Source organism: Mixophyes fleayi, chromosome 2, assembly GCF_038048845.1.
Source record: "Mixophyes fleayi isolate aMixFle1 chromosome 2, aMixFle1.hap1, whole genome shotgun sequence".
NCBI classification, from domain to species: domain Eukaryota; kingdom Metazoa; phylum Chordata; class Amphibia; order Anura; family Limnodynastidae; genus Mixophyes; species Mixophyes fleayi.
In genome coordinates this window covers 148,701,126-148,773,214 of record NC_134403.1, presented here as the reverse complement: position 1 = coordinate 148,773,214, position 72,089 = coordinate 148,701,126, and the positions used below count along the sequence as shown (strand labels likewise).

General features: G+C 40.0%; 2 protein-coding genes across 2 annotated transcripts; one reads left to right on the top strand and one right to left on the bottom strand.

Moving 5' to 3' along the window:
• Positions 1-16,575: 16,575 nt before the first annotated feature.
• SLC67A2 (solute carrier family 67 member 2) lies at positions 16,576-43,859 on the bottom strand. Its single transcript, XM_075200198.1, has 6 exons — positions 43,684-43,859; positions 35,159-35,246; positions 33,900-33,943; positions 22,918-23,047; positions 20,605-20,814; positions 16,576-19,747 (listed from the first exon to the last, which is right to left on the bottom strand). The coding sequence occupies exons 1-6, from the start codon at positions 43,756-43,758 to the stop codon at positions 18,957-18,959; spliced, it is 1,338 nt and encodes a 445-aa protein (XP_075056299.1). The 5' UTR covers positions 43,759-43,859; the 3' UTR covers positions 16,576-18,956.
• Positions 43,860-52,485: 8,626 nt separating this feature from the next.
• On the top strand, positions 52,486-65,512 carry TMEM182 (transmembrane protein 182). The gene is made up of 5 exons (XM_075200197.1): positions 52,486-52,738; positions 52,943-53,045; positions 56,423-56,521; positions 59,794-59,931; positions 62,873-65,512. The coding sequence occupies exons 1-5, from the start codon at positions 52,601-52,603 to the stop codon at positions 63,094-63,096; spliced, it is 702 nt and encodes a 233-aa protein (XP_075056298.1). The 5' UTR covers positions 52,486-52,600; the 3' UTR covers positions 63,097-65,512.
• The last annotated feature ends 6,577 nt before the right edge of the window (positions 65,513-72,089 follow it).

Genomic DNA, 72,089 nt, shown 5'->3' with positions numbered 1-72,089 from the left:
ATCAACACAATACACTGACTGCCCTGATGTGGTCATCAAGCAGTCCAGACCTAAATCCCGTAGAACACCTGTGGAGAGATCTGGACATAGCAGTTGGGAGAAGACATCTTTTAAATCTGGGAGAATTAGAACAGTTTGCACAAGAAAAGGGCGACCAAACTGTCTGTAGAGAGATGCAGGAAGCTCATCCATGGCTATAGGAAGCGGTTGATTGCAGTTATTATGAACAAAGGCTGTGCTACCAAATATTAAGTCTAGGGTGTCAATAATTTTGTTAATGCCATTTATTTTCATTTTCTGATTGAGAATGATAAACAGTATTAAATTCAGATTGAAAAATAAAGGTTCTGTATATTAACTGAGAAAGAATTGTAGAGACCAAATACTGTTGTTAATTGCACCTTATGTTTAGAGGAAATGATGAGCTATTTCAAAAAAAAAAAGAGTGGAAAGTGTGATAATATTTTTGGCCACGACTGTATACTATTGAGTATTGTTTACTTTTTAAGTGTAACTAATTAAGAAAAGAGCTTTATGGCTGTTTTTGTTTTGAAATTTGACCCTACAGAGTATTTTGTTTAATCCAATTTGATTTCATGATGTAGAGGCAATCAAGTGTGAAAAAAAAGATTGTAAATTAATGCAATTGTAAATAAATGCTTTCTTTACTGCATCCTTTCTAAAAATAGAATTTTCTTTCCCTTTAGTTATAAACTGCCCTACTATGTATGGATATTGATGGTGAATTACTAACGTTTAAAGAGTTTCCTTAAGTCGAATCAGAAAAGCTGTAGCACCATCTAGTGGGAAACTTACAAATCACACATTAGCTAATATCCAGATTTTTATTTATTAAAGATTAGGATCAAATAACTTTTTTACCTTTTCAATGTTTTAAGGTCTTTTTTTCATAGTGTTGTATATTACATATAATTTGCCTAACTGCCAATATTTTCTAAGCATACATGTGAATCTGATATATGGGTATTTATAATGACTTCTATCAGTTGTACAAACTGAGCTTTTGCAGACTGGGAGCAGCGGGGATGCCAGTACTGTGTTGTACACGCTGAGGGCAAGGAATAAATATTATGTATATGGGTTAAATGTTTGCCCTCCAGGTTAAGATCAGAAGTTACTTAGGTGTTGTGTGGCAGAGCAGACTTCCATACAAATAAGAGAACAGGTAAGGTATAATATCCATAGAAATATACCATACACCATTCCTCAACATAGAAGATTAAAAAAAAATCACAATACAAACACTGTTATATCAAAAACTATCACAAACACAGTCATAAAAAAACACTAGCTTGCAATATGGAGCTTTAATTTATCAATTTTTATTTATCAAGAGGTTGTCCTGCGTCTGCACATCAGTTACAAGCGGGATGGTATGCTGAGAATGGGGAGGTGGACCCATCATTTTTCTTTACTTTACCAAACAATACCCACAACTTTTAACCTCACATGGCAATTGAGATACTGTACTGGAACTATGTTATTAAGGATTTTTAATACATTTAGGGACAAATCATGTTGATACCCATCTTCTCACCATTGATTTCAAATGGATACACAATACTCATAAAAAACTACAGATCTGACCATCTGATAGCAAGCATTATTTCCACCAATCTACCTGCTTGCTGGGACCAGTGGTGCACCTATCATCCTACTGAAGATGAGAGAATAGACTAAACATTAATATCCCTTAATTTAACAAACTACCTATGCTCTTGCATGATTTTTATATTACTTTTTATACATGATACGTACCTTCTGGTTGGAGAGCCGGAATGTAATAACACATCCCTGCCTTTGGGTTTTCATCACAGCTTGGTTTAAGGACGTGAAATGTCTACTTGCCCCATTCTGGTTACAAGGTGATCATGGGAAAATAATCTTTGAAAAATATTTTTTAAAACATGTAATGCGGCTCCTTATATAACTCCACCCAATTTTTCAGAAAACTATATATAGATTTATATATATATATATATATCAAACAAAAAGATATATATGGCGCTAATCACCACTGCGTATGTTCTAAAATCAGTATCTCAGATGGTATATATAAAGGTCCCAAATATGAGTTCCACTTTAATCAACACATGACTCCTGTATGAGTGGCAGCCCCCAGAGCCTGGAACCAGATGTTCAGTCCGGACAACGGGGATAACTACAACAGAAAACAGGCAGGGCGCCTCATAGTGTGATATCGAGATGTACAGGTTGAAAAAGGTAATAATATGCGTACTATAAGGTAAGCAGCAGTGAATATCACGGCGGAGATGGAGATAACCTCTGTTCTGGTTTGATTCCTCCAAATCTCCAAAGAATCAGCACAGCGATATAGAGAGAGGCGCCTATTGAATGAGGTTGAAACTGGGAGGCTTATGGTTAAGCTTTTGTGAAAACCTGCTATAAACAATCTGCTTGATATGTGAGATCTACTTTGTTGTCTGGTACGCAGATTGCTTATTTATTTTGCACTTTAAAGGGTGTCCCCTTTTATGTGATTCTGGGATCTAGGTCCCACACACCCCATAGAACATCGGTGTTTAGAGGTGTGTTACCCTCATTAGGAATATTATCTATTGCGGTGTTACACTATGTTTGTTCTCTCTATATCGCTGTGCTGATTCTTTGGAGATTTGGAGGAATCAGACCAGAACAGAGGTTATCTCCATCTCCGCCGTGATATTCACTGCTGCTTACCTTACGGTACGCACATTATTTTATATTACCTTTTTCAACCTGTACATCTCGATATCACACTATGAGGCGCCCTGCCTGTTTTCTGTTGTATATATATATATATATATATATATATATATATATATATATATATATATATATATATATATATATATATATATATATTGTGGCAAAGAGGGATATTTGACTCATGCATTCTAGTCAAATCAAGCTACTTAAGGTGTTAAAAAGGTTCTTGTCATGCATTTGGGCCTAGCCCAGGCCTCATCAGGGGAAGAGCGTTACTTCCCGACGCAAGCGCCCTTTTTTAACGTGGTTTTGTCCACATGTCACCACCTCATCATTTTTCTCCATCACCTCATCCTTAATCTTCATCGCCACATCCTTCATCAAGCTACTTAAGGTGTTAAAAACTCCCCACTGTCACCCCCGGCAACCACCAACCACTCCCAACTGTCACTTCTACTTCAAGAAATATATAGGTCAGTGTATAACTCTGCCCAGCAGGTGGCGCTGCAGCTTGGTTTTTTTTTCCACACACGCCACTAGGCATTTATATAGTAGATATATATATATAAATAATAATTTTATATATATATATTTTTTATTGAGCTGTTTAAATCAGACCCATTGCCAGAGGTGTATAAACTCAAGCACCTAGCCATGCAGTTTCCATTTGCAAATATTTGTGATACAAAATGGGTCATTCTGAACACTGAGTGACTGTCACTCACCGGACTGTGAGTGCCATTTCTCCTGTGTTCAGGAACCGTGGCCGTCCGCCATCCTGAGGGTCTGCGCATGTGCAGCCCTTATGAAACCTTCAGTACCTGTTGCTTTTAATTGATTGGATGATCAGGCAACCCTCCCTATTTAAACCACCTGTGATCATTACCTGGTTGCCTGATCTTGGAGTCTCATTCCCCATGAGCCTCTGAAGGTGTTCCTGTGTTTCCTCGTGTATTCAGCTCCAGCTGATTCCTGTCTACTACGATTGTGGTTTCCAGACCACTTCAACTCTCCTGTGTTCATCGTGTCTGCACTCAGCTGATTCCTATCTACTTCTGCTGCCGGGTTCCAGACCGTCTCAACTCTCCTGTGTTCAGCGTGTCTGCTCTCCGCTGCCTCCGTTACTACTGCCGGGTTCCAGACCGTCTCAACTCTCCTGTGTTCATCGCGTCAGCTCTCCACTGATTCCTATGTTACTGCTGCCGGATTCCAGACCGTCTCTATTCTCCTGTGTTCAGCATGTCTCCCCTCCGCTGCCTTCACTACTATTGCCGGATTCCAGACCGCCTCTACTCTCCCGTGTTCAGCGTGTCTTCCCTACGCTGCCTCCGCTACTACTGCCGGATACCAGACAGCCTCAACTCTCCCGTGTTCATCATGTTTCCAGTGTTACTTACTACTGCTTCCTGAGTATTGCTCCGTTGATTACCGGTTACCTTCCGTGCGCTGCACCAACCTGATTACCGCTTCCATCCTCCAGTGGTCTCTCCTCCTGCCGGCGTTCAGCCGTTCAGGTATCCCTGCACGTCTCCTTGACAGCCTGCTCTCCTGAACCGCGGTATGCATACTTTCCATTGACTTTGCTATTATATTGCATATCCGTCTGGATTGTGTTGTGTTCATCTTCGGAGTCTTCCATCTACTGAAGCTATTGTTACTATTGACTTTGTTTCCTATTACCTGGATCTCTATAGTGACTTTGTATACTTCAAGCAGCGCTTGTCAGTTATTATTGTATTGTGGTTATCATCGTGGGATCAAGTTCCGTGTGCCCGTGTATCCTCTGCATTCTATTCATCTCCTCGTGCCCCTCCTCACATATATATATAGCAGTGGTACAACTTGCTAAACGCAGACCACTGACTTCCCCATTACCTACTTGCACCTGGAATCCATTCCTTCACTATAGACAGTAGTACAACTTGCTATACGCAGACCACTGACTTTCACTACCTCCTCTCTACTCCTGGACATTCCTCCTCACTATAGCAGTGGTACAACTTGCTGTACGCAGACCACTGACTCTCCTCTCGTTTACTTGTCCATCTGGTTCCTCGTGTACATACATCTAAGCCATTACCAGTTGCTGCTAGTCATAGACTTTCCTTGAGCATTCTCTCACCATCTGCTGATTCTCCTGTTCCGTTGTCACCCTGCTACCAGAGGACCATAGTACCAGCTATATTACTCTGGTAAGAACATCATCTGGTGATATCCTGGGCAAAGACTCCTAGTGCCCGTGACAGTGACTTCAAGCGTGGTACACACTCCTACCCATAGTTGCCTACTCTCCGGGAATTTCCGGGAGACTCCCGGATTTCTGGGACCCAAGAGAGCAGGGCAACCTCCTGGTTACTAAATACATTTATATTAAAGTGGCGGGAGGGGGCGGGACTAATGACGCCAATCCCACGTCATCATGGCCCCCCCTGCTGTAATTGGGCAAAAACTATGATGCCCGTTTAAGGGGTGGGGCCTAATGGTGCAACCCCGTCGTCCCCCGCCCCCAACACGCCCACCTCCCCTCTGATCTCCCAAACTACCTCTTGCCAAAGTTGGCAAGTATGCTCCTACCCCTTGTCACATATGGATCCCAACCTCCCTCCCATATCTCATATGTGACATTGGGGGCACGATGAGGATCATATGTGACATTAGGATGGAGAGTGTGGTCATATACACTATATGGACAAAAATATTTGGCCACACCTGTTAATTACAGAATTGAGGTGTTTCAATCAGACCCGTTGCCAGAGGTGTATAAAAGCAAGCAGCTAGCCATGCAGTCTCCATTTGCAAACATTTGTGATACAAAATGGGTCGTTCTGAAGAGCTCAGTGACTTCAAGCGTGGTACTGTGATAGGATGCCACCTTTGCTGTAAGACGGATCGTGAAATTTCATCCCTACTGGATATTCCATAATCAACTGTAAGTGATATCATTAGAAAGTGGAAGCGTCTAGGAAAATCAACGACTGCTAAGGCGCATGGTGCGTAAAAGTCGCCAACGCTCTGCTGGTTGCAGAGCTGAAGATTTCCAAACTTTCACTGGCATTAATGTAAGCACAAAAACTATGCAGTGGGAGCTTAATGGAATGGGTTTCCATTGCCGAGCAGCTGCATACAAGCCTCACATCACAAAGACCAATGCCAAGCGTTAGATGGAGTGGTGTAAAGCACACCGACACTGTGGAAACGTGTTCTTTGGAGTGACGATCACGCTTCTCTGGCAGTCAGACATGCGAGTCTGGGTTTGGCGGATGCCAGGAGAACATTACCTGCCTGACTGTTTTATGCCAACTGTGAAGATTGGTGGAGGGATAATAGTATGGGGCTCTTTTTCAGGGTTTTGGCTAGGCCCCTTATCTCTTCATTTTGGACAATGTTATGCTTCCAACTTTGTGGCAACAGTTTGGGGAAGGCCCTTTTCAATTTCAACATGACTGTGCCCCAGTGCACAAACCAAGGACTACAAAGACATGCCAAAATCACCAAATTATTCCCGGGCTCTGAAAACTACATGCACAAAATGATTAGTAGCTCAGTTCCTGCAGCTGAAATTGAGAGCCTGTGAATTCTCAAACAATGCGTTTTTATTCATTTCTATATTTTATTATTTATTTTCATTTTTGTTTTGGGTATATATTGATATATATTTTTGCAAGGTTGATATTTTATAATTCCATGAACTCATTATATAGGATTAGTATCTCTTCTTCAAGCACTGTTTTTTTTGTTTTTTTTCATGATTACAAGGACATGGTTTGATGAGTTCAGTCTGGAAGAACTTGACTGGCCCACACAGAGCCCTAACCTCAACCTCATCGAACATCTTTGGAATGAACTGGAACGGAGATTGCGAGCCAGGCCTTCTTGTCCAACATCAGTGCCTGACCTCACAAATGCTCTACATAATCAAAGGGCACAAATTCCTACAGAAACACTCCAACATCTTGTGGAAAGCCTTCCAAGAAGAGTGGAAGCTGTTATCGCTGCAAAAGGGGGACCAACTCTATATTAAAGTATATATATTTAAATACAATATCATTACAGTCCCTGTTGGTGGAATGGTCAAGTGTCCAAATACTTTTGTCCATATAGTGTATATAGTGACTGAACCACTGGAAAAAAGTATATGTCCCAGACTTTCTGCCTTGTGTACATTAAAACTGAGGGAGATGCTTATGTGTGTGGGAAACGTTTTTCAAAGAATGTATTTAGATTCAGGAAAAACTTGTAAGGATCCATGGGGTTGCAAATGGAGAGAGAAGGGTGGTCTCCATTTACAAGGCCCAGTTCAGGTCTTTTGATATGCCAGTCTGACAGCATACTGATTCGGAGCTACACCTGTGAGGTGTATTTAAAAAGGGATGTCAGATCAGTCTGTATTCTCAGACCTGGAGAGGAGGTTGAATGCCTCCTGAGAGACTCTGTAAAAAGTGAGCAATTACCTTTACATTTTGTATGTGTGTGAGTCCTTCACAGGAGAGAGCGTGCTCCTGTGTGTGTAGTTAAGTGCCAAACAGGCAATGTGCTTATTTTGAAGGCCAGTTGTACCAAAACCTTGCACTTGCGTGAATTCTTTGTTGCTGTACACTATCATCTAATGTCAAGTAGACTTTTTCCCTTCATATTATATACTAGCCCCCTCTTTAGTGAGTGTGTGTGTGTGTGTGTGTGTGTGTGTGTATATATTTGTTCTTTTATATTATTTATAGGGGGCAATATGTAGTGCCACATGTGTGCATCATAAACATTTATAGCCCCCATCAGCAATGAAAGATTATTGCCTCCTTAATATAAGTTATGTATTCATATTGCCCCCACAATATAATAAAAAATAAAATAAGCCCTTATAATTATAAATTAATTTTGTCCCTTAATCAATAAATGATCACCCCCATAATTCATAGGTCAATGGTGCCTCCTCTTATGTTCTGAATGGCAAGATACCTCAAACATGCTGTTTGAGCTATCTAGCCAATCAGAAGCAGGTATAAAAATAACTGTCTTTTTGACTAAACCGTCATTGGTTAGCCGTTTTCATTAATATCATCTGTTGAAGTCGTATAATTGGATGAACGAAAGTATATTGGTTTAATATTGGTTTGCCGTGCGTATTACGAAGCGTATGCCACGTGTTACGTGACGTGGTGCGTTCGCACGGTAAAATACGCACGCACACACTCGCATTACAACAGTTAGTTATTTATATAATTTCATATTGGTTCTGTTACACTGTAATTCAGGAGCAGATAGTATTCGGTTTATTATTAGTCTATATATATATATATATATATACATAGAGATATATATATATATATATATATATATGTTGATTATATGTACATTTTAGTGTTATTAAAGGTTTAGGTAATAGGAAAGGTGTCATGCCTGATATCATATTGAAGCTCTAATCATCAGCAGCTGTCCGGTGCAGTCGGCGAAGAGATCGCACATTGCATACTTTAGTTATTGATATTAGAGAGTAAAACCTTTGTATGATACTGGCTATGAAAAGGAGCAGACCCCCTGGAGAGAAGACCCCCACCTTTGGATTCCTTAGATTGAATCAACCTATTACCTGTCTGGCCTGGACCCACCCAACGTCTGGACCTATAGAAACAATCTACGTCATCTCTATTGTTCACAATGAAACACTGACTTTATATATATTAGCTGCATCTCACTGGGGCCTCAGTCAACTCTGACACAATATTCTATACAGAATATTGTCCATCGGGTCCCGTGGGTGCGCAAGCGAGCGCAAGCGATTGCATTGGTATGTACTTATCTTTTGGTATTGGCTGTGCTGTACTGTACTTTATCATGATATAATAATGTATTGAATTGTTGACTATTTACATCTGTTAAAAATAAATCACTTTGTGCTTTGGACACACATTCAATTGATTGGGCAATGCTTATTTTAAAACGATAAAATTACTTTAATAATTTGGGGGCTCGTGAGTTAGGAGTTACGTTACCGGCAGGTATGCAACGCTTACGATATTCGGTTCCTCAACAAAGGGTGGATTGACGGACGCGTCGCATAAAGCAGGAAAGAACGTAATGCGTCTAATACCTGTGGTTCACTGTGTGTTGCGAAACCGAATGTCCGTTGTTGCATAGACTGAAGGAACGCTAATTAGAATCTAGGGACAAGAAAGAAAAATGTTTCTTTTTATTGTCGTTTTAATGGTTTAAAGTGTATTGCATTGCGGTACGTATGTGTACTTCCTGCTGTGCGTACGCAAACTTCCGGTAGATTTGCCACGTGGTTGAACAATTGTTTTGATAGTTATTATATGCATAGTATAATTACTTGTGAAAGCCTCTGAGACATTATTACGGTTGTTGGGAACTTTCAATTTTCTGCGCAGAAAAGGTGTATAGTGTGCGATTTTGTAACGTAGATACACTGTTTATTGTTGAGGTGCTCAGTTGCTGTCTGACGAGGCGGATTGCCCAACTGAAGGACGGTATACAGGGCAGGTATACCGAATGCGAAAACCGGGTTTTCGCAAAGCGCTACCAATAGATCGCAAGGTTTGCTAATAATTAGTATTGGTAGGCAGTGCGATCCGATCGCACCGTTAGTGCGAATTGGTGAAGCAGCTAGGAGGAATTATACTGGAAAGGCAGGTTGATTGTATTAACTTGCGCTCCCAGCGATAATAAACTCAGCAGATTTTTGTGGTTGAGCCAGGGTATCGAGGAGCTGATAGCCCTTGGGGCCCACAGTGATATTTCTGTATTAGGGATCCTCGCCAGGGGCGAGAAAAGCGAGTGAACGCGGCTAAAGGAAATACGTTCACCGAGCATTATAGATCTCTAGCGGTGAGTATAGCAACAGAGTTGAAATTATTTAGTGGAAAGAACAGAGCATTGCGGTGTGTCTGTATTTCACATTTGGCCGGAAGGAACAGAGCATTGCGGTGTGTCTGTGTTCCGGGTAGAAAGTATATTGTGCAACATGGGTGCTAGGCATACGCTAGAGATTGCCAATTTACTGCCTAAGGAAGGTCTTATTGAGTCAGCGAGATTTCTCATGTGTGCAAAATATGGTGCATACGCAACTGTGTATTGTGACACGTGGGTCGAAATGACCAAAGATTGTGATAGGCCTTTCCCAACAACAGGGAGTTTTAATGCAGAGGTGCTAAATACCGTAAAAGATAAAGTACGGTTGATTAAGTCAACGGAAGTGAGAAATGCACATAATCATTGTTTAAAATCGTGGCAAATGGAAGGTAACACGTGGCAGAGCAGCGAACGCACAGCGGAAGTGAGTGTAAGGAAAAACACGTGTTCAGCGGAAGTAAGCGTACCGGAAACAAGCATTCCGGAAGTGTGCGTTGCAAAGCGTGGCGAACTGAGCGCAAACACGCCCCCGATAAATTCGGTCGGGGCGGGAAGTACAGCCAATACCAAAAATGTAAAAACTGTAACTAGTAAGTTGTATGTTGTTTTAAGTAACGTTAAAAGTAATGTTTCAGGACAAAGAAGAGGAACGGTCCCACCAGCAGGGGCAGCTGCTGAAAGTGGTGAGAATAATGAAAAGGTTAACACAGGGGGAGACATCCATTGTACTGCAGAAGCAATTTCAGCAACTAGTTTCAGTGATTTGGTAGACTTACATCCTGTCTGCACAGCAGCAGTTCCCAATGGGAAAGCAGACAGGAATAGTGATGTTCCCTTAAAACATGTAGCAAAGCATGATCCATGCACTAGGTCTGAAACATTTTCAATTTTGTCTGATTTCCCTGATCCTAGGAAAGATTTGACCAAATGTCAGTAGTTTATTAGATATTATGGTAATGTGTATGAGCCAACTAATAACGATTGGCGAGTATTATTGAAGACCTGTCTTCCTCTCAATACTGACATACAAAAGTTCATTAAGGATTGTATGTTGGAGGAGGATGAATCCTTAACCGAGGATGATAATCAGGACAATATTAGACATATAATCACACAGTTGGCCACATATTTCCCAGTGATAGTGGACTGGAGTAAAATTTTTAGTATCCGGCAAAAAGATAGTGAAAATGCAGCAGACTATTTTTGCAGAGCTTTGATAGCAATGGGCAAATATACTGGGGTACCAGACATAAAAGATAATCTATATTACAGAGAGGTTGCTGTTAAAGTTCTAATGGATGGCCTCAGGGAAAACTTGAAAAGAAGGGTGCAAACTTCATTACCATACTGGAAAGGAACCACTGTAAGTGCTCTCAGGGAGTCAGCTATAGAACATGATAAAAGTATAAACAAACAGAAAGAGACACTAAGTGATAGGGTAATGATGATAAGTATCCCAGCACTAGAGGGACTGCACACACGACCACCAGAATACAACCCACATAACAGGAAACCCAGAATAGTGAGATGTTACAATTGCAGAGAAGAAGGACACATTAGGAAAGATTGTAAAAAGGAAGAGAAACAACACGAGTTGAGGAAGTGTTTTCAAGGCAATAAAATAGGACACCTAGCAAAACATTGTGCAGACATGACAGGGACGTGCATCTACTGCCATAAGAAGGGACACATGAGTAGGAACTGTGTAGAGAGAAGAATGAATATCTGGGTTGGAAATCACATAGACATCCACAAAGGAGGCGTACACTTCTCTCAGAGGTTCCCCTTTAATTGATTGCACACTCTGTAACAACTAATATTCTGGGGGAGAAATATAGCCGACTCTAGAGTTAATCTGTGGTGAGCATTAAGGTGCAAAATGTAGAAAGAAACTTATTTTTTTGAAAGTAATCTTTGTTGATTTTGTTTGTTTGTTTTATGTTGTCACATGTTTGTTTTCCTAAATCACTAGCCGACGGCAAAGAATAGAAATGTTTGTTTTGTTTGCTGTTTTAAGATAACTATCTTGTTTTTCTTTTCACAGATAAAGGGGACACAAAAGAAGTATAGACAAGTGTTTAAAAGGGGTGAGATAGAGAAATAGAAGAATTACTCTTGAAAGACTAATTAACAATAGACAATTGGAACACTCTTTTGTTTTAGGCTGCAGTGACTCATGATAATTTGTTTGGCTGAGAATCATTATCCAACAATGAAGTATGTACATACTTTGCTCCAAAATATCGTTTTATGTATTTCAGAGAAAATATGAGTCACTAAGAGTACATTTTACATTTCTCTATTATAAGTTAGAAAAGTCAGTTGAAAAGGTATGTAGTCAATGAGATACCGAGTTCTTAATGAACAAATGACGGACGACACTGGATTGCACTGTTAAGAACCCCTAGTCAAGTATGGGGAGGGGTCATAGTTAGCAAATAGCTAAGGGGAACAGTGGAATGAATACAGCCATTTCCCCGTAGAGTCAGAGTCCAATCCAGCTGTCATTTTGTTGTAAAAATCTCCCTTTCTACATGTATGTTTGTATTCAAACCTTTGTATTCCCATCATTCATTGCTTTCCTATTTCTCATTCTTTACACAAACGCTAGTCTCTCTCTCTCTCCCTCTCTCCCTCTCTCTCTACCTCTCTCTACCTCTCTCTCTCTCTCTGCTCTGGTAGAGATAAAATCAGACACAGTCTCAACAATGGGGCTAAAACATATTTTATTATTTTTACATAAGACAAATTCAGAGATACACACACTAGATTGACATAAGTTACAGAAACAGTCAGGGGTTTTGTTTTCATGTGTATAGAAACTGCTGATTATTTTAAGCAGAAAGGTTCTGTTGTGGAAATACGATTCATGTTTTATAGATTGCATATCTGTTTTGTTTTTTTGTTTTTTTGTTTTGGTTCGTGCCTCCTGTACAAAAATGTGCCTTTTTATGGATGCACAAAGGGTGGAGACAGGAGATTGTTAGAGGATAGGCATACAGATATGCATCTCTGTGTAGAACATTGGAGTAGGATTTTTACCACAAGATACAACATAATGTGAAACCCTAGAAAATGTAGAATTTTCATGTTTTATAATTTTCACTGTTAGACAGGCATGTACTGGATACTGTTATATTTGAAGAAAGTGTTATAGAAAGAGACCTCTTTGCCTTTCCCACTTAGTCAAGTAGCTGAATATGAGGTACTGAGCATGACATGTGAGTTGGCAGAGGGAAAATCGATTGATATACATTGGTCTCTAGCATTTTTCTAGTCTAGAGGGCGATGTTGAGGTGACTGAGAAATCGTTTTATAGCAATACCAGCACATGATTAGGACACTACATAGAGGACTTTATACAGTGACACAGTTACCAACTGAAGTAGCTGCTAGTAAAGTCCACACTTACACACACAACCATACATGGCTGTCACACCAGGGAGAACATAGCTGTCAAATAGACAGCAGGATTTTATGTGACAGCTAACAAATCTATGTTTTGTTTGTCTTTCGTTGTATTGTTTTAGTTTTAAAAAGGTGAACACACACACACATGCACGCATACACATATTGGTTAATATAGGAAGATTTGTGTTACCCGAGGGATAAACTGTCTGGAAGGTGAAGAGATGTGGTGAGGAGTCTGGTGGACTCTGGAGAGATGGACAAGGTAGACCAATAGAGCCATCCCATATCCCTCCTGCTGATGGGTTTTCCTCCAGGTAAAACAAATACACGTCATCCAATTACCACCATGCAGGATCCTCAAGTATACACAGGTGTACCAATGAAAAATGTCTAGGTAGAGGTGTATTGAAATGTGTCTAATGTATTACTGTATCATACTCAAAGCTTTTGTTATTCAATGTGATAGTCCTAGAGTTATAATAGATGATAGGGGTATTCATGTTATTGATAATAGATGTATAATGTATGAGTAGTGGTAACAAATCATATACTTTCAATTAGCCATAAACCAGTGTGAACATAAAGTAGTGGTACTCGGTAGAATGAATTGAATAGAATAAGAGTTGGAACTTGATTGAAGTGCCACTAGTCCTTTCCCGCTACCAAGAGATCACCCCTGGGCAGACTCCTAACCTGTCAGTTTTTGAAATGTTCTTGACCCCTCGTGAGATGAGATTGTAACTGGGAGGCTAGGTTAGACCTTGAGAGAAGGTAAATAGTGAGACAGCAACCGAGAACGTCCAAAACACTGTTTCCTGAAAGGTCATACTAACTGTCAGGATGTTGAATCAGGAGAGTAAGTTGTGGAGCAGTAATTTCTTAAGCTTAGGTTATTTGCCAGACAGGTACCAGGTGTAGGCTACCAGCCTCACGGCTTCAAGGGTAGCAGAGACACACTGGTGCCCATACCACCCACTGCAGAGGGGCCAACACTCAGAGAAGGGTCCAAGGGCACTCATGAGTCTGTACTGGAAGGCCTCGAATGCAGTTAGTAGCACCTGAGCCAAAGGCTAAGACTGTTGTCCAGCATGAAGTTGTAGTTTTTCCTGTTTTGTGTTCTCTCATTTCATTCTCTTCTCGGGGCGGTTAATTCTTTTAATTATTAGCAGGTGACAGAGACTGGTTCAGGTAATGATAAGGAGGTATTGGGGAGGAAGAAGTTAGTAGCATAATCAGTCCAGCCAATTACTCTATTCAATTCAGGGGTAAAGGAAAATTTGGAAACCTTGGAGCTTGGAGAAAGTGCGAGGGGCTATTGTCTGAGTAGCATTACGTCCGTAAGTACGGCGACCCCATAGTTAAAAAAGAGACACACCCAGCGATGCCAGTCCAGTAATATTCAGACTTGAGCAGGCATCCTTGAGAATGATTATCATTCTTGGGAGGGTAAGGTTTTAGACCAAACAAAGTGCTGGGCGTGCTCACGCGTGTCTCAGTGATTATATCAAGTAGGATTAGTTCTCTTTCCACTAAATATTCTTGAGGTACCCGAACTATGGGTGGGAGGTCACTAGGGAAAAAAGTAGGACACCTAGGTCCCTTAGTCTGAAGTCTCCCAATGCTTTACAAGCTGATCACTGTTAAATCTGAGTATTGGGAGACTGGGAAGAACGAACAGACAATAGCCCGCCCACAAGTGTTGATGAAAAGAACTGGTGACATTATTAGATGTGTGTATATTAACGCAAGCTGAAGGAGATTGCATATGACATTATTGATAGACATAGGATGATGCTATTGATGAACATGAAGTGTTTAAATGTATTCTGAGCTTAAAGACATGCGTTGGACAGAAGAACCTGTTAAACTTGAAGAACTGTAGTAGAGAATTCTGTATAGCTGATACACGTTCTACTGTACCATGTACCTTTCCAAATAATGTATTAAGTATTTTATTGCACCCTTGAAGGGCATACAAAAGGTTATCTCCAAGCTCCAGAAGTGTACGGTTTATAGTAAAAGAAGAAGTCGTTTAGAGGAGAGACTCTCTTATGATAACTTGTTTAGATCTACGAACAGCGTGGACATACACCAAGGGGGATTTGTATTACATAACAATGAAACATGGTACTGAGATCCTGCTTATAACATCTTTAAGGTGATAGTTTATTGTACTATCAAAGGGTGGACTGTTGAAGTCGTATAATTGGATGAACGAAAGTATATTGGTTTAATATTGGTTTGCCGTGCGTATTACGAAGCGTATGCCACGTGTTACGTGATGTGGTGCGTTCGCACGGTAAAATACGGACGCACACACTCGCATTACAACAGTTAGTTATTTATATAATTTCATATTGGTTCTGTTACACTGTAATTCAGGAGCAGATAGTATTCGGTTTATTATTAGTCTATATATATATATATATATATATATATATATATATATATACATAGAGATATATATATATATATATATATATATATCTATATATATATATATGTTGATTATATGTACATTTTAGTGTTATTAAAGGTTTAGGTAATAGGAAAGGTGTCATGCCTGATATCATATTGAAGCCCTAATCATCAGCAGCTGTCCGGTGCAGTCGGCGAAGAGATCGCACATTGCATACTTTAGTTATTGATATTAGAGAGTAAAACCTTTGTATGATACTGGCTATGAAAAGGAGCAGACCCCCTGGAGAGAAGACCCCCACCTTTGGATTCCTTAGATTGAATCAACCTATTACCTGTCTGGCCTGGACCCACCCAACGTCTGGACCTATAGAAACAATCTACGTCATCTCTATTGTTCACAATGAAACACTGACTGTATATATATTAGCTGCATCTCACTGGGGCCTCAGTCAACTCTGACACAATATTCTATACAGAATATTGTCCATCGGGTCCCGTGGGTGCGCAAGCGAGCGCAAGCGATTGCATTGGTATGTACTTATCTTTTGGTATTGGCTGTGCTGTACTGTACTTTATCATGATATAATAATGTATTGAATTGTTGACTATTTACATCTGTTAAAAATAAATCACTTTGTGCTTTGGACACACATTCAATTGATTGGGCAATGCTTATTTTAAAATGATAAAATTACTTTAATACATCCTATAGTAAATTAAGCTGTTTGGAGCACTAAACCACCAGTGATGTGCAATAGTTTAAAACACAAATTTAATAAATCCACCCCTTGGTTGGCAAGAATGCAAAACATTTAAACACTGTAGAGAAAACAAAAGTGGGCATACCCTAATATGCCCAGCCACGCCCTCAACCCACACACCCAAATTGTATCGAGCACATAACTCCCGAATCAGTAAAGCCCCAGCCCTTTGGAACAATGAAAATTTGAACTTGCAAAACTTAGGACTATTGAGAGGTATGTCAGTGCACCAGAGAGGTGATATACAAGATATTGAAACGAGTTTTATATTTTTGACATGGTAAATTGTGCACTTAAGGAATGTGGAACTCATGCAGGGTTTTTTCACATGCTCTTCAGTTCTAATTGACAATCAGGTTCGGCAAAAAGAAACAGATTATGCAAATACTTTAACTGTACAGCACATATCAGTATTTTATTTTGAAGTGGAAAAAGCCAATTTTTTTTCTCATTGTACATAATAACATACAGTTTCATTGAATGAATACACATTTGAGATTGTTTGGCAACACATTCATAAGAGATATTGCAAAGATGACGTGCTGTAAGTGGAGGCCATTTATGAAGTGCAAATTGTCCAATGCTCAGTATAAAACTTGAGATGCATGGGTATATGGAATTAAATGGTGGAGTTTCCAGAGCAGCAAAAGTTTGCACAGTAGTGGAGATGAAGGTGGAACAGGAACACTGCTGTCCGGTTTAGTGGAGCAGTGCAGAAACAAGATTTGGTTTTGGAAGCAAGACTAGGGTAATGAGATAAAGGGTTGAGAGGGCACCTTTTTAGTGAAGTCCCATGCTGTATGGAGGATTGTACACCAGCTAAGAGCTGACAGTTTTCAAGTGCCTTCCTATACTTTTAATAGGAACCATTCTGAGCCCTGTTGTTGCATACCAGAGATTGGCATTTCCAGGCACACTTCAAGCAATGTAAATAAACAAACACTTTCATACACAAATTGCCAGAGTCATATCACCTCACAAGATTTATTTAAGCCAAAAACCAGGCTAAGAGCTGTATTTTGAACATGAATATGATGGCTTTAAAGTTATTGAAGGTGGAGCTTTAATGTGACATTCAAACTTTTACAAATTGTGCCTCCCCAAAACTAGGCTAAGGATCGAGGGAAAGTTTGACAGTATATATGCACATTGATGTGCACTTGGTGGACCAACAAGATTCACCAGAGCACAAGCAAGACATCAGCTGTAGTTTGTAAGTGGCCTCCAGTGCATGAAACCATGTGCCACATCAGCCAGGTACTAAGCTGGACTGTTTATGTGCTTACAAGAAAGGCCAGGTAGCTCAGCAGACAAATAAGTACACATGGTAATGGTTCCCATGTGACTTTCCAGGACAGCTCCCTTTATGGCTAGTCAAAAGTCCTTTAGTGCAACACAAAAATAAACAAATAATTGGTTTGATTTACTCAAATTATGGATAAACACCACGTAAATTGGGTGTGTGAAGCAAAATAGATATATTTTATTACAAGTACTCAATGTTTCTTCCAGAGCTTCTACTATTTATAAACTCAAGTTCCTCTTAAATCACTTTTGCCATTCACCTATACAGATTTGTATTAGTTGTTTCCATCCTACATTGGCTTTTTCCATTCAATCCTTGATGCATAAACATTTACTGTGCTGACTTCCTCGAACTAAGAAACCAATGAAAGCCACAAAACTTCAGTTATTTTGACAATTTACATCCTGAACATCTATAGATCTTAAAGAAACTATGTTTCTGCAGAATATTTCTTATAGGAACTCGTTTGTTGCCCATTACTCCTCACCATGCATACTTTTACATATAAATCACATGTGCTACTAGTCCTGTTTCTCTACCCTAGTAGAACAAATTGACCTATCTGTCTCCACAACAGGTAATAAAGACATGTATACAGCTGTGCAGTAAACATGCAAGTCTTAACATGTTCTCACTGCCAAGCACACTTAATGCATATTATTTACTTAACATTTCAGTAAATTATAGTTATATGACAATTTATATTAAAGCCAACTACATCAAACTTTTGCAATGTGGTCTGCATTACAATTTGAGGAATGTAAAACAGGTCCCATTTAGCAGTAATATTTAGAGACTAGTCTGGTTTCAAATATTTCTGTACTAAACTTAATACAGACACGGACAGAGTGGAAGAACGGAAAGAGAACAATCAGTGGAATACCTCTAAACAATTTATACATTACTGCATACTAATTAGAATATTTCTAATAATTCAACAGCTTGTGCACCTGCAACTGTGTAAGATAAAGGCATAATATTATTAGAGTAATGGATGGAGAATACATTATCTTACCTTATTATATATTCTTACGTGAATGCTAAGAGCATCTTAAACCTTGAATACTTTGCTTTATGTGAATGGTAATACAAAATATCAGATTTTACGGGTTTCTCTGAATCAATATTTAAATTAGGGGCAAGTTTACTTCTACGGATGCACTAAAACTATCAGGTAACTATGACCTGTATGGCAATATATAAGTCAAAGCAAATCTCTGACTTGGCAGTCTAGCACAGTACACTGGCCATCAGAAAAAACACTTTGTATACAATGTTTAAACAGTGGTTATGATCACTATTATCAATAAATACGTCAGTCATATACCTGGAAATATAAGTTAAGGCTTTTACAGAAATAGCAAATGACCTTGTTTTAAGTTAATTAAAATCTACATGTAACAGTAGTTATTGCACGTGCCTGTACTAAAGGTTCTCCATATTTCTCCTCAGAGAGAAGTTTTTCATTCCCTTTTACATTTGCTGTGCGTTGAGCCATTGTAATGTGATTTACTTTTGTACATTAGAAATATAGATGCTAATGCCAGTACAGCACCAAGCTGAGGTGGGCCACAAGGGCTATATTCTTGTGCAATTCCTGAGAAGAGGGGAACGAGTATGCGTCCCACTGATGTCACTGACTGTCCAACTCCTATAAGTGTACCACTTCCATGCTTCTCACCCAGTGAAAGCTCTAGGTCCACAATGCATGTCCTCCCTACATTCGTAGAAAAAGCCATGAATGTTGAAGACAAAATAACTATCCACATCTTAGGTGCTACGGAATACAAGAGAATGGAAAAGAATGTGAGAACACTGGAATGTAACAACATTGTGTAAGTGTTATACTTGTAAAGTCTAGTAAGTGGCCCCAGCGAAAAGCCAGCCAAAGCTCCAAGGGTGCTGCCATAACTTATTAAGTAGCCAGTCATCCGCGGAGTCATGTGAAATCTTTCTTCCATTGCCAAGGCAAAATTGCTGTAATACAGCATCACCGCGATTGCTATTAGTAAACGGACTAAAAATATGTCCCACATCTGAGAGAAAGCCACATCTGTAACCTTCTTAAAAACAGAAATAATCTGTGCCCAAAAGGTCTGTACAGATGTATTTGTCATGATCTCATTGTTCTCCTGTGATGCATGTAACCTAATATCAGATTTTGACGTCAGGTTATTCGGTAAACTCACATTGCTGCTACATAGTGCCACAATGCTCAATTCGTCTTCAGTCTTTGGCATAATCCAAACAAGACCTGCAAATTGTAAATGGGAAAAATAACAAAAGCACATGTTCAAATATATACAATGCTATTTTCCCCAGTTAATACCACCTGATTGAATTACAATTGTGCAAGTTATCCCAAATCATTAAAAACACAGGAAAGATAGACGATTAGTGAACCTCAAGTTTGTGACATCTCCATTTCAGTTAATAGATAAGGTAATGATAATACAGTGGCTTCCAGCAACAAAATAATCCAGACTACTAAAAATGTGCTTAGGTTCATATATGTGGTATACAAATAAACTGCTATTATTTCAATTATTTAGGACCTACATAAAATTGAAAGATATTTGTAAAGCCATTATCCCCACCTGCTGCCTAAAAGTATATCTAGAACAGTATAGTTAAGACACGAGTGGCAACATCAAATAAAATTTCACAAATTGCAGACAGCCTTTTTAAAACCAGCATCTTCCACTGGTACATAGCCACCAGGAGCACGAGCAGTCGCCTGCTTTCACAAGGGCTCACAAGGAAACATTGGGGGTGAATACCACTAATTCGCTGTGCACTTCACATAGACAATAAAATCTATGTTTAAGTTTAGATGGATAACCCTTTTAAAGAGGACATCAGTGTTCAGGAACATAAAAGAGTATTCCACCTTTTTGTAGAGCTGTGTTTTGTGTGGTGGAGACAAAGGAAGCGAGGAGTATAAAAATCACGCACCAAGGAAAAGGAGAAAGTCAAATTTAGTTACATAGCAATTTTAAATGGCAACGAATGTTTTACTTTAAAAATAAAGTAAGGTGATGTCTGACCTAAACTATATATGGTATGCACAAAACTATTCAGCATATTGATTTGCAATGTTACGTTACATACCTGCATTTATTATGAATATACCAGTGCAGAGGAGAGAGGTAATATAAAAACCGCCATGTAACTCTGTAAGGTAACCACCAACAACAGGTCCCAGGATAAACCCCATGCTGGAAGCTGCATTGAACCTTCCCATCACATGGGGGCGCTCTTTTTCAGATACAAGATCTGAAAGGAACGCTTTCGAAATGGAAAGCGAATGCTTAAAAATACCTGTAAAGAGGGAAACATACATTTTTTATTTTTTTTGTTTACAAAATTGAAACATCAAATTGACCAATCTTTTCGCTGGTAGCAACAGCTATTGTTGCATGCATCTTTTTAATCTAAACAGGCAAAGAAGCTCATGTAATTAGAAAATAATTTTCTTTTATGTGTCTATGCCCATAATAGCTGAAAAGCACAACTGAGATTTGAATGCAATTCATGATGAGTGATTACTTCATACTAGAGGTCTAAATACTATAGTCATGTGCTCATAACCTAGTCCAGGCTCCTCTAAACACTCCATTACTGAGTGATGTCATGAGGCAGAGCAAACACTGACCTGCTGACCTTGATATTCCCAGAGTACCGAACCCACAGCACAACTATTGCATATGCCCCTCCTTGGCCCCAGACCCACCCTTTTACTACCATTCCAAACTCCCTCAATCCACACCAGCCTTACCTCAAGGAGAACTACAACAGTGATCTGTTCCTCCAGAGACCAAGAGCATGTAAACATAAGGGGGCTAGCTGGGCTGGGGGGCATCCGCTTCCCGAGACGATCCCATAGTGGGCTACCTTGGGCTGGGTCACCTGCATTTTTTTCCTTTTAAAATGTACATAAAAGGCTGCTGAGTCGAGTCTTGCCCCAGAGGCTACAACTTGCCAGCCCTTCTCAAAACATGATACATCTCCACATTCCCTTTCAAGCCTGATTTGGGCTCAAATTGTCCAAAATAATGGTGCCAACTGTAAAAGTTAGGAGCCAGAACTGTATATACTGGCTATAAAAAGCAGCCACCCCTCCCAATTTTTTACATTTTATTTTTTGACACTATGGAATTAAAATGGATTTACTAGTAAAATATTACTACGATCAACACAAAATACACTACGATCAACACACTATATATATAACTCAAAAATATAAAGCTGAGCACAAAACAATTATGGCTTCAGAAGCTATATTAAGTTTTACTGGCTCTTTTGGATTAAAATAAGCAGAATGTTCTTAATTGAGCATGTGTGGATGAAATAAATCAGTATATTGTATGTAAAGTATAGTATATGATATACCAAAAACACAGATGTTTCGGACCAGAGATCTTTCTGAAGTCACTAAAATAACAGACCTAAGGATTTTTCTTAGTTACAAATAAAACCTAAATAGCAATTGATTATACAAGTATTGATCACTTTTATTAAACTACATCTAAACAAATCCTGGTGTAACCAATTGTCTTTAGAGGTTACATTAATAATTGGAGCCCAAATATGTACAGTTAAATTGTTTAAATAAATGTAAAATTAAATACTCCTGTCTGAGAGAGGTCCCACAGTTAGTGTATTTCCGAACAAGATCTTCATAAATAAGAAAAGAACATTCATAACATTTGTAAAAACCAGGTCATCCTCCAAAACAGAGTATCTTGAGTGGGAACTTGTTAGGGAGGTCACCAATAGGTCTATGGTAACTCTAACTTCTATGGTAGAGATGAGAGAACCTGCCCATAGGACAGCCACTTTACAAGTATAGGCTTTATGGGACCGTAGCAAAAATAAAAACATTGTTGAAAATAATTTACACGGCTGAAGGTACTATCTGCTTTCTACTAACACAGTGATTTCCTGGCTGGCAAAACTAATGTGAGTATAAAGCAGGCCATGCTCATGCGACTGTCAGTCTGCACTTTATCTTAAGCTTACAGCTGCCAGTCAGCTAGCAGGGATCTTGCTACAAGCTGTCCAGTGGGTGGCTAGCTGCAGCTATTCTTTGTTTGGACCAGGAGGCCAGTAAACTTGGTACTGAGAGCCACCATTGCCCTGCAAGCAATATATCTGTTCACCCCTAGATACTTTGGATACTGAATGCAAAGTATTCTTTTTCTTTAGCTTTGCAAAAACATACATGTATGTTACGATTTGATTTATATATTTAAATAAAAAAATTATTAGTATAATCTATAGGATAGTATAAAACAAACTGTACCTATTGCCTACACAGTGGTTCATAGTGAACAGAGAGGGTCCTCACGAATATTGTCTAAACTGAGTAAGTGAAAAGTATGTTTAAAAAGAAATTGTGAGCAACTTATTATGGCTACTTACCCACAGGTATTCTTGCAATAGCATATATGTAAATGTTAATGGATATGCCAAGAAGACCATAACCGAGGGCACTAATAATAATACAGGTAATTAGTGAGTAACGTCTTCCAATTAGATCACTCCAGCTTCCCTGCAAAAAAGAAGACAACTGTTTACAGCAGCTGTGAAAACCAATTACCAATTTCATGTTTTAAAGAAGATGTCCACTCACTTTAATAGTAAATAATCCCCCAAAGTAGCAGGACAGCAGGGAATATACTCAACATGAGTGTTCCTGCCAACAGAAATATTTTTAACCCCACAGCTACTAACAATCTTTAGTTGTTTGCAGTTGATTCTTATATTTAACTTACTGGGGAGTGTTACATGTGCCATTTTTACCACAGACTAAAAAGGTTTATTCAACTTAAACACAGTACACTTATATGTGATGTATTGAAGCACTACAAAAATTTAGTACATAAAAAAATACAGTCCCTATTGTGCTCAGAGCACATCTTTTGTGCAACAATGGAATCAAGTGACAAATGTACTGTCACTTTCTTTAAAGGAAAATGAATATCTAAATAAATATATTCTTTAAATCCTGTATAAAACAAAATAACATTTTACATTTACCAAAATAGTAGAGAAGCGCATTAAAATTAGGGGTGAGCGGGTTCAGATTATTGAAATCCGAACACCCCTGAACAGTGCCGATCCGAGCCCGGATCCGAGCACTGTTCGGGGATTCCCGCCCGACACAAAACTCAGAACGAGGCAAAACGTCATCATCCCGCCGTCGGATCTCGCGAGATCCGGATTCATATTATTCCCCGCTTCCCGCCGCCATCTTCACTCAGGCATTGGAGAGGGAAGAGGGAGGGTGTGTGGTGGTGTCCTCTGTTCTGCTCAGTCCAGTGGTGCTGTCCGGTGCTCTGTCCTGCTCAGTCCAGTGGTGCTGTCCTGTGCTCTGTCCTGCTCAGTCCAGTGGTGCTGTCCTGCTCAGTCCAGTGGTGCTGTCCTGCTCAGTCCAGTGGTGGTGCTGCCATAATTCCAGTGGTGCTGTCCCGTGTTGTCCTGTGCTGCTTAAGTCCAGTCCAGTGGTACAGCCATTTAAATCCAGTGGTGCTGTCCTGTGCTGCTTAAGTCCAGTCCAGTGGTACTGCGATATAAGACCAGTCCAGTGGTACAGCCATATAAATCCAATGGTGCTGTCCTGTGCTGCAAAAGTCCAGTGGTGGTGTCCCGTACTGCATAAGTCCAGTGGTTCTGTCCTGTGCTGCTTAAGTCCAGTCCAGTGGTACTGCCGTATAAGTCCAGTGGTACTGCCGTATAAGTCCACTGATCCTGTCGTATAAGTCCAGTGGTACTGCTGTATAAGTCCACTGATCCTGCCGTATAAGTTCAGTGGTACAGCCGTATAACTCCAGTCCAGTGGTACTCTCCTGTGCCGCATATAATTTTTAAAGACTTTGCCGAGTGTGTGTGGTTTAGGGGTACGCTCTCTTGTGCTTCATATAATGGAGAACAAAAATTTGGAGGATAAAGTAGGGAAAGATCAAGAACCATTTCCTCCTAATGCTGAAGCTGCTGCCACTAGTCATGACATAGACGATGAAATGCCATCAACGTCGTCTGCCAAGGCCGATGCCCAATGTCATAGTAGAGGGCATGTAAAATCCAAAAAGCCAACGTTCACTAAAATGATCAAAAAAAAGAAATTAAAATCATCGGAGGAGAAACATAAACTTGCAAATATGCCATTTACGACACGGAGTGGCAAGGAACGGCTTAGGCCCTGGCCCGTGTTCATGACTAGTGGTTCAGCTTCACACAACGATCTAAGCCCTCCTCCCCCCCTCTAGAAAATTTAAGAGAGTTAAGCTGTCATCAAAAACACAGCAACCAACTCTGCCTTCTAAAGACATGGCATCACAAATCCCCAAGGAGAGTCCAAGGGTGTTGGTGGTTGCGAAGCCTGACCTTCCCATCACTGTACGGGAAGAGGTGGCTCCTTCCACCATTTGCAGCATACCCTCTGCATATGCTGGAAGGATCACCCACAGTGCAGTTCCAGATTTTGATAATGAAGGTGTCAATGTTGTACACCAGGAGGAGGATATTGATGTAGCTGGCGCTGAGGAGGAAGTTGACGAGGAGGATGCTGATGTGGTTTGCTTAAATGAGGCACCAGGGGGAGAAACAGTTGTTGTCCATAGGATGAAAAAGCCCATCGTCATGCCTGGGCAGAAGACCAATAAATCCACCTCTTCGGTCTGGAATTATTTCTATCCCAATCCGGACAACAAATGTATTGCCATATGTAGCTAATGTAAAGCTGCAATAAGCAGGGGTAAGGATCTTGGCCACCTAGGGACATCCTCCCTTATACGTCACCTGAAGACCCTTCATAATTCTGTGTTTAGTTCAGGAACTGTGGCTAGGACCGTCAGCAGTCCAGGGACACCTAAATCCCTTGGTCCTGTTGTATCCACACCAGCAACACCCTCCTCGTCAATTTCCTCCTCGATCCGTATCGGAGGTAGTCCTGCAGGCCATGTCACCAGCATGACTGAGTCCTCTTCAATCCGGGATTCTTCCGGAGGATCCTGCAGCGCTACGCCTACTACTGCCGCTGCTGCTGGGAGTCGGTCATCTTCCCAGAGGGGAAGTCGTAAGACCGCTACGTCTTTCACTAAGCAATTGACCGTACAACAGTCGTTTGCCATGAGGACGAAGTACGACAGCAGTCATCCTATGGCAAAGCGGATAACTGCGGCCTTGACAGCTTTGTTGGTGTTAGACGTGCGTCCGGTGTCCGCCATCAGTGGAGTGGGATTTAGACCGTTGATGGAGGTATTGTGTCCCCGGTACCAAATCCCGTCTAGATTCCACTTCACTAGGCAGGCAATACCCGGGATGTACAGAGAAGTACGAACAAGTGTCCTCAGTGCTCTGAAAAATGTGGTTGTACTCACTGTCCACTTAACCACGGACATGTGGACAAGTGGTTCAGGGCAAACTAAGGACTATATGACTGTGACAGCCCACTGGGTAGATGCATCGCCTTCCGCAGCAACAGCAGCAGCATCAGTAGCAGCATCTCCGAAACGCCTGCTCGTTCCAAGGCAGGCAACGTTGTGTATCAACGGTTTCAGTAAGAGGCACAACGCTGACAACCTCTTAGAGAAACTGAGGGAAATCATCTCACAGTGGCTTACCCCACTTAGACTCTCCTGGGGATTTGTGGTGTCGGACAACGCCAGTAACATTGTGCGGGCATTACATATGGGCAATTTCCAGCACGTGCCATGTTTTGCCCACACAATAAATTTTGTGGTGCAGCATTATCTTAAAAGAGACAGGGGTGTGAAGGATATGCTTGCAGTGGCCCGCAAAATTGCGGACACTTTCGCCATTCTGCCACTGCCTGCCGAAGACTGGAGCACCAACAAAAATGCCTGAACGTGCCCTGCCATCACCTCAAACAAGAGGTTGTGACGCGCTGGAACTCCACCCTCTATATGCTGCAGAGAATGGAGGAGCAGCAAAAGGCCATTCAAGCCTACACAGCCACCTACGACATAGGCAAAGGAGTGGGGATGCGCCTGAGTCAAGCGCAGTGGAGACTGATTTCCGTGTTGTGCAAGGTTCTCCAGTTGTTTGAACTTGCCACACGAGAAGTCAGGTACGACACTGCCAGCTTGAGTCAGGTGATTCCCCTGATCAGGCTGTTGCAGAAGCAGCTGGAGAAAGTGAGGGAGGAGCTGGTAAAGCATTGCGATTCCACAAAGCATGTAGCTCTTGTGGATGAAGCCCTTCGTACGCTTTGCCAGGATCCGAGGGTGGTCAGTCTTTTAAAGTCAGAGGAATACATTCTCGCCACTGTGCTCGATCCTCGGTTTAAAGCGTATGTTGTGTCTCTGTTTCCGGCATACACAAGCCTACAGCGGTGCAAAGACCTGCTGATCAGGAGATTGTCATCTGAAGAGGACCGTGACATGGCAGCAGCTCCTCCTTCATTTTCTTCCACACCTGTGGCTGCGAGGAAACAGCTGAGATTTCCTAAACGACCCGCTGGCGGGGATGCAGAGCAGGCAGCAGCGAATTTGAACATCTGGTCCGGACTGAAGGACCTGCCAACGATTGCTGACATGTCTACTGTCGCTGCATTGGATGCGGTCACCATTGAAAAAATGGTGGAGGATTACTTTGGTGACAGCATCCAAGTAGACATGTCAGACAGTCCTTACTTGTACTGGCAGGAAAAAAAAGGCAGTTTGGAAGCCCCTGTACAAACTGGCTCTATTTTACCTGAGTTGTCCCCCCTCCAGTGTGTACTCCGAAAGAGTTTTTAGTGCAGCGGGGAACCTGGTCAGTGAGCGGCGAAGGAGGTTGCTTCCGCAAAATGTGGAGAAGATGATGTTCATCAAAATGAATTATCAAATCTTCAAGAAAGACCAGCAATGGCCTCCAGAGACTACAGAGGGACCTGTGATTGTGGAGTCCAGCGGGGACGAATTGATAATGTGTGAGGATGAGGAGGTACACACTGAAGGGGGCGAGGAATCAGAGGATGAGGATAAGGACGACATCTTGCCTCAGTAGAGCCAGTTTACTTTGTAAAGGGAGAGATGAATTGTTTTTTTTGTGTGGGGGCCCAAAAAACCAATCATTTCAGCCACAGTAGTTTGGTAGGCCCTGTCGCTGAAATGATTGGTTTGTTAAAGTGTGCATGTCCTTTTTCCGCAACATAAGGGTGGGTGGGAGGGCCCAAGGACAATTCCATCTTGCACCTCTTTTTTTTCTTTGCCAGCTCGTTTTGTGGGGGTTCAAATGAACCAATCATTTCAGCCACAGTTTTGTAGGCCCTGTCGCTGAAATGATTGGTTTGTTAAAGTGCGCATGTCCTATTTCCCCAACTTAAGGGTGGGTGGGAGGGCCCAAGGACAATTCCATCTTGCACCTCTTTTTTTGGCATTATGTGCTCTTTGGGGCCTAGTTTTTCAAACTGCTATCCTGTCTGCCACTGCTGTGCCACTCCTAGATGGGCCACGTGTTTGTGCCACCCACTTGTGTCGCTTAGCTTAGTCATCCAGCTACCTTGGTGCAACCTTTTGGCCTAAAAACAATATTGTGAGGTGTTCGGTGTTCAGAATAGACTGGAAATGAGTGGAAATGAATGTTATTGAGGTTAATAATAGCGTAGGAGTGAAAAAAAAACCAAAAATCAGGATTTTAGCAGTTTTTATGCTTTTTTAAAAAAAAATCAGAACCCAAAACCTTGAGGTGGGTGTTTTGGCAAAACCCATTAGAACCCAAAACCTGAAGGTAATCAGAACCCAGAACCCAAAACGCGAAAAGTGGCCGGTGCACATCCCTAATTAAAATAAATAAATGCGCATTTTAATTTCAAAAATTTCAAAGGCATGAATTTGTAAAACTAAATTATATTGTATTCTACATTGCAATGACAATAAAAGTAAAAAAAATAATCCTGACATTACTTTCATTCGCAGCAAAGACCAAAGTTGTGATATAAATATTAGCGAAAAAATCAAGATAATCTAGAAATAGGATAAAGAGAGCAGGTACGCTAATAAACACATTATATATTATAATTTATATACACACTCATTAAAGCTATACTTACATACAATCATGTAAAAAACAACCTACACTCTCTTTTTACATAAAAAAATAAATGATTTAGTCGTTTCATTACCAAGTCATAGAATTTTTTAATTGTAGTTAATGTGCCAAATAACACATAACATATTTTATGAGTTATTATTTGTTCAGTAACGAATAAGCCAACATGAAGACTCCATGTGTAAAAAAAGTAGCAGAAATAACCTGAAGTCATCATTTCCTGTATGGGTTTATCAGTCTTTTACACTGCTTTTGAGGAATTGTGCCCCACACTATTTCAGCTAATTGTTGTTTAAGGGGATACATTTGAGCACAGCTTAAGGTGCAGCCACAGCATCACAATGGAGTTGAGGTCTTGATCTTTGATGATTTCTACTTTTAGCCATCAATTGTAGATTTGCTGGTGGGCTTAGGAGCATGGTCCAGTTGCATGATTCAATGTCGGCCACACTTCAGTTGTCTGAAAACTGACTTCAAATTTTCCTCTAGAATATTTGGTATATAAGAAGAGTTAATGGTGGACTCACTAATTTGATTACAAAGTCCCATGGCTGCAAAACAATCCCTATTCATCAACATTCCACCAAAATGCTTGATGGTTTGTATGAGGTTCTGGTGATATGCTTGTGGTTTTCACCAGCCATGGTACTAAGTATTAAAACTAAATAACTCCACTTTGGTCTCGTCTGTCCAATTACATTGTTCCAGCAGTTTTGTGTTTTATTCAGCTGCAACTTTGTCTAAACAGTACTGTGATGATTATTTTGAGAATGGGGATTTCCTCATGGCTACCTTTTCATGAAAGCGATATTTGTTGAGTATTTTTCTAATAATACCGTCATTAACTTTAACATTTACTGTGCCGACAGAGGCCTGTAGATCCCTGGATATAGCTTTTTGGTTCTCAGAGCATTTGAATTTGAAGAAACACCCAGTTCTGTGAAGTTTGGCAACTGTCATCAGTGTTTTCCATTTGTAAATAATCTTTCTCACTGTATAACGATGGGCTTTAAATTTTCCATACTGATGAGCAGAGATGTCTTTTCTCCAGGCATGGTGTTAACACAAAACCCTAGATGCTCCAGTGTAAACTACCAAAGGTTCTGATTTTATAAAGAGGTAGTAACACTTGATTAGCTGCATCTGGCTCAAATTACCATCTTTATTGATCACAGAAGTATAATGGCTAATTCAGGTTGGCTTATTATTGTTGAATAAAGAATGACAAAGTAAAATATGTTAAGAATTATTTTCAACATGAGATTATATTTATCAAATTATAGGATTTAGTGAGGATTAGATAATTGGTAATTATGTCTATATATGTAAAAACCCAGACTTGAAAGAAGGTATATTTTCTTGTTTTCACATGACTGAAATTACTATTTCTTGTAAGTAAATGGGGTACATCCAAAAAACAGTATATACTGGTATAGGATTGATTATCCAGAATACTTGGGGAATCAGGTTTTCCAAAGAAGGGAATTAGTGGTAATAATTTGGAGCAAAATACCTAAAATAAACAATTTACATTTAAAACGATCACCTGTCTTTACCTATGCTGCATCTGGGATTACACTACTAAATACCTTGCTCATTGCTCCTCACAATGACTGTAGATCATCTTATTGTATTCAATCTTTAACTCCTGCCTGTCCAGGATGTACTCAGTTTGAAAGTGGGTAATAAAATATAGGAAAATTGAATGTGTTGACCTTATTTGGATGCATGACCTGTCCATATGTGAGATCATTAGTGAAGACCGGGTTGCATGTGACAGGGCAGTGCTATGAAGTTAAGAGGGGAATGGAGGGAAGCAGTAAGTCACAAATAGAGACAACACATAGTAGTGTTGTGAGGTTCCTATAATACTGGTGCAAGATTGTGGTGTCAAACGCAACTCTATAGGAAATGAACTTCATACATCCAAATTGTATTTCTCTGCAGTGTTTGGATCTTTCTGGATAACACGTTTCCAGATAAAAGGATGTGTAGTTGTACATTGTAGTCTTCAGACAACATATAGGCTATTGTCAAAGAGAAACCAGTCGTACATGTGATTTTCATTTTACAGTGCGGGTGTATGAAAGAAATATCTGCATTGGAATAACACTTCTGTCAGAGCAAGATTAGAAAGTCTGAAATATAGATGGAAGAAGGAAGTGTTGGCTGGACAGGATTAATAGTTAATGGTTTACAGATTACAATGGATGAGTCAGCTCAAGACAAAGCTCCTTTTAAGGTTCAGTCGCAGTCCTACACGAATATATGGTCTAATGAAACCACAAACAATGTTACATTTTATTGCTGGATAACTTGCAAGGAAAAGCATACACAGCTTCAGGGCATACTAAGAACCTTTGTCACCCAAACACGGCCAATGATTAGCATAGATGTCAGCACACATGCCTTCACCTTTGTAGTCAAAAAAGAGAAGGAGAGGAAGAGAGCCCAGCAGTCCTGACTTTCTGGCTTTTGCCAGAATCTCCAACTGATGCAGTGTTTCCCAAACCCAGTCCTCAGGACCCCTAACAGTGCAGGTTTTCCAGGTCACAGGTGAAATAATTATACCACCTGTGGATCTTTCAAAATGTGACAGTCAGTAATGAACACAGCTGTGCTCCAGCAGACAGATATAAAAAACATGCACTGTTACGGGTCCCTGAGGACTGGGTTTGGGAAACACTGATTTGATGGATGAATTGATTACGTGGAAATTTTTTGTCAATCATGTTTATCAGTATTTTTCTGCTTTAATTTACAAAGCAAAAACAGCTGAAATTTATGAATAACCCAGACAGCCTCTGTCACGTGGAAGCTCTGGGTAGAAGTCAGACATATTATACTGGGCTCTTATCTCACTAGAGAAGGAAAACAGAGTGTGGTGTTACCGAGTGGTTCTGTTGTTCCTACTACAATCAACAGCCAGCCAAAGTATTTTCTACGTTATAGGCTAATTAGCAACAGCCCACCTACTTAGTCCTGTGCAATAGTGATTTTCAGTAATAGAAAATATATTGGCATGTTTTACAATGCTTTCAACAACTGGATAACTAAAACAGATAAATCATTTTTGTAGAAGAAAAAGCACCAAAATGTATATTTAAAAGAAATCCATGATCACAAACAGATATACTACGCAGTATGTACTACTGTACCTTATTTATGGTTTAAATAACCATTTGCCTCCAAAATTAAACTTTTTAGATATAAATCATGTTCATAATTTAAATGTTATGGGGACTTTCTACTGCAACACTGATAAAAAGTAAAGTATTACATCTGTCGAAGTCAGCAAATTGGATAAAGTCATTTCAATTAAAATCGAGCAAACTTGGTTGTCTTTGTTTGAAAAGATGCTTACGGTACGGCGTGAAAGGGCGTACGCAGCTGCAACACGTGGCAACAACAGTATTTAGTCTTTTACATACATTCGCACAAACACGCACACTTGTAAAATAGTACACATTAATGGTAGTTGCAACACAGTCATTTATGTCGAAATATAGTAGTATTTATGTGTAATATTATGAGTTATATGCATATCAGTAAAACATATGGTACACGTTGAAGGAATCATGTCATGTGTGGCATCAAACTAATCCCCTTCACATTTGCGACTGTCCGGTTCACTCTGCGAAGGGATCGCAGAGCGCATACGCAAGTTATTAATGTTAAGGAATTATAGACTATTAGATTAGTATTCTTGGCGGGAAGATCAGAGCTCATCCCCTGGAGAGATGACCCCCTCCTTTGGATTCCTAAGCTTAAACTAGCCTATGATCTGCAACCCCCTGGACCCTCCTGATGCCTGGACCAATAGAAGCAAGCCACACCTTTGCATTGTTTTACTGAATCTCTGTTTGCATATAAGCAGCAGCTCCTCATCTAATGTTCAGTCACCTAGACCACAGACTTCAGGACTGAATGACTGTTCACTGGATCCAGAGCGCCTGCGATAAGTAACGGCTGTACTTACTATTATTTCGCTAAGATATATATACTGATACTTTTTGAGAATAAATCTTTGTGCGTTGGAAACACAAATCGAGATTCGACAATCGTTATTGGATAGCGACAAAACGCTCATAACACATCCTCATTCTAATACAGGCAGCTGAAGCTTCCCACATCTTTAGGATAGTATCCCGATGGGATGTCATATAGGTAAAAAGAGGAAAATTCAATGTTTGTTAATGTGACATCACTGACCCTGTCCCATCTGCAAAGCAAGCCTGCCAACCTGTCACTCAAACTCTGCCTGCTTACTTAGAGAGGCACCTTCCTTCTAACATGACAATCGGATGCAAATAAAGCATAATGGACATGTTTAGCCATTCCAGTGAGTTCATATGTCTCAGCTCAGATAAACACATACTTTGATAGATATCTATTATAAATGGTGGCTTGACTTGCTCTTTAAAAAATAAATATACTTACTCAAATATGTAATGAAAATATCATTTTAATAAACCACCCACTATGTGATATGATAAGTGCCTTGGCTAAAGCCACTTAATAGTGCCTCGTTCAGCGGTTCCTTGGGGTGCCACGGCCAGGGCAGGTGCTGAGCAGGGTAATCAAGGCAGGGGGAGCTCCAAGCGCTCCCCTCGGCTTGACATCCCCCACTTGTCCGCCGGCTGGCCAAAAACAAAAAAAAAACATCCCTGCTTCATTTGCTGTCGGGCGTGATCACACATTTTCAGTGAAGAGCGGCACAGTGAGGAGCCAGAAGAAAACAAAACCGAAGAGAAAACAGAGTAAACAGAAGAAAGAAGGGAAAGTAAAAGGTAAGAAAATGTAAACCAAGGGAAATTAATGAAGGGGCACAGTATTAATATGAAGGGACAAAAGTGACAATGAAGGGGCACAGTGTGACAATGGAGGGACAAAAGTGATGATGAAGGGGCACAGTGTTAATATGAAAGGACAAAAGTGAGGATGAAAGTGCACAGTGTGATGATAAAGGGACAAAAGTGACAATGAAGGGGCACAGTGTGACAATGGAGGGACAAAAGTGATGATGAAGGGGCACAGTGTTAATATGAAAGGACAAAAGTGACAATGAAGGGGCACAGTGTGATGATAAAGGGACAAAAGTGACAGTGAAGGGGCACAATGTATTAATGGAAGGATAAAAGTGACAAGAGGCACATCCTTGGATTTATGTGTATTATTTTTGCAAACAACTTAATAAGTATTTTGACCCAACTACTTAAAAAACGGGACTGCTCTGTAATTAGTTTGACTTAGGGGTGCCTTGAAAAAAGTATGGAGATCATTCAGGTTCCTTGAACTGAGAAAGTTTGAAAGCCACTGGCGTAGTTATTAATTGGTGTGACTCTTACCACAATGGAGCTAGAGAAGAGTTGCAAAATACCATAACAGGAACCTAAAAAAGAGGACAAAAGTTGCATTACTAAAATGTATCATGTGTTCAATAAAAGATAAATCTTAAGACAGTTAAACTGTAGTATAAATTAGCTGTAAAAGTATCCTATGTATTAATCTATTATTAGTATTATCATGGACAATTCCACTCCATAACCAAAAGACAAACAAGGTAAATAGATTCCATACCAAGGGTTAAGAAATGTACAGTAATACAAAGGAGAGCCTTATGAGCAACATTAACAAACTAGAGAAAAGAATCCACCAAAACCAGACTCAAATGATCTTACAGTTAAAAATATACCAGCAGATGGTTATTTTAGTTTTACAAAATTAAGATCTCTAGGATACATTCTAAAATTGCTGGCAGAATACTTACATATTCTCTTCAACAGCCTAATTGCCCCACCTCTCACCATCTGTGGTTTGGTGCTATATATAATAATCCCATTAGTTTAGCTCTAGCCTTGATCTCACTGATGCAGTGTGCACCTGGGGGTCACTGTCTACTTGCTGGCCCTAGTACGGTGGAGAAAATGTAACGTCAAAGCCTCAAAATTAGTGCAGGTAATCTGGTTAAGGACTATGAAAATCACCATCAAACAGGAATGGGCTCTAACCTGGTTCTACCCTGTGTGGTGGGGACCCAGAAGTTGTGGTTGGGGATAGAGCTGTATTAGCCCAACGCTAAGGTTCCCTACTGGTGCGGTGGGGTCCAAAGGAATAGGCACTGTCTAGCAGTCCCCAGTCTAGTGATGGGTGGGATTGGGACCTGATAATTACTATCTACTTTCCCCAGTATGAGGGACATCACATGTCAATGCACAATTTCTGCTAAATCTGCACTGTGCAGTATTTTAGCATGTTACTTTATTCCAAAATAAACACATTGGACTTCATTTGTCATCCAGTTCATGTTCTGTCTTTGCGGATTCAATTAAAAAATACTGCATATTTGAGAAGTTTGAACAATCTCAGTTCAACTAGAATTGGTAATATAAAATGATTGACCCAACAGGAGTCACGGTGGATTATGAAAAATTATGTCACCTCCAGGAACTATAGACCAGAAGATGACAGGAGAATAACTATTTTGACCCACCAATACCCATGTTCTACCTTTCCTGGAATAAAAAGGATTTTGCTGTAGTAGAGTACTGAGACGCGTGATTTTCATTTCATTTTTCATTTTAGAAAACTGACTAAAACTCCTTACCTATTATACCTGCTGTAGTCGGACTTGCCCCAAGAGATTTCATATGATGGTTTAGTAATGGCACAATCATGCTCACACCAAAGAGATCCTAGAAGAAAAAGAGATGTTGCAAACATAATATATACCTTTCACACATACACATACATAAACTCAATAAATGATAATTATCTTTTATTAGGTAGAAAAGGCTGCAGCACTGTATCCAAAATGGGCATGCGCCCAATGCACTGCAATTAAAACCTCAAACTACACAGAAATCCTAACCTGATACTATGGCATTCTATGCTGTGACAATGTAAACATCTTTAGGCAACAGAAATACACAATAACGATTGGGAAAGCAAAGCTGATCTTAAAATGGTTGCCTGGATAATGGTCACTGAGCCTACATAAAAGCCCAACCACTAATCCCTTCTCCCTAGCTGATTCCAGTCCCTCTTCTAAACAGAGTATCCAGATAAAAGTAATAGACCAAACTGATGATTCCTATGTTAAACTGAACCAAAATAGGGGCACTGCATTAACAACATGATCTAACAAAAATACAAAAATCCTTTGGGGATATGTAAGATGTTTTTTCCCCAAAAGATATTCCTACCTACACATTATATTATAGCCACTAGCAACCTGTCTTCTCAACTACCAGAAATGTGGAGGTCCAATGCTAGGGACTCAGAAGGTTTTCCTGGCTTGGGACCCTTATACTTCTGCTAGCTGGAGAGAGGAAAGCTGGTGACAACATTTTTAATTTGTGGGCCGTCATATTATTTACCAGAATTCATATAAAAAAGTCCTATTGCCCTTCATAACAATGATTACATCACATGACAATAAATGTAATTATATAATTTTAGAGCATCTAACACAACTAAATTTGCAGATACTTAAAATACATTTAAATGCATCACAATACTAAATTAGCTCTGCTACGCAGTACTTGTCAAAGAGCAAGTGTGTCAAAGCAGTGTCAAAGAGCAAATGTAAAAAATAGCAATACATCCAAGGTCATATGTATTGTATGTCAAAACTATGGCATGCAAAACAAAAGAGAACACACACAAACACAACTATGTTGTAGCTGTATATGTCTTCTCCAGTCTACATATAAGCTTCTTTGAGCAAGCAGTAAATAATGCTATTTTATGTCCTTCAAAACCGCTGATCAGCACTTATGGTTTCATTGCAGACCACACACAGCCAGCAAGTCATGGTAGCAGCTAGTATATCACCTGTAGAGTACTGTTCATGACAAAAATTTGGCAAACCTTAGGGCAAATTTTCAGTGTATGTACCTTTAAAGAAAAACAGCTTAAACATGTTTTTCTTCACACTTCAGCTTCATACTTAATATCTAAAATGTTTTCTGTAGATGAACATATTATTTACAGCTTTCTGTATGTAGCACCAGACTTCCAACAATTTTATCAGTAAAAGTGAGAGACAGCTAAAAAAAACTGTGCGTTTCTCAAACAAATTGGACATACTCTTCTGAGTTAATGTGTCCATCTTACACCGAATTTTAACATTTCAACAAAGGCTTTTGGGACGCCAACCAAATCCAATTGTTTCACTCTGGATTGGTTGTATGCATCTTAAGAAAATATATGTAGCTTTATAGTACTTCTTGGGCCATATATATATAGATAGATAAATAGATAGATAGATATAGATATATATATTATTCAGAAATTATTTTAAGGTAGTATATACTGCAATGACCCCATGCACTTCTTTATTCTTACTCAAGAGAACAGTAACTGTACACAATGTGCACATACTATTGCTGGCTTTGAAACTACTTATAATCCTTGTAGAAATGAAATAACATTCCTAGGTCCCACTTACTGCTTTACTGAGGTAAACGAGTCAGAGCAGCTGATGGCTAAATGTAGCTACTGTTTAGCTAATAATTGTAGCCTTAAATAACGCTTTGGAGACTGAACCAGCAATACCTTGAGTTTGTGTCTGATTTTCCATACCAGCCATTACACAAATTTTTGTAACTTCTAGCAAATTTAATTTTAAATGGTGCTGGGATATCAGCAAATCCTAGACTTGTGTTGCAGCACTTTCAAAATAAAATCACAAGAGGTTAGTTACTTTGGCTCACAATTTATTTACATCTTCAGGGTGTGGAATTTGTTACTCAATATCTATTTTACTATTATTGTAATAACCAGAGAAATCTATATCGAGAATATAGTGCCATTACCAAAGTAGATAATCTCTCTATTCTCAAGCACGCTGCAAGAAAAGGTGCAGCTTTAAGATGTCCCACTGTCAGTCTCCATGAACTACAATAATATTTATAATGTAGAAAATAGCCCTTGGCGCTCTACCAATGGAGAGGTTAGTGACAAATAGTGTATTTGTGTGGTACAACTCTGATTTATTTCAATACCAAGGATTATAACATATACCCTCACACCAACACCTGCATGACTAACGGGTCATCCAATGCCAAATCTTCACAGCTTCCAACCTGACCATCTCAGATTTTCATGAAATTTGGTTGTATGGAAAACACCATACGTAAAATGTTAGCCCTCAGTGATACATGGGGGTAAATGTATCAAGCTATGGGGGGTATTCAATTGTTAGCGTTAATGCTCTTAAACGAGCGCTCACAAAATCTTAGCGTTAATACGGTAATTACTCGCGGAATTTCAGCTCGCCGCTCAAATTCCACGAGTAAACTACCGTATTAACGCTTTTCGAGCGCAATATTAGCGTATAAACGGTAATATTTTTTGAGCGCTCGTTTTTTAGCGTTAACGCTAACAATTGAATACCCCCCTAAGAGTTTTCCGGCGGGTTTGAAAAGTGGAGATGTTGCCTATAGCAACCAGTCAGATTCTAGCTATCATTTTGTAGAATGTACTAAATAAATGTTAGCTAGAATCTGATTGGTTTTTCAAACCCGCCGGAAAACTCTCAGCTTGATACATTTACCCCATGGTGTTCATGCAACAGGGTTGCAAACAAAAAATGTCAAATTTATACTTGCTAGGTCAAATAAAACAAATCACAACTCTGCTTCTCATTGTGGTAGAACTTTCATGTTGCTCTTGTTTTAAAGCTAAGAGATCTTCGTTTTCAGAAAAAAATGTTTTATATTTAAAAATTGACTTCTACATTAAGGTGGCATGTGCCCTTTGACCTTGAATATCTAAAAAAAGTGTATGCTTAATTTTTTTTTTGCACATAAATGTTATGCATTTAAATACAATCTCTCTTTAATATAAGTTTCATTTTGGGAAGCCTTTGGGAACAGGAGTAAAAATAAATCTGAAAATTGTACATATCACAATCAATAAAATACCTTAACAAGTGATTACGAGACTTCTGTATCATAGAATGATGTAGAATGCTATGTACAATGCTGAGGAAAACTTACAAGTCAGCGCCTCCTTCTCCTCAGCAATGCTTTTTCTGTGTTTTGGGTGTTCACAGCAGGTAGTGTGTAGGTTTCTCCAGTTGCAGTCCGAGGATTTACCTTAGTGAGAACTTGCTTTCTTGGAATGTTCAATATGTCTGGCTGATGAGAGTACACATATGATGGTGATGGACCACTGGGATGTAGAAAACGGAATAAAACCTCCTGTGATGTTGCATTCATATTCATGACACAACCTAACCACCAAGCACCATTACAGACGCAAGTCATAAAACCTTTTATTTCTTCCAAAAGCAATGTTTCACATGGGGTATTTGTTTCCTTCACGGATGAGTCTGTAGAAACTTTCTTTATTATTAAGCTATTTTGTTTTCCTGGTATGAAAACATGAAATGTTTGAGTTCCAGGTACTTGTTTTGCTTGCTCATAGTGGTTGTGTAGCAACTTTTCTTTCTCCATTATTTCTTTCTGACACACATATACAAAGTTCATAATCTTGATATTGTCCTTTGACCAGTCAAACAGTTCCAGCAAGTCCATCACATAAATTCTTGTAATGAGATGTGGCAAAGAAGTGCCACTTAGCTGGAATCCCAAAATCAACTTGATGATGTTCCAAGTTTGAACAAAAAATCTGTTTTTGTATTGGGTTGCACACCAATCTAAGAAATAATACTTACATTTTGTATGCATTGTTTTGGAAATTGAATGAGATGTTTTTGGAATCTATATACAGCTACTGTATTGTGTTCCTCCTCAGCGCCAGCTACATCAATATCCTCCTCCCGTGTACAACATTCACACCTTCATTAGCCAAATCTGTAACTGGACTGTGGGTGATCCTTCCAGCATATGCAAAGGGTGTGCTGCAAATGGTGGAAGGAGCCACCTCTTCCCGTACAGTGATGGGAAGGTCAGGCTTCGCAACCACCAACACCCTTGGACTCGCCTTGGGGATTTGTGATGCCATCTCTTTAGAAGGCAGAGTTGTTTGCTGTGTTGTTGATGACAGCTTAACTCTCTTAAATTTTTTAGAGGGGTGGGGAGTAGGAGGGCTTAGATCCTTGGGTAAAGCTGAACCACTAGTTATGAACACGGGCCAAGGCCTAAGCCGTTCCTTGCCACTCCGTGTCGTAAATGGCATATTGGCAAGTTTACGTTTTTCCTCAGATGATTTTAATTTTCTTTTTTTGCTAATTTTAGTGAACTTTGGCTTTTTGGATTTTACATGCCCTCTACTAGGAGATTGAGCATCGGCCTTGGCAGACGACGTTGATGGCATTTCATCGTCTATGTCATGACTAGTGGCAGCAGCTTCAGCATTAGGAGGAAGTGGGTCTTGATCTTTCCCTACTTTATCCTCCAAATTTTTGTACTCCGTTATAGTTTAATCTCTGGTACTAATATTTCTGGACTGCAGGAACAGTGAACGTAGTTTAATCTCTGGTACTAATATTTCTGGACTGCAGGAACAGTGAACGTAGTTAAATATTGCAGTACTAATATTTCTGGACTGCAGGAACAGTGAACGTATTTATATATTGCAGTAATAATATTTCTGGACTGCAGGAACAGTGAACGTAGTTTAATATTGCAGTACTAATATTTCTGGACTGCAGGAACAGTGAACATATTTATATATTGCAGTACTAATATTTCTGGACTGCAGTAACAGTGAACGTAGTTAAATATTGCAGTAATAATATTTCTGGACTGCAGGAACAGTGAACGTAGTTAAATATTGCAGTACTAATATTTCTGGATTGCAGGAACAGGTAACGTATTTATATATTGCAGTAATAATATTTCTGGACTGCAGGAACAGTGAACGTAGTTAAATATTGCAGTAATAATATTTCTGGACTGCAGGAACAGTGAACGTATTTATATATTGCAGTAGAATTTTTTTTATAGTTTTTTTTATAATTTTTTTTTATTATTTTTGTATAATTTTTTATAATTTTTTTATAAATTTTTAATAACAATGGACTTAGCAGGACAGAGCACAGGACACAGCACCACTGGACTCAGCAGGACAGAGCACAGGACACAGCACCACTGGACTCAACAGGACAGAGCACTGGACAAAGCACCACTGGACTCAGCAGGACAGAGCACAGGACAAAGCACCACTGGACTCAGCAGGACAGAGTGACAGGACACAGTAGCACTAAAAAAACCAACCTCCCTCTTCCCTGATCTGAGCCCGACTGAAGATGGCGGCGGCAAGCGGGGAATTTATAGAATCCGAGTCTCGCGAGATCCGACGGCGGGATTTGGAGCTCAGCCTCGCTTTCAGTGTTTCTCCCCGCCGGAAATACCCGAACAGTGCTCGGATCACCGTCGGATCTGCACTGTTCGGATGGGCTCGGATTGCGATAATCCGAGCCCGCTCATCTCTAACAATCAGTTGGGGCTAGGTTTAATAATTACAATAAAGATAATATGATTAATAGACCATATCATTGTTGATCACTAAAAGCTGATAAGAACTGCTGGTACTGTTTGTGATGGGCAATATAGCACTCTGTTTGAGATGTGAACAGACTGCAATAAGGAAATAACCACAGTAACTTAGAACCAATGTGAATGTACGGTGGTTAAAGGGTGCAATATGATGATATATCCATTACATTTTTCTGGTCTTTCTCTGATAAACAATTTAAATTATAAGATATATGTGAAGATACGTGGTTCCCAAATCACTCTAACACAGAATTAGAGGATAAATAGAAGGATGATTTATCCTGCAGAACAGGATTAAATACAGCATGGCCCCTTAACGATAGTAGGTCCAACAAGTGAGGAAATCAGATCAAATAAATCCAGTGGGATAGGTACAGCACGGTCCCCTTAACAATAGCAGGTCCAACAAGTGAGGATATCAGTTCAAATAAATCCAATGAGATAGGTTCCACAGCACATCTCTGGCAGAGCATCGTCTCTTGGCCCAAGTCAGTCACGTACATGTCCAGCTTCCAGGGTAGCCTTTTTATTATCACCTCATAATCCCACTTTGGAAACTGACTGCCCAGGAGAGTTTCAAAACATCTCGATTGGTGGGCTTCTCACAGTATCCAGTCCCTTCCCCTACCTCCACAGGTGTCCTCCCTCAGGTGACCCCTGCTGGGTCCGGCTCTTGGCTGTCTGTAGAGCTCACTAGTGGACAATAGGGAGCAAACAGAAATAACAATCGTAGCTTAATTCACTCAACTCTTGTGTTCCCTGTGGAGTTGGAATTTAAGCCATGAAGTACTTTTCCAAGGAGATCTAAGCCACACCTCATAACAATGGACATTTGAGACAAATGGTACTTACCTTATCTAACACAAGCAAAATGACTTCTGCTGTCCTGTTATTTTTACACAATATGGCAATATTCTTTATATTTCTAATACATACAATATTGCAGGTAATAGAAAGGTCAAAATGTACCTAATAACATCAAATAATAATACACGGATGCTCAGGTGTATATACTTAGACTGGGCCAAGAATTAAAAAGTACATTAAACTGTAAGAAACGGGTGATGAATAAAAAGTCCTCAGTCCAGTAACACCTGTTTCATGACAATATATACTAGGTCATACAATACCAAGTGACTACAGGCAGGGAGTGTTACTCAAGTAATAAAGATATATACAGATGGTTACAAATAACAAAAAATAAAGACACACCGGTAGAGTGTTATTTTATTGACAATTCAATTGAATACACACGGTGAGACTGGTGGGAATTTCACCATTTTAAACACCATTTTCTTTTTTTTTCTGTGCATTGTTTGTTTTTAATATTTCACTACCAATTGTTTTGGATAAAGTGGGAATTCTTTTTAATACATCTAATAAAGTGATTTTTAATGGTACCTAAAGGACATGATCAACAATTCAGAGTGCCCTGTACAGAAAATTATTTTTCTCTGGGTTCTAAAGAAAAATAAACTCAAATGACCATGTAAGAACTTATACGCGGTTACATGGTGAGTTGTCCTGAACAGAGAAAGAGTATGATTTTGAGAGACTGGGAAGAGGAAACAGTGGGCCTGATTAATTAAGGAAAGGAAAGCCAAAAAAATGAGTGACTTTGCACCTTGGCAAAACCATGTTGAATTGGAAGAGGAGGCACATTTAAAATGTGATGGCAGATTTATAGTTGGGGTAAGGCATGTTCAAGATCAACTTTAAATTTCAGTGTACAAATAAATCTATGAAGTATCTGTGTACTACATGAAAAATAGCCAGTATTTAATATATGTGCAAAACAATAGACTAATTTGCACCCCTTGCATTGTAACATGGTTTTGTCTAGGAGAAAATGTACTCATTTATTTGCGTTACTTTCCTTAATAATTCAGGCCCAGTATGTTTAAGAGCACCAACATCTCTAGCTAGAGATAAAGAGGACTTAAACCATATACGGTATGTAGCAATATCAAACAGTTTTGGGATGTCAAACTGTACCATACTATATTTGTTTCCATGCAGCAATGATCTGTGGGTGCACATGTGTCAAGTGCAGAGAAGTATCAGGGACAATAAAGAGAAGTTAATACCCTTTTACTATTGTCCAGACACAGTAGAAAGTTATTTTTAAGCTGGATTTGACCAGGTTCAGAATGTTCACAGCATCACATAGTATTTCAGGAGAGGTATGTACTAATTTCCTGTGAAGCACTGATCCACAACGTGTGTTGTTATGCGAGTTAGAGCTGTCTTAAACATTTACTTCTTAAAACTGGATGCTCCTAAACCAGGTGGGCATATATAAATGAAATGTAAAGACAATTATGCTTAAAGGGCCAATATAGTTATTATGTGTCTGCATGCATTAAAACAAAACACTTAAAGATGAGACCTAATTATAGCATTTATAAAATATAAATATACACAGTTAATCTTAGCATTCTAGGTGACTTTGACCTTACTGAAACCTCTGATAATGCAGAGAACTGTCAAGCGACAGACAACAGAGTAGAGACGTTAATACTAAAATCACAGTTACAGCAATGACACTATCGCATTGCGATCCTCAAGCACAATGACACATACACACAAGCAAAGACACGACTCAAAAACAACCCCACGCACGTCACTCCCCACGATTCATCCCATTCCACCTGTCACTCACCAAAAAGCCCACCACGTGCAGACAGTGCTGCAGGCTCCACCCATTTGGCGTACTTGTTCGACTCGTAGCCCCCATTCTCCATCCTCCGTTGGCAAGCCCCTCGGTGCAGCTGGTCACCGCTCAACTACAGCAACTAGAGTGGGGCCCGGAAATTGCCGAGTAACTCGGCGGAAACTGCCGAGCGCCACAGCGCATGCGCAGAAGTTACAGTTCGCTGCCAGGGGTGGCTCAGATAGATTGATGCCGCTGTGACGTATGAAAATAAAATTGTACTATACTCCCGGAACATATTGTGTAAACAGGAACTGTACAATGATGTGTCAGTATTATGTGGTGGCATAAATATAGCAACTATGTTAATTTATAACACAGATATAATTCATATTAACAACTGTACATACTTTTAAATAAAATAATGAAGTATGATCTATATATTTCAAATACGTGGTTATTAACCATGCCTAATTTCAGGCGATGACACAGGTTTTAAAGATTTGTCCCTTCAATAGTTATTTTTTTTCAATTATATTTTCCATTTGACCTGGGGGTAAATGTATTAAGCTCCGGGTTCATCAAAACCTGCGAGTTCGGCGTCTTAAGTGTTTAAATTTAAAGCGGTGCTGCCTTGTAAAGGGAAACTTCCCCATACTTGCCAACTCTCCCGGAACGTCCGGGAGACTCCCGGGAGAGTGTGGCAATCTCCCTGATCTGCCCAGGGCCGGATTTACCGCTAGGCAACCTAGGCACCTGCCTAGGGCCTAGCGGCTCTGGGGGGGCACAGCTGGGGGGGACAGGAGTAATTTAAAAAAAAATGAAAAAAAAAAAAAAATCGGCCCCTCCCCCGACTCGCGGCACCCCCCCCCCCCCCCCCCCGCGACTTGTGCGGGGGGGGGGGGGGTGCCGCGAGTCGGGGGAGGGGGGGTGCCGCGAATCGGAGGAGGGGGGGTCGGGTGCCGCGAATCGTTCCCGGCAGCTTCTTCTCCTCTCAGTGATAGAGAGAGAGAGAGAGGAGGAGAGGCTGCCGGGACCCGACGAGCGATCACGTGACTCTTTCTCTTTTTTTTTTTTTTTTTTTACATCTGGACTGACGGAGGAGGAGCAGCGCGCAATGGAAAGGTAAGTAAAACAAGGGACAGAAGTGGTGATGGTGAAGGGGCACAGAAGTGGTGATGGTAATGGGCACAGAGGTGGTGAAGGGGCACAGAAGTGGTGATGGTGAAGGGGCACAGAAGTGGTGATGGTGAAGGGGCACAGAAGTGGTGATGGTGATGGGCACAGAGGTGGTGAAGGGCACAGAGATGGTGATTGGCACAGAAGTGGTGATGGTGATTGGCACAGAAGTGGTGATGGGCACAGAGGTGGTGATGGTGAAGGGCACAGAGGTGGTGATGGTGAAGGGCACAGAGATGGTGATTGGCACAGAAGTGGTGATGGTGATTGGCACAGAAGTGGTGATGGGCACAGAGGTGGGGATGGTGAAGGGCACAGAGGTGGTGATGGTGAAGGGGCACAGAATTGGTGATGGTGATTGGCACAGAGGTGGTGATGGTGAAGGGCACAGAGGTGGTGATGGTGAAGAGGCACAGAGGTGGTGATGGTGATTGGCACAGAAGTGGTGATGGTGAAGGGCACAGAGGTGGTAATGGGCACAGAGGTGGTGATGGTGATTGGCACAGTGATGGTGATTGGCACAGAGGTGGTGATGGTGATGGGCACAGAGGTGATGGTGAAAGGGCACATGTGATATTGTGAAGGGGCAAAAGTGACAATGAAGGGGCACAGTGTGATGATAGAGGGACAAAAGTGACAAGAGCACATACTTGGATTTATGCGTATTATTTTTGCAAACAACTTAAGTATTTCTGCCCTGACTTCAATATTTATTATGTTGTTTTGACCCAACTACTTAAAAAAACGGGACTGCTTGGTAATTATTTAGGGGTGCCTTTTTCTGCAGCAGTATGGCCTTGCTCTTTTCACATGTTAGGTACGCCCCCAAAGATGCAAGCCACGCCCTCACCTCCTTTGGCGGCGGTATATATAGGGGTATATGGTAGGCATGCGCCGGCACATGCTTTCACTTCTACGTAACTATAGGGGTATATGGTAGGCTGCAAAAATATAGTGCTATGGATTGTTGCAGGGAGGGGCCCCAAAAACAGTATCCTGCCTAGGGCCCTATGAGGTCTAAATCCGGCTCTGGATCTGCCCACTTCGGGCAGAATTCGGTTTAAACGCCGCGATTCACCCAGAATCGCGGTGTTTAGCCTCGCCCCCGCTGTAAAATGACGCGATTTGCGTTATTACGGCATGGGGGCGGGGCTAAAATGACGCAATTTCGGCGCCCCGCCCCCTGCACGCCCACGTCCCAGCCGGCATCTCCCGGAAGAAGAAAAGCAAATGTTGGCAAGTATGAACTTCCCTTTACAAGGCAGCGCCGCTTTAAATATAAACGCCGAAGATGCCGAACTCGCGGGTGTTGAAGAACCCGGAGCTTAATACATTTACCCCCTGGTGCTTTTTATTATTATTTTGTGTACTCGTACCTTCCAACATTTGAAGGTTGTGTGCTCAATGGTTCCGAGTGTTGACCCTAATTGCCAACTTTGTGACTCTGTCTTCCGGGAGGACAGGTCACGTGATGGGTAGGAGGGGCGTGGTGGCGGCTTTGTCTCACCATAGCCACTCCCTCACTATTAAACCCCTAAATTGAATAGCAGGGCTTAATGTAATGATGTGAATAAGCCTCGCCCCCGATATTCAATGCTGTCAATTTCGGGATTTTTTAGGATCCAGGAGGGCTGCCTACTTGTCCAGGAGGACTCCCCGAAATTCGGAAATGCCGGTAGAGACAGGGCCGCCGAGAGGGGGGGGGGGCAGGTACTAATTACCCGGGCCCGGGCATGTCAGGGGGCCCGGCGTGGGCCCTCGCGCCATCGATTTTTTTATTTTTTTTTCAAAACTAATTTTTTTTATTTTTTTTTTCGGCGGGGGCCTGGTCGTTGGTGGGGGGAGCAGGGTGGTTTAAAAAACCCAAAACTATACTCACGTGATTGCGGCGCCGGCGTCCCTCCTCTCTGCTGCTCTGTGCTCCATTGCTCCAGACTGACAGAATGCCGGGTGTGACATCATCATGTCACGCCCAGCATGACACAGAGGGGTTAAAAAAAGAGGGACAAGCAGCATGGCACAGAGGGGTTAAAGAAAAGAGGGACAAGACAAGCAGCATGGCACAGGGGGTTAAAGAAAAGAGGGACAAGACAAGCAGCATGGCACAGAGGGGTTAAAGAAAAGAGGGACAAGACAAGCAGCATGGCACAGGGGGTTAAAGAAAGGAGGGACAAGCAGCATGGCACAGGGGGTTAAAGAAAGGAGGGACAATAGCAGCATGGCACAGGGGGTTCAAGAAAAGAGGGACTAGCAGCATGGCACAGAGGGGTTAAAAAACAAGGGACAAGCAGCATGGCACGGGGTTAAAGAAAGGAAGGAGAAACTCAGAGAGGCACAGGGGGTTAAAGAAAAGAGGGACAAGCAGCGTGGCACAGGGGGTTAAAAAAAAGGGACAAGCAGCATGGCACTGAGGTTAAAGAAAAGAGGGACAAAAGCAGCATGGAACAGGGGGTTAAAGAAAGGGGCAAAGGCAGCATGGAGGGCGCAGTGTGATCATAAGGGGGCATAGCGTGGTGATGATAAAGGGGCACAGTAATGTGTGTGTGATGGCACGGAGCTTTTGGCAATGTAGTGTGTGTGAGGTAGATGGTGGCTAATTAATGGCTGCTATTTTGTTTGCGGGGTAATGGGAATACTATTTTAATGTTGGGGCTGGAGGAAGGCCTAATTATTAATCATGGATGTTATTGATTTAACGGTGGGGCTGGCTGTAATTTTCTAAATGTAGCCATTTTTTTCCAAATAGGTCCTCCAACATTCCAGGATCCAGACAAGCCGCAACTAAAGAAACCAGCAGCCACATGTGGTAAAAGTGAGAAGAACAGGTAGGACAGAGCAGCATAGTGTGTGAAATGTTGCGATTCTAGTAGGGACAATGCCAATGTTTGGTGAGCCCAGTGACTGAACTCTTTCTGTACACACTGCATTCTTCCTATACTACACAAGGGTGCTAGATGTCCTGAAAGTCAGGAGTGCTTGGACAAATGTCACTCTCCGCAGAATTCAGGACCTAGTCATTTTATTGTGCTAGCTACGCCCCAATGGCGCATTGCCACGCCCCCAATTGTGTGACCATACCCATGATTTTTTTTTTGGCTTACTCAACTATAAGGGGGGGGCCCCATGAATTTGTTGTACCGGGGCCCTGAATTTCTCTTTGCAGCCCTGTGTAGAGTAGGCAAGTATGGTGTTGGCATGCCCCCAGCCAATTTCAAAACACTTACAGATGTTAGCCTTCTGTTTGGTGTCACTATATTATTGCATACTTGTCAACTTTTAGACATACTTGGCTACTTACCGTCATTCCGGGAGACTCCCGATTTCTGTTTAGGTCTCCCGGAAACCCGGGAGAGCAGGTAATTATCCTGTATCCTGCCCACTTTGAGCATCAATGATGCAATTTGTGGGGAATCGTCAAAATGTTAATTTCGTCGCGGGGCAAGATGATGCGATCGGCCCACCCCCTCCCACCATGCCCCCTGCTTTTAGAACTTCCAAGTGGCAAGTGCTGGAGGGTGCATGACGACACAATAGCACGCGATCACCATGGCCACGTCCCCTGCTGTGTAATGCAGTGATGTATGATGATGCAAATTGCATCATTAAACCATACTTGCCTACTCTCCCGGAATTTCCGGGAAGCTCACGAATTTCGGGGAGTCCTTCGGGACTCCCGGAAGAGTAGGCAAACCTCCCAGACTCTGTAAAATTACGAAATTCTCGGCATTTAATAGCGAGTGCAGGGCTTAATTGCGTCATTAAGCCCCGCCCCCGTTATTCAATGCCGATAATTTTCTGTATTCTATACCAGGGGCGGGGCAATAGTGATGTAGCCATGTCGTCACGCCCCCTCCTACCCTTTGTCACATTATCTGTACTACGATGTCCCGGAGTGATTAGCGAGATAGGAGGTGAACCAAGAGAGGACAGTGTCAGACAGGCCTGTAGTGGCCTTTACATTTGGCAGATAGAAGATAATTAGTGTCTTTAGTCAGGGCAGTTTCTGTAGGGTGGAGGAGAGATAGTTAGGGAGACAGCTGTAGACAAGGTGTTCGAGTAATTTAGAAGCGAAAGGGAATAGTGAGATGGGGCGATAGTTGAACAGGGTGGAGGGGTTAAGCTTCTTTTATATTTTAATAATGATCGAGACAAGGGTGTTTTTGAAGGATGAGGGAAAGATACCCGAGGAGAGGGATAAGTTGCAGAGGTGGGCTAGATGGGAGCAGACAGTGGGTGAGAGGGATACAGGGGGCAGGAACAGGGGGCGGACATAAGGAGAGAGCTGACTTCATCACATGAGGTGGGGCAGAAGGAGCATATAGGGCATACTTGCCTACTTTTGGCAAGTTGTATCCGGGAGAGGGGCGTGTCTAGAGGACGGGAGGGGGTGGGGTGCGGTAAATCACGTCATTTTGGCCCCACCCCCACGACAAATATGCTGTTTTGTAGCAGGGGCGGGGCCAAAATGACGCTATTCGGAGCAAATCGTGTCATTATAGCTCCGCAAGTGTGGGACGCGGGAGATTTGCCAGCTCTCCCGGGAGTCCGTGAGATCAACCTGAATTTCGGGAGTCTCCCGGACATTCCGGTAGAGTTGGCAAGTATGATATAGGGTGATGGCTGGAGGGCAAAGGGAGGTGGCGTGAGGCTGGTGAGATCTGAGAGAAGTGGGAGGAGGAGGCGGCATCAATTTTGAAGGTGAAGAACTTAGCAAAGTCAGTGGCAGTGATGTAGGGTGGTAAGAGAAGAGGAGGAGGGGAAGGTAAGGAATTGAAAGTGGCGAAGAGGCAATTGAGCTTTAAATTTAAGCGCTGAAGACGCCGAACTTGCGGGTGTTGAAGAACCCGGAGCTTCATACATTTACCCCCGGATGTGTAGTCACATGTAAGTTCAGAACAGCCTGAGCTTGTTTACATTATGATGGAGGATCCCATGCTGTGCGTTTCCCTGTTATAGTGTGATCTGACCCAGCCTGTGAAACCTGGTGCTGGGTACACAAGGGCACTCTGAAATCATTGACCCCGTGCTTTAATGGGAAACCAGCCCCAGGCTGTAGCTCTAGTGCTGGTTGATTTGGGGAGTGGTCTCTTTTTTGATCATCTAATTCTTTTTTTTAATAACTGCAAACATAGAACATCATTAAGATCAATATTTTTTCCACACCCCATTTTAAGCTACAGGGTGGGGGAAGAGGCACAGCATTGTATGCACTTTTTGACAAGCAAATGTTAAATACATCTTTTAAATTTGTTCATGAAGGTACATGAATATTTATCCTGTACTGTGTGCAGAGGGCATCACCTCACATCATGCTTTCCTACTCTCCTGGAATATACGGGAGACTCACACATTTTGGGTAGTTCTCCCAAACTCCACGGAGAACAGGTCATTCTCCTCCTGCTTACTGCTCACTTCCTAGTGAAGTGAGTGGGATGGGGGCCTAAATGAGGCAAGTCGTCACGTTATGTCTCCTCCCTTCCCTCCGAAGTTATTACATGATAACTGGAGTTAGAGAATGGTGGCAAGCATGCCTCACATTGCTAGGCAATCATTGTACAAAGAAAACCCATTGCAAGAGATATATGGTATTTTGCAGAGATACTCCCATTGACAGCCGTATATTGCATAGAGAGAGATACCAGCATTGTAATTTTTATATGGTATAGAGATAAACACCATTGCCAGGTCTACAATTCAAATAAATGCTCCCATAGCCAGCCATACATTGCACTGTAACCCATATTGTCAGTCATATATTGCACAGAGACACTACCAGACGCGGACTGGGAGAGGCGTGGCCGGGGGGCACACATGCGGCTGCATCTCATGAAAAGGGATGCGGCCGCATCCCGTCATGTGGTGCGGCCGCCTGTGCGCTGACGCGGCCGCATCTGATGTCATCAGATGCGGCCGCGGGGGAAAGAATTGTATTTTGCAGCCTACCCCCCGGCCCTAATAGCGGCCTGACCGAGCGGCCCGGGGGGCCGATGCCCCCCTGCCCCCCGGGCCAGCCCGCCACTGGACACTACCATTGCCAGCCTTTAATTGCACAGACCTAGCCCTATTCTCAGTCATATATTGCAAAGAGATATATATTATACCGTGCCCCCCTTGCTACACACCACATCCCTGCCGATCTCACAGCCACTTAATTGTATATCCTCCAGGCGCCTTCACTGTATAATGTTTCTGTTTTTCTTACAAAACTGACATTGTGACAGGGGGCAACATGCTGTGGGATTTCCTGTTATAGTGTTACCAGCCCATTCTAATCATAGCTTAGTGCTGGTAGTGCTGTCCCCCCAGTTGCCCACTACCATTCCAGGCTATGAACGCTAGTGTTGGCAACATTTAAAACCAGTCTTCATTGTCAAGAAGATCACAAGATCCACGTGACTCAGCATATAGGAGTAACTCATACTTACCTACTTTCTTCAGCTCTCTTCCGGGAGCCAGCCAGTGGAGGTGGGCGTGACGGGGGCGGGGCGGCCGAAATCGCGTCATTTGTGACGTCATGACGCAAACCGCATCATTTGACAGCGGGGGCGGGGCCAAACGCTGCGATTCACCGGGAATCGCGGTGTTTGGGATCTAATTCTGCCCATTTCACTAGGAAGTGGGGCACTTCCTAGTGAAGTGGGCAGAATTCGGGAGATTGCCACTCTCATCCGGGAGTCCGGGAGACTCTCGCAAAATGCGGGAGTCTCCCGGACATTCCGGGAGAGTTGGCAAGTATGGAGTAACTACATTATTTTTGCATGTACCTTTTCTGAGTCTAAATTACACCCAATTTGCAATCTGCTGGCAACTCAGTATAAGGCACTTACTCCTTACAAAAGGACTTTTCCTTTAAACGTGACATTTTTTTCCCTAGAAGGAGACGGTAAATATCTTACAGTGCATACTTCCAGATACATGTGTAATTGTGCTGCTCCATCAGGCCAGCATTGACTGTGTAAGGTCCCTGGTTTGTTAAAAAACAACCCTGCACATATCACACTAACGTATTGAAAATTGAAAGCATGTGACTTATAATTATATTAGAAGCACCATATTGTATATGATCATCCATGTGAGTTATAACTGGTAGCATAAAAAGTGGTTGGCAAATACTAGAAATTATAGTAATTTCTAGACCAGTGAGAGACAACCTGATAACATTCAGAGACCACATGGACAGCCACCCAACCTTCAAAAAGCCCTCACATTAACCTAATTTTCACTAATAAGTTAAAACATTACTTTTAATCAAGAACTAGATGCCTAATAACATATCACCAGGCATTTTAAATAAGTGTTAAAAGCTATAGTAAATCAATAAGACAGGAAGAAGCTGGGTGCTGCATGTGAAGACTAGGAGGGCTGCATGCAGCTCTAGGGCCACCTGTTGCCCACCACTGCTCTAGATCCTAATCACTTCATACAATTAATGATGAATATCAAAAAATCTTTGCTACAATATAACATGTTCAATCTGTAGATGAAGTGAAACTATGCTTTCTATCATCCCCTGACACTACAAAAAGGTCAGTTATTTTTGACTGGACACTCCCTGTCACAGCAACATAGCAGAGATGCTTCACCAAAATCCCAAAATAGAAGCCCCTACCCATATGTTACTGTTCTAGTTAGCTGCCTGCAAACTGCTAGAGAACATACTATAGTGAATAAAGAAGAAAGGAAAATCTGATTGGTTTATCTTGGAGAGATTGTTACTGTTATATATATTTTATTACCTGAATCGATAATGAAGTTAACTATTGGGATATTCTTCGGTGGTCTTTTTGGTGCTCTTGGGATTTTAATCTTTTTGGTGGCTTTTGGAACTGACTATTGGCTTCTTGCCAAGGAAGTTGAGAAATGCTCGGAAAATCATACATATGGGGTTAGTGCTGCTATTTTATTAATTTATGCAAGTTTTGTTCTATTTATTACCAATGCATGTAATGTACATTTACCTGTTAGTAACAGTTAAAAACTAACCACCAATATTTTGTTCTTGTGAATTCTTGAGAAAATATTTTTGAATTAGACAAATCAAATATGTAATACACATCACATCTATCATTTTTCTCTTTGTTATCTAAAGGGCGTTGATCGAGTCCTCTTGCATCATGAGGGCTTCTTTTGGAGATGCTGGTTTAATGGAGACACAGGACCAGATAATAACAGCATGGCAGCTTTTTGGATCAGTAAGCTATAATGTTAAAATATAAATTGTCTCAACTGTGATGTATTGATATCAGTTATACAGAATGAGGTTTTCACAGGTAGGTTTTTATTGTTTGTCTTCCTCCAGAATTAACAGTAGATTAACAAAGGGGAGGTTTATGTGAATGTAATATCTAGTTATTGAGGAGTAACCTGGTTAAAAAGTAAAAATAGGTATAATTTGAGTACTTTTTCCACTTGCTGCTGTCTATATGTAAGCATGTTATATATAGTCAACACTAGGAAATCATAAATCACTACAGTACCACAGTTTCTGGCAACTGGACTTGATTGTTTCAAAGTGCTATGCTATTTACATTACTGATATTTAACATATTTAAAATTTTACAATGTACAAGCCATGATGATTTAATACAGAATGAGACATATTATGCAGTTATTTGCTTTAGAAAGCCAGAACGAGTTCATCAGTAGATCTTTAAAACAAAAGCATTATATACATTGTGAGAATTTTATATTTCTAGTTATAATTCATAATGCATACTACTCATGTGTTTATCATACAGAATAAATGTAGAATTTGACAGCTGTTTCTGGAGTACTGCCATTACCCACAGACCTATTTGGTCCTATTATTCATCAGAACACAATATTTGTGTCCTAGACTGGGTGAATTACTTATTGGGTTGATTTCTGGATAGCAGAATTAATGAGTCTCTGATTGGACTGTTGTTTGATGTTGACTACATAGTTCTATAGTTAAATATGTATGTAATATGGAATAATATTGGAATATATAATGTGATTAGATTTAAAGGTTTAAAGTTTTGCATACAGATATTGAAAGAAATATGTATACACTAATATAAAGCCACTTAATAGGGCATTGGGCCACCGTTTGTGTGCAAGTACTGCCTGTATGCCCCATGGCATTGAGTCAATCAATGTCTGGAATTGTGCAGGAGCCATGCAGCACCCTTCTTCCACAAGAAAGTCACTTCTCTTACAGCTGTCTCTGGCATCCTTATGGTGACTGAGAAGGCTGTTACATATACAGTGGTGGAGGTGGAAAATTAAAAGCGACAGTATAGAAATTTAGAAGTGGTGGTATGGAAAATATAAGTGAATGGAATTTGAAAGGTTTAGAATGAAGGTAGTCGGAGAAGTGGTCCAAGCCCACTTTGACCACTGGACATATGGATAAAATCAGTGTCATGATCATCAGACCATTAGGTGGGGTGACCTCATAAACTCTGTAGACGGAGCTATGTCATTCTAGGAGACACCCCTACAATCAGGAAAAAAGTGTTCACATGGGGTGAAGATGATAACTCAGTACCATTAAGTAGCATTTAGCATTGACTTTGCCTTTTAAGGAAATTACTACGCCCAAGCAATGCCAGGAAACTGTTCCCCATGACATTACAGAACCGCCAGAACCCTTCAACGTTGGAAACAACCACTCAGGGCTGTAGAGTTCTTTAGGTTGGCACCACATGTGTACTCGTCTATTTGTTGAGACGTGAACATGGTGAAGAATAAGTTATCTGACCATATCACCTTACTTCATTGTTCAATTTTCCATTGCCTGTGCACTTTGCAACATTGAGCTCCCAAATGGTTCATTGCCATGTTATATGAGCATTTTTTGCACTACCTATTATATCTTGCTCTGTGAAGTTTTTGCAGGACCATTTTTTATTAAACTGGCTGCCACAGGTTGAAATTTGCAGTAAATTGAACTGCAGTTGCTCATCTGTTTTGCCTTGCCATTGAAATTGATGCACAGATATCAGGATCATCAAGTATGTGCTTCCACTCACTTTTGCCCTTTGTAGATGATGTTTTTCCCATGGAGTTCCCTGATGACATCACCTGTGCCTCACAAATCCTTGTCAAGTTGAGATGTCTTGGTCACTGAAGCTCCTATCAAGCATCACCCCTCTTTCAAAGTCATGGTGGTCTCCTCTTGCAATCATGCTAGCCATAATTATAGGCAGTCAGGATAATCTAAAATTTGTGTACATGACATGACTGTACTAGAATGTTATTTGCTTAATTAACTGATAAACCACACCTGTGTGTAAGCCCTTGCTTTCAATATGCTTGGTGACCCTGATTACCCAGGTGTTACTATTGTTATTGTCCTCTATGTATATGGGTATATTGTAAGTGCAGCACACGTATACTCTCATCATCATCATTGTCAAGTTAGTTTATTTATAAAACGTTAAAGAATCCATAGTGCCATACAGTCAACAAAACATAAGCATAACAAAATACTTGTCTTCTCGGGGCAAAAAAAATAACAGAATCAGTAAAAAGCAATGCATGAAGAGACAATAGAGAAAGCAATTACATAAGAGGACCCAACTAGAGCAAGGGGACCTTACAGAGCGGTTGAGGAGATAGGAGGTAGAGAGGGACAAATTTGGGAGAGTTAACATTCAAGAGCAGTAGGGAAGTAAACAGAGACGATAGAGATTGATGGAAGCGAGAGAAAGGAATTAGGTGAAGCAAAAGGAGGGGCTTGTTTAGGATAGGTTGGGGTAGCAAAGAGAGATAATAGCGGTGTAGGGAAAGATTGGAAGGGGCAGGTGGAGTGTGAGGAGGGAATTTTCTTAGGATGGGACAGCGTAGTCAAACGTGTAAAGGTCAATTTTGAGGGGGTGTGTGTGATCTGCTCCACAAATGATATGACGGGCATACTGCAAAAATATCCTTAGAAAAATATGCTTCAATGGGAGTTATTGGCTTGTAACTAATAAAACAATACATTCATTTTAAGAGAATATTGCAAAGTTTTATTACATCACAATTCTTAAAATCACACCATTATTGCACACAGCATTATGGCTCATTGTCCTTTACCCTACCAAATGTTGATTACGATGTGTGGTTAAAATCTATACTACATTACATGTTTTGTTGTTTTATTAATCTTTTTTAGCTAAGCAAAGACAGATTTATTTTCTGTTTTTGAAAATCCTGATCCTGCCCCTGGGATATATTATGGGAATAAAAACATTTAATATAATTATTATATAACATTACCAGTTTACTACAACCTCAATCTATTTTAGGGGTATCAAAATTAATTAATAATACTGTATAATAAATATTCACTATAAACTCCAATAGAACAAGACCAACCACAGTCAGCAGTGCCCCCAGTGGTCAAATTAGCAGTGAAAAAAAACATGTTTTGGTAGTCTTTGTCAAGCAAGAAGTCTTCAGCAAAGCATGTCGGACATTGTAGTGTCCTTGTTTACAGTTTGTCATTGAGTGGTGCTTCATAAATAAATGTTCATCGATTCCCTTTAAGGTCATGCTTGTTTTAGCTGTAATCTCTCAGTATTTTGAAATTGTTCACAAGCCAGTCTTGTCAATCCTATAGCCAATCAAGCACCAACCAAGAACTGCACCCATGCTTACCTGTCCCCGTTTCCAAGAAGCAGCGATAACCACAACTCTACAGCATATCATTCTGCAATTGGTATGTATGGCATTGATTCTTTTCCTATACTTATATGAACCTATGGATACCTTGCTGGCTTATTTTAGTGCCTTGTTTAAGTGTCGTTGTCAACATGTTCATGCTTGTGAAAATGTTGTCCTTGAGAAGCAGCTGTTGGTTCTGATTTATCCACAAATGAGTTGAACTAATGATCTGCCAGTGTATCATTAAGAGACTGTAAATGGCATCTAAATAGATAAAACAGAGATGTCATTGAGTAGCAAAAATCCATTTTAAAGCCAGAACGAAAATTAATTTTGGTTAATTTGAGGCTTTCTCTTCCAGCTGAAAGGTAATAATGTCTCTAATATACATCAGTCAAATTTTTACTTTAACATGTTTTCAAGTTGTTTGCAGGTGACTAACAAGGCTCCAGTCACATGAATATTGGCTCAGTCATCAAAATGGCTGCGGTGTACGAAACTCTTTAAGCTCTCTCAGGGCCTGATTTACTAAGGAAAGTAAGCAAAAAAATGAGTGAGTTTTCTCATGGACAAAACCATGTTACAATGCAAGGGGTGCAAATTAGTTTATTATTTTGCACATAAGATATATACTGTCTGTTTTTTTCATGTAGCACACAAATACTTGATAGCTTATTTGTACACTGAAATTTAAAGTTGATCTAGGGCATGCTCTAAACCAATTATAAATCTGTCCTCACATTTTAAATTTACCTCCCCCTCCAAAACAACAGGGTTTTGCCAAGGTTCAAAGTTACTCATTTTTTTGCTTTACTTTCCTTAATGATTCAGACTCTTAATGCAAAATGACATTTAGAAATCATGGATTGATGTCTTTAAGCGTCATAATGGAGATGAGGGAATCACTCATGTGTGTGACCATTTCATTTGGTTCCTGACCTAACTATCTTTGCAAACAGCGCTCAAATCTCTGCATTGTTACAGGAAATCCCAGTGACATTGCATTTTGAGGTCACTTGGGTTTATATCAAATTATTGGCAAACAAACAAATCACATTACCTATAATCAATAAATATTTATGGCAACAATCACACAGCTTAAATGTTAATTATGTAGCTGTCCACTTAGGGATCAATTGGTTACCTATTATGCAATTTGTCTCATGCTATTCGTAGCATACAAATCACAACCAAAAAAAAATCACATAATCACAGATGGCATAATAAGCAGCACATGTGGATCGTTTAGACGGCAACTACATGGTTGTTTGTGATATGTGATGGGTGACACGCTACTGCAGGTCAAAATTGTGTGAAGCAAAGGATTGCAGCATACTGTAATCAGGGGCAAACGCAGGATTTGTAGAGGGGGTTTCCACACCACGCCACCAGTGGGCATGACCAGGATGCATGGGGGCGTCGCTATAATATTAGACAGTGCTTGGCTGCGCTCCAACTCTACCTATCCCTATAATATACACGGGCAATGCTGCGTGCACTACTGTTGCACGCAGCTCTCCCTTTTCAAGCAGAGCCGTGTAAAGCGGGGGCAGGGTCCAGCCACCTCAATTATACAGTGTCCCAGACTTGGAGGGAGTGTTTGGGCACTAGGAAATCCCCCCCTCGGTTTGCCTATGGTAATATAAGGTTTTATACTAAATAGCTTATTACAGTTCAATACAAGATAGTGTTCTCTATTATCAGATATTGTTTGTAAAAGGTTGCTTGAGGAGACTGACTGCAGTGTCCATCAATGGGAAGTTAGTACTTTGCCTCTGTTGAGTTTAATATGGTATGCAAAAAGATAGGCTGGGTACACACTATCGCGTTTTCAGCCAATTATCAGGCGGATCACCCGATAAACAATTAATGTGTACACTTAGACGGTGAATGATAGACGTTCCAAAGCACCGATCATCAATTGATTTGAGAACTATAAATCTTGTTCAGCTATGGAACAACATCCTTACAATCCTGCAGTGTGTATGCACTCACGATCAGGATCTCCATAGAGTTTACAGGTTCATGATCTTTGCAGCTGACGATTATGACAGTTGAAGAGCACAGATCTGATGGTAAATCTTTTAGAATCCTGTGTACACATGAATCGGCATGCCAATTGGAACTTTTTTTTCCAGGTCGGAAAATTCTGTAGTGTGTACTCAGTCTTAGGCAGGTTAGAATCTCCCCTATTTATTGACTATATTATAATAATAATAATAATCTGTTACTTATGGGAAAATAAGTACTGTGAATTTGACTGAAAAAACATGGGAATATCCAGGAAAAGCTGGGGGCATATAGAGAGATTAGAGAACTAAAAAAAGCTGTTATTATTAAAAGTTGTTGCTATGCAAAAAAGGAATGATGCGCTATGAGATTATATATGGTATAAATGTATACAATATGGGTAGAGTGACAGAGCTCCTGTCACAAGGTACCCACCAACATGTCATCTCCCAAAATCATCAGGTTTCAATACCACAGGGCAAACAGTGGGCGCATATAAGTGTTTGCATACTATGCCTGCTTTATGAAGAAAGGAGGCTTTGAAGAAGAAAAAAAAACTCGGAACCAGCTATCCATCTAATGATTAACACTAGCCACAAAGTTACATTTGCACAAAAAAATTTAAAACAAATTCAGGAAGGTGGAATATTCATCTGTTTGTTTATGCTGTTAGTTATTATGTAATACCTCCTTGTACTAATGCTAATACTGTATTATTCATACCTACCATCAATAATTATAATGGAATCTCACTAGCTGCAGACAGAGCCACTAGTGTAACAGAACCTGATAAACACTTAAAACAAGTCATAGTATTATTTTATATTAAATTATAAATATTATCTTGTAGATAATTAAATATGTACACCTATGCCTTCATCTATTATTCGGGCTTACAGTATCATATTTGTCCAGATTACTTTAGAGTAATTATGGTTTAAGATGATTGCATTAAATGTATAGTGAAATGTTTATTCGTATGGTTTTCCTGTACAAGAGGAATAACATTCTCATATTTTATTTTTTTTACAAATTGCTTTCCAATAGAAGCACGCATGAAAGGTGGCCTAAAATTGTTCATTATTTATTAAATGTAAGGGTGAGTTAGACTCTTGCTCAACACCATATCCTTGGCTTGTGTAAATAAGTTACTCTGGTTCACCAAGCAATCTAGGAGGGAGAGAATGTATTTTTTAGGTACTAGTCCTATTTTGTTTGCATGCACCACTGATGCTTGTGATACTGTGCCAATACAGTTATCTCTGCTGCATGTATAATAATAGATCCAGTAACACATTTTTTCTCTCTTTATTTTAGTATATCGTGGATTTTGGAATATTTTTATGCTTCTTGGTTTAGTCACAGTTATAGCAGGTGGCTTCTTCATCATATGTGCAGCTCCTTTCACAAACTACAGACTTTATAAAGCAGGAGGAGGACTTTTTATCACTGCTGGTAAGAACTCTATAAGAAGGAACATCTAAAAGATCAGCAAGGGAACCATATTGTAGTAAATTTATTTATTGAGCAAAAAAAATAATTGATCCAAAAAATAATAAGACTCCTTTTTGCAGTAACAATTATACATGATTTCAGAAAATAAATTAATTACCATGAATGGATTTTCAAAAATATACCAACATGATTATGTATAAATATTGTAAATAAGGTAATAAACAAACAGCTAACATAAACAAAACTCAATTCAATTCAATGTCACAATTTGCGCCATAAGATATTATATGTAGACTGGAGCACTAATCTTTACTAGTGGACACTAAATCAAAGGAACAGTTTACAATGAACTCAGAACCATAGGTTTGCATAAGTAATGGGATATGTAGTAAAAACAAACCTCTCCAAAATGAAGTACATCTTAGTAAATCTGGTGCTAGATTTACTAAGCTGCGGGTTTGAAAAAGTGGGAGATGTTGCCTATAGAATGAATCAGCTTAGCTGTTCATTCATAGGCAACATCTCCACTTTTTCAAACCCGCAGCTTAGTAAATCTAGCCCCTAGTCCTTAATTGCTTACTAATTTATTTAATTTATTTATTCTACTTTTAGATTTTGTCATTTGTTCTTAGGATTTGAAATTGAACATAAATGGCTTTCTAGAATATTTATTAAACTTGCCAATGACACAATGTACATTAGATGCTTATAAAATATAAATGCCTTAAAACTAAACAGAGCAGAAAGTAAGTGACACATTGATTTGAAAACTGAGGGCTTAAAGTTCACTTTCATTACTTTATTAAAGTCTTTAACATTTCATGAAAGATCATTAATGAATTATCTGTTTACATCTTAGGCCTTTTTAATCAAATGTCAACATCTTTTTGGGGTCTCGGCTCATTAGACATGTTTCCACTAGCTCTGGCATGACAGGAAGAAAACCTTTTGCAGCTAGTGATGTTTTTCAAAAAGAGATTCACTAATTCATATGAAAAGAAATTTACTTAAAAGCCAGTCTAATTAAAGGATTTCAACCCCCTTCCAAATATTTTATACTTCCTCTGTAATCGCATGTTCAAAAAGTACAGTTGAATGCTTTCTTCTAAATATCAATTTTTAATTAATAATGGCAATAAACTTCAAGAATATTATTCAAAGGGTTGTTGATTGACATATTCATATTTTTGTACAACAGACACTATATACTAAATACGCATTTTGTCTGCTAGAAGCAGCTTTAGATGCCCTTTTATTCTTTTTATGTGTTACTAGTAGTTTGCTGCTCTGAAACATGTAAGATACTAGATTAATGGCAAAAAATACAGATGTGGACTTATATTTAACAATCAGCAAAAAAAGATTTCTAGGAAAAGCACTGTTTAATTGTAATTTTAAAAGGTAATTTATATGATAGTTTGGCATTGAATTTTTGAAGAATAAATCATTTCCCATATAAAGAATGTGTTAAAATTTTGTGTGATTTTGGTGTATGACTATATGTTAAATATAATACACACCAGCAATTGTTACAATTATTACTCCTCTGCCTGCCTCATGAATCAAGTGTTCCCCGCACCTCTTAGCTTGTAAACTCATTTGGGCAGAGCCATCTTTACCTTCTGTTTCATGTCATTGTGTGTAATTAGTTTTATGTTATAATCCCCTCATTGTAATATTTTAATGCTTTTTAATAAAATATGATATAACAATACTAATAATAATAATATTTTTTTTATCTTTTTTACTACTTTATTGTTTTATAATCTTTGTACTTAGCAAAACATATGTTAACATGCAATACCATATACTGAGATGAAAAACTCATACTCTAATAATAGTTTGCTATGGCAAGGATGTCCTGGGTCTTACTAGAGGAAACACAAGAAATACCAGTGGTCATAAATCTGCCATCACAATTTAACCAGTGTATCGATGCTGAGGAAATGAAAACATCATCATCAGCTATTTATATAGCGCCACTAATCCTGCATCGCTGTACAGAGAACTCACTCACATCAGTCCCTGCACTATTGGAGCTTAGAGTCTAAGGGCCTGATTCATTAAGGAAAGTTAAGCAAAAGTAAACAAGTAAAGTAAAACCATGTTGCATTGGGTGGGGGGGGGGGTGGGGGGGGTGGGGGGGGGGAGTAAAAAAAAACAGCCAGTTATTCTCCTTATATGCAAAATAATAAACTCATTTGCACCCTTGCATTGCAACATGGTTTTGATCAGAAAACTTGAGTAAGAAAACTTACTCAATTTTTTTCTTAATTTTCCTTAATGAATCAGGGCCCATTGTTACTAAGGTCATTTTCTTCCTAACATTCTAAGGGGCGTATTCAATTGTTCCTCCGGCCGCCGGAAAAACGAGCGCTCTAAAACTATTACCGTTAATACGGTAATTACTCGCTGAATTTCATCTCGCAGCTCCCTGAGCTGCGAGATGAAATTCAGCGAGTAAACTACCGTATAACGGTTTTTACGCGCAATATTACCATATAAACGGTAAAGTTTTAACGCGCTCGTTTTTTCGGTGGCCGGAGGAACAATTGAATACGCCCTTAGAGTAAAACATGTTTCTAACTTTTTATTTAAGGCCATCTTGTGTATCTTTTTATTGTGAACAACAATAAACAATTAACATTTTTAATAAAAATATTCCTCTCTGATATTTTCATATCCAGACATCATTTTCAGTTTGAGCTTGGATATACTTTAACTTATTATTTTCAAACTATTTCATATTATCACATATTTATGGCACAATTCCCAAGACAGTTTTCTTACAATCACGTCTCTGGTGTTTCCTGCCTGCCACAGGAAGGATATTGATCTCTATAAGATTGCGTTCCCAATATGTCCAATGGCCTAGTTGTTCACGTGTAACTAGCTATCATGATGAATTGAAACTAATAAGTGTAAACATTTTTATTTCCAGGTATACTTTTCACTCTTGTGGTGGTGATGCATGTCATCTGGGTACAGAGCGTGTCAGATGTGAAAACATATGAAGACACCAGAAAAGAGGATTGTTCAGGTTTTGCTGTGGACATTCGCTATGGTTGGTCATTCATGCTGGCTCCATTTGGAATATTTTTCTCTCTTTTGGCAGGAATGCTCTTTCTGTTAGTTGGACATACTATCCTGGGGCACATAAAATAACCACAAGCCAATTCAAACCATCTTGAAAGCTTCATCTTTAAGACATTTCATAATATCTGTTAACTTTATATAATGAAGGACCCAGCCATGAGCATGTGTAAAAGTTAATTTCCTAGTACATTTTTGTGACCTTTGTCAATGGGTACTGTATTTCACCGTATCTTATCTGTAGACTGTATCATACTTACAACTCTATGTCTGTGTAAGATGAGTCAAATTTAGTATTCAATCACTTCAAAATATGTTGCGCAAACAACTATTACAATGTCCTGATACATTGCTTCTAACAAGAGAATATTACAGAAGCAAAATGTAATATTTTTGAAATAACTGTAAAAAAATTTATGTGCAATGTATTTCAAGAAATTTTCAAGTGATTATACATGGATTACAGCTTATACATGGATGTAGTTGTCCTTGGCTATCAAATGCACAATGTGTGTCACAAAGCAGTGGAATGTGAATACACAGGCCAATCATGAAGTGGACTTATGATTATAACAGTTAGTTATGAGATACGGTTTAGTGTTATAGTGTACTCTCTGAAATGTGTTTAATAGATTATAGGGGAAGAGCAGATGCTGTAACTTCATCTGCTCATGTGCTGCTTGTTCTCGTCACATAAATGTTCTCTTAAGTTCTTGAAATAGAATGCAGTTGTTCATTTGGTTTCAATGCCAGCAATAATGATTCACATGTATAGTGGGTTTTCTCCAGGTTGTGCATGTTTCTTGATATTTTTGGAAACGCTAGTTATAAAATAACAATATTTATATGTTATTAATGGATTTCTTAGTTCTGTACATTAATTAGTAGTCTTTGTAAATTTGAAGATGCATTTCAATATTACAGGAAACATTCTCTCTTAGAACACACTATAAGCTTATATGAAAGGGACACAAATGGGTAATGAAACACATGAACCTAGCTTAATGACGTAGCTTGTCATGTTATATATGAAAGCTTCCTATAGCGATCAGTAGCATAATAACTCATTAATATGGAGTGTATCACCAATTCACTATTAAAGCAAGCAGTATGCTGTTTATAATGTAACATTTCATATATCCCATTAATCAGGTCTTTTTTTTATTAATTTACTAAAAGCTATGTGATGGTTATGTAGGCAATTAAAGAAAAACATAACATAAAACATTGAAAGTATATAGTTGATTTAAAGATTCATGTATCTTTATAATGCTAAATTAGCTGAATGTACCTGTCCATAGTGTGACCGAAATAAAAGGGGACAGTGGTATGAGGATTTCTTTTACTTCTTCTATTATTATGTGGGACACATTTGTCATCAGTTTAGAAGAGGATTGCTTGTGCTTCAATTTATATCAGTAAAGGAAAAAATCGATATGATTTAAAAACTAGATACACTTGCTTAACAATTTAGCACCATTATTATTATTATTATTATTATTATTATTATTATTATTATTTATGATTTGAGACAAGATTCATTTTCACCAAATCTTGAGTTTTATTTGCAATTTAAGTAACGACTTATTATGTTATTTACTGCTTTCATGATCTAAAATGATAGATACGTTTAATCAATTAGACCCTTCCTTTTTAATTTTAATATAAAAAATTATTATTTATATTAGGTTGGGTTTGGCAGACTCTTTTGTAAGAAAATTTGGTATTTAGTCAAAACCTTATACTTTGTCCTTACTTTTAACACACAATTCAAAGCGTGTTCTCAATACCTCCCTGCACCTTAGTGTACTAAGTGCTGCACATTAGTGCTCATAAACTCTGAAAGCAATATCACAATTGAACCAAAGCGAAGTGACTGTTTGTCAGAAAGTGAGTGCTTCCAGGTCCCTTTGATTACATTATTTATTGGACTGGCAGGGTTAAAGGTGGTTTTGCAGGCTTTTAAGAATGGTTTATGAATTCATTTTTACTGTCAGTGTTTGTACAAGCTCTTATGCTGAAAGAACCAATAATCACTTACACAGGAGCATCAACAAATGATTTTCCTATATATTTTAAATATATCATGTTCTCCTATCCCTCGCTCTTTATAGAGATACCAATTTAAACACTAAATACATGGACATGTCTTAAGAAAATTGCCTGTGATGTACTCAAAATGATTATTATTATTATCATAGATTTATAAAGCGCCACATACAAGGTAGCCAAAATAAATGCAGACATGAAAATAAAGAAGGATCCTGCTCATTAGAGAGCTTACATTCTAAGTGGAATGTAATATTCAAAAGAATATAATATGCACAAAGTGAGTTTTATTGTGCAAGTAAATAGAAAATATATATTATATATTTAGATTTTCAGTAATGTAATGCAATACGTGCCTTGCATAAATGTAAACTTTACCAAAGGGTGTTTTTGTTTTTTTTGGTTTGTTTCGAGTGGAGTGTCTATTTAATACACAATAAAGAATATTCTGATGTTTTTTTCTTTCTATGGTTTTGCTATATTTAATTTATTCAGTTAATATTAGTAGGCTACAACCGGCCCCTTCTTGAATCATACCATGAACGCTACTTTCACTGTAACTAAAAATCATAGTGGACCTAATGGGTGGTTGGTGGGTGTAACTGGATATAGCTGTCTGAGGCTGGGTACACACTATAGACATTTTCTACCGAGTGTTATCTATAATGATTTTACCAACGACTGGGAAAAAAGAGCCCTGATCAACATCTGTGCTCTTCATCTGTCATAACCATCGACTGAAAAGGTCATGACTTTGTAAACTCTATGGAGTTCCTGATCGTGAGTGCATACACACTGCAGGATTGGAACAATGTCACTCCATCAATGAATGAAATTTTGAGTCAGGTTTAAAAGTCAAATGAAATTATATTATGTGCTTTATCATTGGAGCATACATACTAATGCGATATTGGGCCAAACACTTGTTTATTTGGTGATTGACCCAATAATGCGGCTGAAAACTCGTTAGTGTGTACCTAGCCTTACACAGAGAGGACAGTTTCCCCTGGCAAACATGGAAGAGTTCAAAAGCAATTACTTTAGCTGTTGCAATGAAAATATACATTTAAACCAGTTAGTATGGTGTAGCACAATTATAAAGAATTTTAGAGCAATCACTATGTAGACAAGAAGGCTTAGCATCAAAATGTATGCTGACCACAGTCAACATTTTGTGAGAAAACAGCAATGGTAGTATTGAATTACAACTTTGTCTCCTCACAATTTTATAGTTCACTCCCTACTGTAAACTATGGATTTTAGAAGTCATATCCATATAAATATGTAGATTCTGACACTTGCCTATAAATCTTCCCACCCCCCCACTGTCCCTGTTGTCGTCCAAAAGTCTAATAAGCAGTGCTGTTGTGGAGGCAGCACTAAGAGGTTTTCAAGCAGTCAAATACATACAGTTGCTGTGTTTTATTAACGTTCCTCAGGGCTAAACAATCGACTGCATCCAAGAGGTTCTTTTACACTTTATGAAACATTAGAGGTCAGTAGGAGTTCTTACTATTTTTCATTAAGGTATTCCCACTTCGAGCCCAGCCTTATATCTCTTTTTAGAACATTGATATCAGGTATTAGGTGCAACTGGAGTAATCTTATATTAATGGTTTGAAAGGTAAAAATGGGCTTCCCCAGTCACGCCTTCATCATCACCATTTATCATCACCATTTATTTATATAGCGCCACTGATTCTGCAGCACTGTACAGAGAACTCACTCACATCAGTCCCTGTCCCATTGGAGCTTACAGTCTAAATTCCCTAACATACATACATACATACACACATAGAGACTAGGGTCAATTTTGCTAGCAGCCAATAACCTACTAGTATGTTTTTGGAGTGTGGGAGGAAACCGGAGCACCCGGAGGAAACCCACGCAAATACGGGGAGAACATACAAACTCCACACAGATAAGGCCATGGTTGGGAATTGAACTCGTGACCCCAGCGCTGTGAGGCAGAAGTGTTAACCACTAAGCCACCGTGCTGCCCTACGCCTTCTTACTGATGTCACTCTTATTGGCCTAACATGCAAGGAATACTCAGAATTTCATTCATATAAGCAACCTTTTTTTTCACGCAGTTCAGCATTCTCTTCTGCTTGGAACCAAAGTAGGCAGGGGCAAAGGCAGGATTTGTAGAGTAGGCTTGCTTTCAAAATGCTTGATTTCAGACCAAGGCAAAAAAAACAACTTGCTACAATAAGCAACACTTTTTTTATGTAGTAAATTTTTTTTTTAATGTAATCATTTTTATTGAAAAAGGGTGTGTACAGCAGATGGAATAAAAGACAAAGCTAAAGTCATTTGGGGTCATTACAGTCCATCAACCAATAGTGAGTATGCAAACTGTAAAGGACGAACAATACACGACAAACAAGGGGAAAGAGAAAAACACAAGAAATAAGAGAGAGAGAAATACCAGAGAGGAAAGGAGGTGGGTGGGAGAGGCCATAAAGGTAGGGGGTGGAAGAAGACTCCCTTTGGTGTCTCAATAGCTCTATGAGAAAGAGAATGTCTAAACCCAGTTGTGACTGATGTACTGAACCTCCCTGATACCTGTCCAGGTGTCCCCTTGGTAACATATGCCTACCCCCACAGTCCATGAGGGAATGGTAAAACAAGGATTCCTTAAATTGAAGCCAGAAAAGCCACATCGCAGTGTATTCAATAAGTTTCTTTTGGCTAAACATAGTGAAGTCATCCATGAGTCTATGAACTAACCGCCTAAACCATATCTGCAGGGCGGGGGAGGCAGGAGCGCAGATGTATTGGGATTACTTCAATTTCTTCCTAACTATTCTCATTGTTTCACTGAATTGCACAACATTTTAAACTAGGGGCGGATTAGGAATATAAATTGACCCTGGAAAATATTCTGAAAATGACCTAGTGGTACGAGTATTACAAATTGTCAAATTACGGCCCTGACTGAGCTTCTATGCGCTCCACATCCTGGCAGATATAAAATATATAACTAATTTATTTTAAAAAAGCAGGAGGAAAAAAATCAAAATACATCATATGACCCCATTAAGCCACTGGCCTACAGGGAAAGTTCCAGTAAAGCCTGTGGCCAATCCTTCCCTGCTTTAATGGGAAAATATATCATAACTTTTTCTATTAATGGTCAGTAACACAAATGGACATACAACATGGACAAACAATAAATACATGGCTGGGTCCATGGGCTCCATTCAGACCAAGGCACTATCTGTGTGGAGTTTATATTTTCTTCGTGTTTTCACAAGATTCTCTCTTTGTGCTCTGCTGTCCTCCATGGGTGTGTGTGTGTGTGTGTGTGTGTGTGTGTGTGTGTGTGTGTGTGTGTGTGTGTGTGTGTGTGTTAGAGAATACACTGTGAAAGGGAATGCTTAAAAACGTTCTCTGTCAGGCAGACTCTAATATTTTGATACTATAAAAATAAAGGATAATAATAATATTATAACATAATATTTTCTTATTCTCACAAAGATAAAGCATTGTATATTTGTTGATACTGCTGCTCATTGACACAGTAGTGCTGAGGATTGACATCACACCTAAAACAACTGAACTGCAAACTCTATTCCTCGGCTGGACCCACCAAGCTCAACTGTAATTGCTGTTGTCATCTGTGTTCAGGTTCTGGAACCAAAGAGCTCAACTGCTTTGCTCTTGTCATATCTGTTTGGCTGCTAGTCCCACTGAGCTCAACTGTCATTGCTGTTTCTATTTCTATTCAGCTGCCCATTCAGCTCAACTGTGATTACTGTGACACCTCTGTTTGGCTGCTAGACCCACTGAGCCCAACTGTCAACATCCCTGGATCACTCGTCAATGCATCAGTCTTCTCTATTAACACCAGCCAGGGGGACGATAAAGAAGCTTCCAATTCCTCCATTGTCCTGCATGGCTTGGATCAATTGTTCCATTTCACTCTCTAATAACCTACCTTAGCTAATTCATATTTCTGACTCCACCATTCCACTACTCCACCTTCTCTCTTTCTCCTGCTCACATTCACCACATTTCTCTCTTAACTACTCTTCTCTTTCCAGCATCTTTTTTCTCCCCTCTCTATTATTATTTGCCCTTCACTATTTCCCTCATGGCTAGTCTGCACCAGGGAGCTGGTTTGTTTCCTGCAAACACCATTCTTGCCAACCTACAAAAGCAGAGAGAAAACACACTCACAAATCATCCTCACATGTTCTCTTTCTAGCCCAAGTCCTGGTTTTAAAGTTTTGTTGTCATTTTTTGTGGTGCAGTGTCGGTATGTGTGGCATTGTTTAATAGCTGCTGTTGTGTGGATATGATGTTACTGGTAAGAGTTTACCTGAATGTCAGCTGGCAGTGTTGATTAAGTCCTGTGGAGAGAGGGGGTGGGAGAGGTGTGGTTGTATGCAATATACCTGGTATCTCCGTCTTGCAGCTCCTTTTATATGTGTGTTATGGCTCTTTTATGTGTGGTATATACAGTAGCTTAACCTGTTAATAGCTCTGGTGAGTAATTGTCAGTGTTTATAGCTCTGTATGTTAGTAGCACTCTGGTGAAGATGACAACAGATATTTTGTGTTAATAATCCACCCAGGAACAACAATCCCATTATCTGCTAATGCTCCTCGTTCCACCCCAAAACTTCCAATTCCTCCAATCTTATCCATATATCTCCACTATTGTCCCTCCCCTTTTCCTGTGCATTTTGGAATGCTATACCTGTTTGTTACAGAGTCACATCTATCCATGATCTATTCATTTCAATGTCCTTCAACCTCGTTGACATTACAGAAACCTGACTTACCTCTTCTGACACATCCCCTGCATCTCTTTCCAATGAGAGTCTTTCCCTCAGCCACACTTCCAGACCCGAGAGCAAACAAGGTGGTGAAGAAGACGTTCTACTTTCTCACTACTACATCCTCCAGATAATACTCCCCTAAACCTTCCCTCTCTTTCTCTTTCTTTGTAGTCCACACTATCCATTTATTCTCTCCTCTCCTCTCCACATTCTTGTTGCTGTAATTTTCCGCCCTAGGTCTAGTTTCCCAATTCTTTGCAAACTTTGCTTCCTGACTCACTTATTTTCAAACTTTGACATTCCTGCTCTCATACTAGGTGATTTCAGCAACCCCACTATCTAATGCCACAAAACTTCTTTCACTTACTTGTTCCTTTGGTCTCTCCAGCTGGACTTAATCTCCTACCCACTGTGATGGACATTCCCTTGACCTCGTCTTATCCTGTTTCTGCTCCATCGCTAGTTTCTCCAACTTGGCCTTCCTGCTCTCCAAGCACAACCTCATTTCCTTCAGCCTCACCTTACATCATGTTATCCCGCCTGCACCTAAATTGTCATGCACACAAAGATACATAAATATTCTTGACCACATTCACTTCTCATTTTATGTTAAAGTACTGCTCTGTCCTATGACTACCATGTGCTGCTCTGTCCTATGACTACCATGTGCTGCTCTGTCCTATGACTACCATGTGCTGCTCTGATCATATTTCAGCCCTAGACAATGCAGCTCTAGTCTAACAGACTCTCTGCCTGCTATAGGTCTCCCTCACTGCTAAGCGCTAATGGAGGATGTCTTGCGTCTGTGCTGACTTCCTCCACTCTAAATTCATCCTTTCATCTTACAACATTGCCCTTTCACTTAACAAGCAAACCTACTTCACTTCTCTAATATCCATAGCCTATTAACCCTGTAGCCGTTTTGCTACCTTCAGCTTGAATCTCTGCCCACCTGCACCGCCTCCTCCTTTCTCCCTCACAGCCCATGATTTTGCCACTTATTTCAAAGACAAAATCAATGCCATTCAACAAGACATTTCCTCTTGCTAGATAGCACATATCTCACCCACCTCCTATACTCCCCATTCCACCATCAGTCTATTCTTTTCAGTAACCAAAGATGAAGTCTTTGCACTTATCTCGTCATCTCACCTTACAACATGTTCCCTTGGCCATTTCCCTTCCATCTTTTCTGCTCCCTCATTGCATGCCCACCTCTTCAAACTATTGCTCTGCACTGGCACTTTTCTTTTAAACACACTCGCCAATATAAAAAAAAAACATCTCTCGACCCAACCTCTTTCTCCAACTAATGCCTTATTTCTCTGCTTCCCTTTTTGTACAACAGCTTATTTCACTTTCTGTCCTCTTACTCCATTCTCAACTCTCTTCAACTGGACTTTCATCGCCAACATTCCACTGAGACTGTTCATAAGTGATCTTACAGTAAGTGATCAATGATCTACTTACTGTCACCATACTGTCACATAATAGGAGATTGTGACCATCAAAGAGCTGAGGCAAAGGCATGATTTAGACTTTATTGCAGGAAATATTACATAGGTAAAGACTGCAACAGTCACTGATAAATGAGCATTAGCATAACAGGAACAGAGAATGGACCACTATGGATGATAGCCAAACTGGAACAAGGTGACAGAGCAGGTAATTATGATAATGCAGGTAAACAGGCTGTTAAATAACAGGTAACAACGGTGCAGGTCACCAAAAAATATATGCAGGTGACCTGGCAGACCACAATTCAGAATACATTGAAAATGCTGGCAACACACAGGTGTAACTAGTGCAAATCACAGTTCAGAATATACTTGATAATGCATATGAATAATGCTGAGCAAAAAACAAGGCAGAAGTTTTTGGTTTACACATATATAGCAAATTTCAGAATAACACTAGAGTCAGAGATTTCACAGGACTATGAGAACAGGTAAAATCTATGAGTATGTTTTTAGGAGTTAGTCCAAAAAATAGCAAGCAAAGGACCATTAGACAATCAATAAATCCCAAAGGCTGAGCTGCAAACCCTGTTATTAAAAAGGAATTAATGAAAGGAGATCTGAACCTAAACCCTGTCATTTCTACAGATACTGAACAGGTTTATGTACTGGTTTTAGAAGCTATTACCTCTTCTTACAGGATTTCATTCTCTGATGAAAATTCTCAAAAGATAAGGAGACTGACAAAGCAAAATCTAAGCATAGCTTC

Coding starts and splice junctions, on each gene's coding strand:
- SLC67A2 (XM_075200198.1), bottom strand. CDS start 43,758: ATGGGGGCTACGAGTCGAACAAGTACGCCAAATGGGTGGAGCCTGCAG. Junction 23,048..33,899: donor TCTTCTCTAGCTCCATTGTG/GTAAGAGTCACA, acceptor TCTTTTTTGCAG/GGAAGCTGGAGTGATCTAAT. Junction 19,748..20,604: donor TATATTCATAATAAATGCAG/GTATGTAACGTA, acceptor TACAATTTGCAG/GTCTTGTTTGGATTATGCCA.
- TMEM182 (XM_075200197.1), top strand. CDS start 52,601: ATGAAGTTAACTATTGGGATATTCTTCGGTGGTCTTTTTGGTGCTCTT. Junction 52,739..52,942: donor CGGAAAATCATACATATGGG/GTTAGTGCTGCT, acceptor TGTTATCTAAAG/GGCGTTGATCGAGTCCTCTT. Junction 56,522..59,793: donor AGCATATCATTCTGCAATTG/GTATGTATGGCA, acceptor TCTTTATTTTAG/TATATCGTGGATTTTGGAAT.